General features: G+C 36.4%; 2 long non-coding RNA genes across 2 annotated transcripts in view; one reads left to right on the forward strand and one right to left on the reverse strand.

Annotated features, from left to right (window-relative positions):
* Positions 1 to 17,662: 17,662 nt before the first annotated feature.
* LOC140848183 (uncharacterized) lies at positions 17,663 to 46,481 on the reverse strand. Its single transcript, XR_012128735.1, has 4 exons — positions 46,400 to 46,481; positions 43,999 to 44,141; positions 36,591 to 36,805; positions 17,663 to 17,981 (listed from the first exon to the last, which is right to left on the reverse strand). It is a non-coding gene; the product is annotated as an uncharacterized lncRNA (long non-coding RNA).
* Positions 46,482 to 70,675: 24,194 nt separating this feature from the next.
* LOC140848184 (uncharacterized) overlaps positions 70,676 to 72,089 on the forward strand; it is a 6,528-nt gene continuing 5,114 nt past the window's right edge. Inside the window, exon 1 of the long non-coding RNA XR_012128736.1 lies at positions 70,676 to 70,838. This is a non-coding gene — a long non-coding RNA (uncharacterized lncRNA). The remainder of the gene's footprint in view (positions 70,839 to 72,089) is intronic.

The following is a 72,089-nucleotide window of genomic DNA, read 5'->3' on the forward strand; positions in this document are numbered from 1 at the left end:
TGGTAGAGATGTTTGAGAAAAAATAATCAGGAATTAGGGAAGGATTAAACCTCTATAAGAGAAAAACAAATAAGGTTGTAAAACTCAAAGATTTGGGGGAAAGTGTGCTAATCCACTAAATTGTATCAAAATGCTTATATTCTTACATTCAGAGGAATATTTTACTCTACTAAAATAATAACTACCTCTTTTCATGTATATGTAATTAAAAATGCTTAATACACAGTACCTTTCTAAAGATGCACAGGACATTATCCTTTCATGGTTGGGGTACCACTTATTCTAACAAGCAATTTACAGAGAGACTGCTATGGAGTCTTGAATAAGTTGGATCACATGGCTTAATGCTAAAGAGCTGAGTAGAATAAAAGAAATGGTCTAGAAACCATATTAAAATGTGCTGAAAAAAATTTAGTTCCAAGTGTAAACTATCTTACAATATTCTATTAAATTAAAATTATTGTTCTAAATATAACAATGTCAAAAGAGCAAATACTAGCATCCTTGGCTTGGAAATTTAAAAAAACATACTGATCTTTACTTTATCTTTCCCTTAGGGAAGATAATGTAGAAAAAAGAAAGAAAGTCAGGGTTAAAGCCATCAAAGGGTACTCTTTCAGTAGCAGGAAGTTATGAGCATAAGTCAATTTCATATATTTTCACCTGTAATGATATACTCACTCTACTACAATGTGAAGATTTTTACCCAACATAACTACCAATTAACTGAAACACTGAATCACATAAATGTAATGTCTACTGTTTCAGATGTAATCAGTGAAAACCTAAACTCCAATCCTAAATCAGCCACTAATGAACTTGATGATTTTAGACAAGTAACAACCTCTCAAGGACTCAGTTCCTACCTCTCTATGGTGATAAAGTTGAACTGACATCTTTCATAATTCTATTTTTAAAATAGACTTATTTTGTAGGTAATTTCTTCTCTGAATAAATTCAAGTTTGCCATAGGGCTTATCTATAGAAATAGAAAAGTAATAAATCCCTGCGCTTCCTTTGAATTTTAATCAAATCACTTGTTTTAACATGTATGAAGGTAAAAGAAAGGAGAAGACCAGAAGATGTTAATTGAATATTAAGATAATATAGATATGCACAGATGTATAAATCCATTTTCTTACCATCAGAAGACAAAAATTAATAACTTGGGAAAAAAGTTATCTTCAAAGAATAAGTTATATATCAATTATATCTCAATTAAATAAAACAAACGAAAGGAACTAACATGTATTTGTTTTAGATGTTCTTGAATTCAAAACTGAGATCAGAAGCTTTCCCTCTAGATTTGTTTGCTTTGGAAAATGTCAGAAAATGAGGGCCAACTTTTAACTAATTATCTATTATGAGTAAAGTCTGTCACTGAGTGTTTATTTACCATCTACTTTATATTTACTTCTATTAAATGTTGGGGAAGCTTTTAAAGAGTTTAGGCAAAGTCCACCAGTCAAGAACCATTTTTTTTATCCTTTTACCTTTTTGATTGAGATATAAATGATATATAACATTTTTTAGTTTCCTATGTACAACATAGTGACTGTATATTTATATACATTGCAAAATGATCACAAGTCCAGCAAAATCCATTACCATAGTTATACAAAAATTTTTTTTCTTGTGATGAGACCTTTGAAGACCTACTCTCAGCAACTTTCAAATATGTATACAGTATTATTAACTGTAGTCACCATGCTGTGTATTTTACATCCCTATCATTTACTTATTTGGTAACTGGAGGTTTGTGTCTTTGACCCCATTCACTCATGTCACCCACCCTATACCCACTGCCTCTCTGGCAACCACAAATCTAGGAATCAACATTTTATTTGAGGAGGTGAGATTAATAGAAATGAAAAAATAATCTAAATATCAGGAGATAACATTAACTTTAAACTTCAGAGCATAGACTAAAACTGTTAAGAAATAAGAAATTTACAGAAAAGAGAAACAAATTTAGCAAGGAAACAAATTGAGCTAAATTTTCCAAACTTAGTCAGGGAAAGTTTAATGGATTTGGCAAAACAGATTTAGAAAGTGGGAGGGATTGGAAGAGGTAGGAAGAAGTATCTTCTAAACATGTGTTAGGGAAGAAAGATACACAAGAAAAGACTTAGAGGCAAGGCTGAAGTTAGTAATGACAATAAGCAATACAAAATGTTAGATTTCCGCCAGAATCAAATGTTTTTCCTTCATCTTTAGTTGTTCTTTTGGTACCAAAGCAATCCCAGAGAATATTCATGTCAATAGAAAGTAAGAACATGTGCCAAAAAAAAGCAGTGCGTACAAATTATGGTGCACACTCAGCGCCACCCCCACACCTGGAGGGAACTGGAAGTCAGGTATTTTACCCTGGGCAAGGGCATCTTGCCAAGACACTCTCTAACCCAGGACTCTGACTTTATCCTCAAGGCCCTCTGAAGAGAGGTGGTACAGAAACTAGAATGACCGTCTCCTCGGAAAGTCAAAGAAGGATTCTAGGCACCCCTTTATCTTGGTAGAGGTGACAGGGAGGGGATGCTGGGCACAGTAAGGGAGGAGAACAGGGAACCATAGCTTTTAAAGAATTTAACCTGAACTCTTTTTCATTAACAGAGATAATTGTCCACTTAAGTGCTGTAATCAATAATGAAATAAAGATATTCAAAACCCAAAACCTAGTTTGGCTGCACAAAAATCAAATTTATAACATCCATTAATGATTATTGTCTTACTTTTTGGTTAATTCCCACATGCACAATAATCATCAGGCAAATTATAAATAAATGTCATATTAATGGGACTGCATGCTATAATTAATAAAATGTTAAATACAATTTAATTTAACATTTTAACATTTTTTATTATTGCATGGACCTATCTAGTATTGCATAGTTTCTTGTTTATCACTTTTAGAAACTGAAAGGAACTTATACTGGGTCTGGTGACCCTGATCTAGTCCCATTGTAGGAAAAACCACCTTAGGACCTACAGGTATTAAGAAAGTGTGTCTGATAACTGCCCATCCCCACAATAATACAAATAAACAAATAAGTCTTTTGAGCAAGTTCCAGAATTCCAGTATGTCTCCACATCACTTAAGGAAATAAACCAAAAATAGTAAAATGTTTTAAAATGAAATACTGTAAAGGGGAATATTACTATGGCATGAACTACAAGGAGCAATCACCAAGGAAAAAGTCCATAAATCTGACATGGTGGTTCAGCTGTTAATCCCACTAGTCTCTCAACCCCAGAGGTGTTTAGATGAGTGAAATGAGGATTAGTCAAGTCCAGTTTGCGGAAGAAACTATGGCCCAGCTATCCCCGTCATGTCCCCCAACAATCAGATATGCTTTTCCAGCAAATGTGGTAGATAGCTCAAAGAAAGCATGGGGTAGGGGAGAGGAGATGAGAGATATCAGAGAGTACAAATACTAAGCAAGAAAGACAATAAACCATTAAAAACAAAATAAATGAATAAGATAGATAAGTCCTACTTAATAAACTTTTTTCAAGAAAATAAGGAAATAAATTTGCCAAGCTCATTTATAAAGTGATATAATCTTGATGCTTTAAGTAAATATGGACTAAGGCATCTATAAATACATAAAGGTTAATCCAAAACCACAAAATTTATTGTACAGATATTCAGATAAACATGAAAGATATCATTATACTCATGTAGAAAATTTTCCAATAATGCAACAATGCTTTAGACTCATGTAACTTATCACAATAAAAAAGGAGGAAAGTACATAATCTTCTGAATAAATCCAAAAAACTTAAATAATCACATTTAATGCCTATTTTTTATTATGAGGAAAAGAGGGAAAGTTTTAGAAAACTGAAAGCAATTTCCCTCTTTGGTAAAGATTAACATAAAGTGTAGCAAATATCACACACAATGGAGAAACTTCAGGCAAGGTCTACAGTTAGGACAGGATGTTTAAAATGGCTAACTAGTAAGCCAATAATATAAGAAGCCTAGTTAAGGTAATAACATAAGAAAAAAAATTTTAAGGATTGGAAAGGAAGAGGAGAAAATATTTTTATGCATAGTTGGTAAATGATTCTAACATAAATCAACCCAAGAGAATCCTTAAGCCATTAGAACTACTAAAACTGTTAATCAGGCTTGTTAAAGATGAGATTAACCTGCAAAAAAACATAAGCATTCCTCAACACCAGTGGTTCTCAAATAAGGGTGACTTTGCCTGCCAGCAGACTTCTGACAATATATGAAAACATTTGGGTTGTCACAAGTGAGGGGTGTAACTGGCATCCAGAGGGTAGAGGCCAGAGATCTGCTAAACTGCCGATGCACAGGGCAGCCTCCCAACAGCAAAGAATTATACAGCCCAAAATGTAAATGGGAAGGCTGTTGAGAAACTCTGCTCTACCTCAGCACAATAATGTGTGAGAAAATACAACAAAAAATAAGATAACAGTCACAACAGCTACACAGGCTGCAAAGTATCTAGGAATAAGCCTAAAAAAACATTTATAGGAGCTTAATGGGGAAAAGATGAAACTCTCTTAAATCGCCAAGAGAAAACCTGAACAAATTTTATATTCTTGCATATATTTACTGTTATAAGAATTACTGATTCTTTCCTAAAGTTAATAATAAATTTTAAATAATGCAATTTTTTAAATCATCACCATTTGAAGAATTTATTAATCTTATTCTATAGTTTTTAGTGAAGTTGGAGGATCTTATCCTATACTTCTGAATAGTCGATAACTTCCTCCAAAAAATGCAATAAAAGGTAGATATAAAAACACATAGAAGTTCGGTATTTAGGGGCCCTGGTTTCTTATCCCAGTGCAAAATTGTAGCAATCCTCAACATACAGAGTTTAACCTATTTGAATATAAGCAGTGTTTCATCTTGCAGAATAAAACTATATGTCTACACTCACTAGAAAATTAGTTTTGAAAAGAATATTGATATTTTAACATCTTTATTTAAAGTATATATAACTACAGCTGCACACTAAACAAAGACTAGATGATCAGATAGAAAGTTTTGAATGTCATTTTTCCTTTGTTCTTCCCTGACATGACATTCTACCAATTTTAGTACATGTTTAATATCAAAACTCCCCAATTCTAGTCTCTCTGAAACTCATTAATCTGCATTAATAGCCTTTCTGGGAAGCTGTAAGTTTAATCAATTCTTATTTGATAAGGGTCTCTAATGCTTTCAGTGATGGGAGACGTACTGAGCAACAAACTGTTTTAGAACCATCAGCATTTTCTCCAGTCAGGTCAGATGCTGATAAAGTGAAATCCCTCAAACAATGCAGGAATTTAATTCTCAATTCCTTATCCACTGAGAAGGTTAATAAAACAGAGGGCCCTCAAAATGTTATCTAAACACTTCAAGAGAGATAATTTATTAAAATGTAGGATTTCTCCATAATCTGGATACTTTTGTATTCAGATAGTGCCAGCTATTTTCTCAATGACTCTGATGGAGCTAGAGAAGTCAGATTAAGTTTTTAAAGGTCTGCCCACCGCAGGGAAGGTGGTAACTGTGGTTATGTCACTTTTTGCAGCAAATGCCCTACTGCTGAGCTGCGCCCTAATTCATTATGTCTATACAGATTTTTACCCTTACATAATCTTTTTAATCAATCATCTTACTTTATCCTCATAACTCTATGAGGAAGAGAGAATAGGGATGTTGCTCTTGCCAATGGGGAATGGAACTCATTGACCTTATGTGCAAACATCTGAAAACTAACAGAACTGGAATCAGGCCCCAGGCCCTTAAGCTGAGGTACACTGACCTTCTACCACATTATGCTGGATAAGAACCACAATGGTCTGAGTAGAAGCTGCTCTAAGATAAAATATTGAAAACACATGGACTTAGATCAGGCTTAAAGGAATTTCTTTATGGTTATTTCATAAACTAGTTACTTAGATCTAATGAATTGCTCCTTATATGAAAAGCTGATGCTGCTAGTCAACCATCAAAATAAGATGTTTGCTTTTTGATTTCCCCAAAGTTGGGGAAGCAGGTATTAAATCCTACTGGTTTTCTTCTCTGACTCTTCTCATCCAATCTGCCATGACACTGAGAGGCTTGATGTGGACAGGAAGCAGTTTGTGGCTAGTAGATTGCAGGATTCTTGAGAGTAATGCCTTCTCGTTCTCTGTGTTCCCACTGCCCAATATAATACCTGTTACATACAGAAATCACACAAGTGTGCATATACACACTTATTTAAATTACAATCTGAATTCCAGTGGGCTGTTCCTCTGCTGTGACCCATTAACCCAATAAGGCTACACAAGTCTACACACCACTTGCGTCGAGAACTCATGAAATTATTTATTTGGCAATATAGGACCACAAACGCTGCTTTTTCCCACATCCACATTGTTATGCTTTTACACTTGTATTCCTTTCTTTCTTTATCCTCCTGCAGAATTAAATGCTTCTCTTCCTTCAAGACACAGACCAAATGTCATCTGCCTGTAAGGCTTCTCTGACTCCCACCACAGCCTGATCACAGGAGTGAATCACTCCCTGCTTATTCAAGTATCACACCTTTTGCTGCCCTGTTACTGAAGAGCAAGACCAGATCTGTGCTGTCAGTGGCTGATCTTAGGAGGGATTATAACACTGAAGTGCTTGAGAAGACAGAACAAAATTATTCTGGTTTGACATTATTTGAATAAGTTATTTCAGTAAAGTATCATTGTCTTGTGTTCAAACAGGAAATTTAGTGCCCAGGGATCCCTTTGTTTAATAGGTAAAATTAAGTTAACTCCAGAGGCTGGAAGAGTGTGCTAATGCTGGAGAACCCCTTCTTAGTACCTTGCATCCTCCATACATTATGTAACTATAAGCCACACATGGAATAACTGTAGCATGGAAAGTCAATTTTCAAATTTATTGCTTCAAATGCTACATAAAATGCATATTATTACCTTCAAACATTTATTTGGGTGAACTAATCTTACCTTCAACATTACCAAAAAGCAATAGTTTATTTTTATTTACCAAGTGGTAAATAAAAAAATTCCACCTGGACTAGATTCAGTTATTTTGGATTGAGTTTTTGTTTTTGTTTTGTTTTCAGTCAAAAAGCCATGACATAATTGAAATTAATTTCAATAAAAGTAATTTCATTTTGTGAAGACACTAGATTGTTACTAATCATATATAATTAAGGTTTCAGCTCTAATCAGATTTTAACACATATAAATATTTGAGAATTCTGACTAATGGTATAAAGTCAGATTTATAAACATAAAATGGTATCTCTTGGCCTCCAATTTCAAATGGCTAAAATGCTTACTGAATTAGCTTTAGGAACACAAGCATTAAAGGAAATCAAATCACTAATATCCTTCTCTGTAAATTTTTCTAATTTTCTGAACACAGAAATTTCTGTATAATAAAGTCTTGCAGAAACAAATAGGTCTATATATTTCTTAAACATGGATAAGACCTCCCTCCCTGCCTTATCTCTTTAAATGGTAACTAAGAACAAATAAAAAAAATTAGATGAAATCCCTTGTAAATATAAGTGTTCTAAGTAAGACATTATTCAATTGCCCTAAACTAAACCATCTGAAGATTCGCAATCTGCCATCCAGTTCTCTCTTTCCAATGTTCCAAGCTGACCATGGGTCTGCATTGCCTTTGTTAGAATCTCCACAAGTCAACTCTAGGAAGAAAAGCAAACAAATGTAAAATTTTTTTCTATCTATGTAAGAGGCAAATCCTTACAGATACTTCCAAAAAAAATCAAATCACCTTAAAATATCACCATAGCAAGTAATGTGTGCGCTCTTTCATTTTCAGTTCTGGTCTGCTTCTTGTGTTTTATTTTGCTTTTCCACTGGATACACTATCTACTGGAAATAGGTTTCCCATTGCTCTCATTTTCTAGAAATCATATATACTGACTTGGAATATTTAGTTTGAAATTTAGCCTAACCTTTTCTAAGGATATAGAGGAATAGCAAGTAACCAAGAAGAAAGTTTGGTCTCTCCTGTTACACAAATTTGGACAGACCAGGCCAGATGAAGGCAGGCCAGCAAATGTCCTGTGTGAAGGCAGGTCAGGATATCAGCTGGTCCAGAGGGTGGGACCTGCAACACCACTCAGGAACAAAGGATGGTGATCCAGCTTTCTTGTGGCCTGTGAAATCGGAGTTACTATTATATTTATCTAGAAGGAAAACATTTGCATTTTCAATTTTTACTTTATTTAAGCATGTCTATTTCTGGGTTACTTAGGTCCTGCAGGTATATAGCACAGAAGTCTGAAACTCCTATTGATGAACTATTTTCTCTATGACAAAGGAAAAAAAAGAAGAGTGGATTTATATTTGGTATACGGAAAGCTGTTCTAGTTCACCTTCCAGACTGAACAGGAAGTGACCTTTAATAGTAACTTACACACTGGAGTGTTAAAAATGCTTTCATGGGCAAGGCCTCACTCACCTTTCTTGGGAGACTCTCCACAATTATATCATCCTCATTTTGAACAAGTATCACTTTCATTTTCCTGATGTTTAGTCAAAATGTCTTTCTTAGACTTAGTCTTATTATTTTTTGTAAGTTTTATTTCTTTGTATCATGTTAAATAGTTCTCTTTGCTATTTTAATCTCTAAAAGATGAGTAGGTGGTTATTATGTTCCCCTTTTTGTCCTTTTGCCAGATGATGCATATTTTATGCCCTTTATTTTCCTTAAAATTAATTCTTCTATTTTATAAATCTCTTCTCTGAATCCTTTTCTTCCAAGATTGTTTCCAAGACTGAAGTGATTAGATGTCCCAATATTAGTTAGCTCTGTGCCATCACTATTCTGAAATGTTAATATTTAGTAATTGATTTAATGCTCACACCAGCTCTATGAGGCAGAGCCTAGGATTTCAGCAATTTTCCTAAATGAGCACAGCAAAATTAAGTAATTTGCCTAAGGTTATTCATCTAGTAGGTAGCAGAACTAGGATTAGAATTCAGTCCTTCTGGTCCTATAGCCTGTATCTTAATTACTCCACCACATTGTCTGTCAGTAACAGTTGGCTTTTAGATTAAATCTGAACAATTATTTCCTTTTTTCACAATATGACCACATTTATGGAAAACCAAAATTTAAGTCAGAGCCTGGAGAGAGTATATTTAAATGGCTTTTCCTTATGTTATGACAGCACAATTCAGTATACATTTCATCTCCTCTTACTACTTAATCCCAAATCAAAATGTGAATGAAATAGATTGCCTTTCTCCCATTGTCATTTCATGGGTCCTTGGAGATATTTTGACTCCAAAAACTGCCTTTTACAATACAAGGATTCCAGGAGTTATGTCTTAGCTATGATCAGCTAACACTGTACATATATTTTATTACCATAAAAATAAGTAAAAATTCAGTGACAATACAAATTAGACACTAACATATATTTTGCTTGTCTGAATGTGGATGCTTCCACTTCCTGATTTTCTACAATTTATCAACATGTCATAAAAAATATTAATTTTTTAATAGATTACTCTGAATTGTAGAGTATGCCTTTGGTTATATAATATCTGCAATCTTTTCTCAAGTTGAACACAGTCTAAAAAGTTATATTTTCACTCATTCACTCACCAATCTTTATGGGGTACCTAGGATATTGTAGGCATTTAAATAGGTGTGATATTATTTAAGAGAGAAAGAAAAAAGTGTCAAATAAGTAGGTATCCTACCCTGGAGCATAGTAATGGAGATAAAATAAGAATTGAGAACATGAAACACTAATAAAACCACTACAAATAGGAAATACTCCCAAATAGGGATGGCAAATTATAGTTTTAATCTTAAATTGAATCTGAGGAAACATATGTGCTCACAATAATTAGAACAGTAAAAAGAGCAACCTATAGCCATAACATTGTATACTGAAAAAGTTAACAATGAAAATTTCTTAGTTAATATCACTAATAAATAAAATGACTAGCCTAGTACCTTACAGCATATATCAATAAATATTTGTAGAAGGAGCAATAATGAACACAGTACAACTCTACTGTGCAAAAGTTTGTTGAGTATTTGATTCATTCATGGACCTGAACCTATTATCCATGAGTCCACCTTCTACCAGGTATCAGAAGAATTACATAATATAATAATAATTATTATTATTATCTTACTCTCTTTCATTATAAAACATTCCATTCCTGATAAACCGAGACTCTAAATTCTAAGCTTTCAGTAATTTCCCCAGAATTACTCTATAAATATCAAGCAAAAACAAAACAAAGAAAATAGTGTGTGCAGATGGGGGAGGAACTACTCATCACTCACTCTGGGTGGCTGCTGTGGTCCGGATTCTTGAGTGGGTAGCTGGCTACCTCCCTGTCCCCATCTTAAGTCATAGCTGGTGGAACCCCTGGTCTCCTCTCCCCTGACTCTAACTACAGTTGTCGTCACACCTAAAGCCCAAAGTTGGCTCTCCTGAATTCAGCAGATAGTTCTATCCAAGTAGCACATTCAGGCATCTGGGTGTCTCCCTGAGCACCTTCTATAACCTCTCAGAAGAGGTGACCCTAAAACCACTCTCTCCTCCTGCCATCCTGGTTCTCTTACCTGAGGCCCATTCACACATACCAACAAAGCTGAGTCTACCAACACAAACACTGAAAGCAAAGCAGAACGAATGGCCCAAGGTTTTCTTTGAAAGACTGAAAAACACCCAGTTGCCTACCTCCCTACACCCACCCACCCTGTTGAATTTTCAACTTATGAGCTCTGTTCCAGTTTCCTAGTGTCTCCTATTAGTTTGAACATTGGGAATCAATTCACTTTAACTTTTGGTCATTGTTATATTTTCTTAATATTTAATTCTTTATCTAAGGCCCATTCAACTCCCTGACCAAAATTTTTTAATAAAGAGGAAAACACTTTGCCTTTTAATCATGAAGTAGAGAATGTCTGGTTGTACTAAAATATTAGGTTTATTTTCTTCCTAGTCATATTTATGTTCTAATGTATAAATTAAAAAGAAGAGAAACAAGAGGAACATACTGAGAGGGCACTGTCTTTATTACCACCACAGACTTGCTCTCTCCCTCATCCCGTTTCAAAAAGTCAATATAAAGCTTCATGCTGGCATTTTAACCACAGTCAGGAAGAGAATGAGCTCAACTGTGTATGTAAAAACTTAGTTGTTTTTCTTTGATTCATCTGATAGCATCACACTGGGTCAGTTTCTTGTTTATGCCCGCTATCTTTATTGTTTCTGGTCTTAGAACAATAAACAGCCCTAAGTGGTTTCAATTACAGCAGCAAAACTGTGCAAATGAACTTTGGCTTTGTTTCATGTTGAATAGGGGATTTTTATGATTTTATAAATGATGTTTAGGAATTTTGCCAATGCTGTCCTATAAACAGCAAAGAGTCACATTTGCCAGCTCCAGGCCTTTAATCACCCAAATATTCTTCCCCTGATAAGGATAAAATATTTTTAATCATGTTCCATGGAGAGGAATAGTAATGGTTAAATTATCTGTGGATTCAACAATTTGCATAAACAGGTATTAGAATGTTTTTACTCGTCATGTATCCATGAGCAGATACTTGATTTTTTTATATGTCTTCTTTAACTGCAGGAAAATATTACTTAGCTGTCACTCATTTTTAAAGAATATAACACACAATGATATCAGAAAGGTTAAATTAAAGGATAAACCTGTGGTAACAAGTCCTATCCTTTCCACTTTGAGTGACTTCACAAAAGTTTACATATAAAAGTGCATAGACAGGGAGCAATACTAACTCATGTTTCCATGATCACCTGAGAGAAGGGAACTCTGGGAATTACAGTACCAACAATTACATGCTCCAGAACTAGTAACACAGTCCCTGTATCCACAATGGGTCCAGAAAATGCAACCTCACATTTGCCTTAGAGCAGTGATTAGTAAAGCATTGATTTACAGAACCTGAAGTTTCAATCATATAGAATGATCTGGAAAAAAAGTCAGCTGTTAGCAAATATATTAATCAGCTAGGACTGGCTGCCATAAGAAATTTCCAGACTGGGTGGCTTAAATAACAGAAATTTATTTCCCACAGTCTTGAAGGCTGGAAGTGCAATATTAAGGCATCAGCAGGTTTGGCTTCTCCCAAGGCCTCTCCTTGGCTCACAATGGCCATCTTCTCACTGTGTCCTCAGGTGGCCTTTTCCTCTGTGCACATGTCTCCCTAGTGTCTCTTTCTCTTCTTATAAGGACACCAGTCATAACGGACTAGGGCTCCCATCTCATTGGTCTTATTTTAACTTAATTACTCTTGGAAGCCTAATATCCAAATTTAGTCACATAGATTATGGCCCACCCATCTGACCTCATTTAAGTTTAATTACCTCTTTAAAGGGCCTATCTTCAAATGTGAGGTACTAGGGGTTGGACTTCAACATATGAATGTTAGGAAGACATAATTCATCCCATAACAATGAACATCACAGTCCTGTCAGTATGTCTTAGCAGTTCAGCTTTACAAGTTGAAAATAATTTGCAAGCAAAAATAAGATGGAAAATATTGTGAAGCTTACATATGGCATTTAAAAAGGCTTGAGTATGAGAAAATTTTATAACTATAGAAAAATCTTCTTTGATTCAAGTTTATTTTGGGATTTTAATAGAAAACTTTGAATAGGAAATTTAGAACATTGCCTATATGGTTCCAATTAGCTGTTTCAAGTTTTTGCAGAATATGCTACATTCCAATTATCATTAAATTTAAAAGAGAGGAAAATTCCAGTAAAAACTATTTGATATTAAGAATTAGAATTTATTCCTCATCAAACTGAAGAAATTGTGTCAATAAAATAATTTGCTTTTAGAGGTCTGTGACTTATTCTTCATCTGACCTTTCATTAAGCATCTTGATTCAGCAGAATTAGGCAAAATGATATTTACATATATGTGTGCAACATTTTTAAAATGTGGTTCTGTGTAATGAACCTATATTGCACGTTCACTCTAAACATAACTATTTATAATTTTTGTGTATCTTTGTGCTAATCAGTGAACCTCCTCAAGCTTCAACTTCATTATGTACATAAAGGAAGATAATAAGACCAACTTTTGCCTTTAACAGAGGATGATATTTGAAAGTGGGTTATAAATAGCCAATCATATAAAATATAATGAGAGCTAACCTCAGAAGATAAAAATCTCTTAGATATAAAAATTCAGTTTTATGAGGGGTTGGCAGGGATGGTGAACCATCAACAGAGAAATGGTGTTAATTTTTCTAAGATTCATTTATGCTCTACTGTAGACATATAAATAAATTCAAAAATTCAATTCAGATTTCTTTCAGTGGATCCTTTATTCAACCACAGAACTGTATTTCAACTAATATAAATCACAGAGGTCAACTAATATAAGGGATAGTGCCAATCACATTACAAATAATCCATTTAAAATATATTGTATACATGCTAAGACTGAATAACTTTTTTTAACACAGATATTTCTGCAAAGAAAGCAATATTGCCAAAAGGAGTCCAGAAACCATATTAAATACTATGTAAGAAATAGAAGTTATGGAGGAGACTGTATAGTACCATCTAAGATTAAAGGACAGCTTTTTAGTTGTACAAATTATATAAACATGGAGTTTGCACAATGATTTAAATTGTATTAATGTCATTACCTTTTTAAAATAATTACATCACTGATATTAACAAATAATGTATAAAATACAGTGTTCCAATACTTTACACCTCTAAGAGAAATTTTAGTTTTTTCCTCAAAGAATCCTTTCTCTCTGTGAAAATACTGGGCAACAACTGCTCACCGTGCACAACTCAAATGATACTCATTTAACCTACTTAACTCCTTATAAGAAACACTTATCTAACCATCAATCTGAATTTTCAATTTCTGAAATCTAGAACTCAGAACTTTCCCTACTGTGCCATCAGGTCCATCCTAATGAATCCATGGCCTTTTGTCCTCTGAGCCTCCATGCCCTCCACCCTTTGCAGCTCCCTAGTCAACCCACCTCCCTGCAGTGCCTTGTGCCCTCATCAGCCCTGAAGTCCACAGAGTCCCTTTAAACTGGTTTTTCAGCAGCATCTTAAAAGCCCATATACCAATTACGCTCATATTCAGCCCCTGATACTTTGTTTCACAACTTATTTTCCCACTTCACCTCACAGGCTGCCAAAGCAGTGCCCAGTAATGACTCACTTCACCTCAAGTTCTAGCATTCCAAACACCTCCAAATAATGAACACCTTTTAATTTATCTTTTATTGAAATTAAAAATTATTTTACTCACAATAATTCCTTTTCTTCAGAAAAATACAGAAAAGTATATGAACGAGAGTAAAAATGACTCAAAATCTTACTATCCAGAAAGAATTGCTATTAACATTTTCATTAACATCCTTCCATCTCTCTCACTCACCACCTTTTAGAAAATGCTTTAGAGAAAATCAAATCTACCAATCTTTAAGTTTTGAATTAATTTTCAGGCTTCTAAAGAATCACCTACCTCAAGAGATCAAAATATTCACCACTTTCATTTCCTTCATTTTTATAATTTTGTTTTTACACTTAAATCTCTAGGTCATCTGCAACTTCTGGTAGGTAGAATAAGAAAAAAATGGACTTCATTATTTTCACATCGTTACCCTGGTTTTTAACAACTGTAAAATGTTAACAATTATACAAGATTGATCCAACACTGTATATTGAAAAACCCATCCCTCCTGCTGGTCCTTAATATCTTCCTCATCATATGCTAACTTGTTATATTTACTCAAATCTATTTCTAGACCATATATTCTGATCCAACTACCAGCTAGATTGGTCATTTTGCAAATCCATGATGCTTTAATTGTTGCAATACTATTACATGTTTTTATATTTTGTTTGATATATTAGTATTGGCCATGCACACTTTCCTGCATTAGTCTTTGCAAACCACCTTTCAAAATTTTTATTATTTATTATTCAATTTTGTTATTTTAATTTCAATTCGTTAAAATTAATTTTACTAATTTTACTGCATGACCTTAAAATTAATCCCAGTATCAAAGAGTCACAGATTATTAAAGTAATCTCATCCACAATCCATTTCAAAACCATGGCTTTATAGATGAGCCAACTAAGAAAGGCTTTTACTAACTCCCTTTTGGACTTGTAGCAGTGAATGCAGTTTTCCTGTTCTTCAAACCCTCTACCATTCAACAGCTTTTCTTTCTTTCAGCAAATTTATTCAGCTCAACATATGACAAATGTGGAAGTTATTTATCCTGAAATTCTCCACCTTCCCGGATTTCTTCTCAAGGTGTCTCTAAATCCTTTCCTTGTTCCTATTTCCTCTTCTGTAAAAAGTACCTCCTATTTCTGACTTCGCCACAGCATGTTTGAGTTTACTTCTTTTATTTCTTTAAAAATACTGCCTCATCTGAATCTTCCGTCAGTCTTTTTTTTCTAACTTTCTTTTGAATTTTACCTATTTTTCAGCCCATCAACAAGCTATAATTTCCTACCTTTGTCTATTGCTGCCATCGTCCTCTCTAATGGCTTCGCTGGGCCTGAGCTCTGCTGCCTCTCTACCATCTCACTGGTCCCTTCTGAGGTTCCATGTTCTGTACTCCCATGCACAGGACATTCTATCCTTGGTGCTTTCCCTTTCATTTCTGCACTTACTCCAACTGCAGTCTCAACTACTCCCATAATTTAAATTATGACATCTCTGCATGACCCTAAAATTAATCCCAGTATCAAAGAGTCACAGATTATTAAACCTATAAGTAATCTCATCCACAATCCATTTCAAAACCACGGCTTTATAGATGAGCAAACAAAGAAAGGCTTTATCCAACTTTGTGGCATAATCAGAAATAAAATTTAGTTTTTGACTCTCTCACTTGTCTCCCACTCTGCAGGCTCATACATTTAACTCCCCTCTGGAAAATTTCTGCCTATAACTTCCCTCAGCTCTGCAAATTTATCAAACTCCTTTGCCTGTAGACTGGAGTCCTAAACTCCCAACCATAGCATTTTGTGTTTTCTGAACTCATTACTCTCCACCTTTCCACCCTAACTCCTGTTAGGCCCTTTTATACACACTACATTTTAAATAAACCTATCTATCTGTAATCTAGAATAATCCATTCTTAATCTGTTTCTAAATTAAGACCTGTTCTATCCTACTTCCATCTTTGGCTCACAATACTTCTCTCACCTGAAACATCCTTTTCTCTTACTATTTCTTCCATCTTTTCCTAATAAATTCCTCCCCATTACCTGAAGTTCAACACAAGTAACAACTATATCATGGTGTCCAGTCTGATGACCTTCCCATTCTGTCATCCAGAATATGTTATTTCCCAACATTAAGCTCCAATATCACATTATGTATCTCTCATGGCACTTATATTTTGACTTGTATTGCAGTTATTTGCATATTGTTTTATTTTACTAGTATATTATAAACTCCATGAGGTCAAGTATTCCCTCCCTCTTTGGATCATATGCATCTTCTTGGTCATAGTTCATAATCAAATATGTTAACTTTAGGTAACGGAGTAAAATGAATTCCTTATTTTCATCATCAAATGTGTTCCACCTTTTTTAAAGGATTTAGTGAAACTGATCTTACTTCATATTATTCCACTAGACCAGATTAATAAAAGCAGAATCCTCAGACCCTTCTAGAGATACTCAACCTGTACTAAGATAAAAATTCTCCTGTTAGTATCATAATACTCAGACTTATTAAGTAAAATAATCCATCTATTGGGGGGAAATATTGCAATTACCAAAACTATTAAGAAGAGAAGTGTATCAGTTTCCTACTGCTGCTACAAACATAAACTTTGTGGCTTAAAACCACATGAATTTATGATCTTATACTTCTAGAGGTCAGAAGTCCAACATCAGTTTCATTGGCTAAAGTCATGATAAACACCAGGCTGGTTCTTTGTAGAAGCTCTAGGAGAGAATCTGTTTCATTGTCCCTTCCAATTTCTAGAGACAACCTTCATTCTTTGACTCATGGCTACTTCCTTTTATTTCAAAATCAGCAGTGTACTGTTTTCCCTCTTCTCTGACCTCTCTTTCATCTTCTATCTTCTCTTTCTCTCACTCTGATACTGTTGCATCCCTCATATATGGACCTTGGCAATTGGACCCATTCAGATAATCCAGGATAATCTCCCAATGTCAAGATTGTTAATTTGAGCACATCTACATAGTCTCTTTTACCATGTAAAGTCACATATGCAAAGATTCCAGGGCTTAGGACATAGGCATGTTTGGGGGGACCATTATGCAACCTACTGTAAGAGGTTAATCCAAAGAATACTAAAATCCAAAATTCTGAGAAATCAAAGAGCTTCACCACAGCTATTAGAGCCACATTTACAGAGTATCAGGTTCTCTAGGTGATGGAAGAACTCTAAACAGAATGAAAAACCCTAAATATGACTGGGTAGAAAAATTCTCCCACACACACATACACAAAATACAGGAGTAGGGAATGGAGAGTGGCATTTCTAGGCATGCCATATCTACCATCCACCTCCCACTGATTCTGCTCTCCTCTTTGACCAATAAACCAGCCAGATGAGAAATACTGGACATGAAGAACAAAATAGTGCTGAGCACAGAAGAAACAGAAGGCATGGTCCAGTCCATCATGAAAATTGTTTTATTTCACTGCTATAGTCTGAATATTTGTATCCTCCCAGAATTCACCTTGGGGTTAAAATCTTAACCCCCAAGATGATGGCATTAGATGGTGGTGGGTCCTTTGGGGAGATGATAAAGTCATAAGGATGGAGCTCTCATGAATAAGATTAGTACCCTTATAAAAGAGGCCACAGAAAGCTTCCTGGTACCTTCCACCATATGAAGACACAGTGAAAAGATAGCCATTCATGAACCAAGAAGTAGGCTCTCACCAGACACCAAATCTTCTGGCACCATGACCTTGGATCCAAGCTTCTGGAACAATGAGAAATAAATATTTGCTGCTTATACATCACCCAGTCTATAATATATTGTTGTAGCAGCCTGAACAGGCTAAGACAATCACCAAACAATAACAATAATAGTAATAGTAATAACAATTACCTAGGTAATTATTACTTAGGTCCCCTTGACATTTGCAAATAGTATTTCAGATGCCCTGAGACCCAGAATGTGTAGTCTTTCAACAAGACTCAAAGAGAGTCTAGGATAAGCATGTTACCTTTATGACTAAGAGGGGATTTTGATGGCCTGGAGAGGGCATGCCATCCAGTCAAGCCAGAACTTGTTTCAGATTAATAAAGAAGGAAATAGTGTTCTCAGAAACAGAAATGGCAAAGGAACTCCACTGTATCCTTTCTTACTCCTTTTACTTCCCTGTGTTAATCAACCACTTATGCTGAAAATGATCACATAGAAGGAAAAGATAGGATAATCCATAGTACCTTTACCTTTCATTCCTTTCTTTCCAGTAAACTGAAGGTAGAGGGTATTGATAGAATGTGTGCATATCAAAAGTGATATAAAAACAGCTGAATTAGTTTGCACTGGTGTTTCCACTGTTCTAGTAGGAATAAAATATATATGCACATATGAACTATGACATATGAATTGTGCAATTTTGATGATTCCACATATGTATTAAATGCATTAAAACTATTGCACAAGATAAAAATGAACAGTAAAATTCATGCTAATGATTTAAATTACAATTTTTCTTTCCTTAGAATGACATTAAAAAGTAAATAAAATTCATCATGATAAGTCAGAGAGAAACCATGAAAGGAAGGAAAAAATTTTACATTCTAGTACTTGTAGCAGGATTTTTCCCATTTTTTGAACAAAGAGACCTCACACCAGACTCCAAAAATTGTGTACGGCCCTTCACACTTACCAGCTGATTGGTCTGGGCATGAGATAATTAACATAGAATTGTGTTGCGTGAATGTCAAAACCTTGAAGAAATTCAATCATCACATTTCTGCTGTCCTCTACTGAGCATACCTTAATTCTAAACATTCACTGCTTCCTGTACTAACTGTATCATGCAAGTCAAAGCTTTCTTTGTTCTGCCTTTAAACTCTACATAATCTTCTTTTTTCCATACATAAAAAGTTATGTCCTCTATTCCTCATGTTACCTGGATTCTGTAACCTCTGGTTACATATTACCAAGCTGCTGATTAACCTCTCTCCTATTAAAATAAGAGATGTGTGTGGCATGCTGAACTCTGTGTGCCATGTGTCTGAATAAATCTTTTGTGGCCTTAATTACAGGTAAGACCATGTTAAATTTAACTCCAACATGTTAAATTGTCCCCTATGAAAAATGTGATAGCTCAATCATTTTAATGCAAATGTTGAAATTCAAACATTTCCTTAGCAGAAATTGTAACCTCCTGAAAGCTGATCACACTTTATAAGTTTGCAGTGTTTCAGTAGAGCTATTTTTAAAAGTGTCGATGATGGGAGAGATGATCTATGGATTTACTTCTAAGAGCAGAGTTGCATTGTTTTATACTTCAAATTAAAGGTTAAAACTGGCTTCTTCTGGAGCACAGGAAAACTCTGGAGTTGCATCAGGGGTCACCAAAGAGAACTGGATCAAGGATGGCTGCTGAACAGGACTCCAAATCCCTTTCCTACACTACAACTCTATGCATACCAGTTCCATGTAATAAAGAAGATTTCCATATAAGCTTTTGTTTGAAGAAACCATTCTGAGCCTTAAACTAAAGCACAGCAAATGAAATTTGCCCCATCACATCACTGAGTAACCCGATCTTTTTAAGACAAAAGGAATCAAAGAATTTCATCAAGTTTTCTTTTTTTAGCAATTATTTTTTATAAGATTACCACTGACAGACCAACTGAAATTTTGCATTTCATACTCCTTACTTCTTAAATAGAGACTCTTAAGTTATATCAAAAATTAGAAACACTGGAATGGAATATAGCCTACTCTTGCCCCAGGAAACATTGTACATTGCAGGCCATCTGCCCCCTATACCATAAGGACCCACAACAGCATAATCTATAATATTAAGTTGGTGTTTGCACTCTGCCTTTTCTTCCTATTATTTAGTAGGATAGCATCACTCCTACATTTATTTTATTATAAATTTACTTTATATGTTATTTTTAATATTTTAATAAATAGAAGTAAATATAAGGTAGAAAATAAAGTTTACCTAACACACAGGTATCTATAAGTGTGTTTCCTATAAGGGTGTTCCCTGCTGGTATATAGTAATATAAGTAATTTTTTCTTAAAAAATAAATAAAACACTTAAAAATGGTTAAAATGGTAAATTTTATGTTATGTGTTTTTCATCACAATTAAAACTTTCTAAAAATTAATTAGCCTTTGGTATAGACTTTCTACATAAATCTTTATCATAATACTATTAATATTTTTCTATATTACTAAATTTCTTATATAATGTCATATTAATGGATAAATAATATGGTATCAAAAAGTGTATCATAATATATTAATAAATTCTTTACTGATAGGAGTCATTTGCTGCACAAGGTCATAATGATCTTTATCATAGTTCTACATTTTCAAAGATCTTGTTTGCTTAGGCCAGATTCCTAGGTAGAGAATTAGTAGATCAAAAACTACATAAAAACTAAAAACTTTAGACCTTTTTGTAAAAGTTCCTGGATAAATTATGTTACTGTTCCAAATTAACCTAGTCTCTTCCACTCAAAGGATGATTCATCCATTGCCATGTGACTTACAATACTTTCTGTGGAGTATTTATTCCTGTCCCATTGCCACTGAGCATGGATATATGCCTTTGTTTGGCCAGGTGCACATAAAAGGTGTGACCTATATCATATCAAAGTAAAAGCTTTAAGAGCCATTATGATTTTTGCCACAGCTCTTTTTCCTCTGACATTAGAATGGCAAGTCCCAGACGAGGCCTGTTTCATCAGCTTGGATTCCAGAATGAAAAGGATCCATACAAAACAGCCATGTGGGGAGCAGCCACTAGCCTACTGTGGCGACATCGTTGCCATAATCACAGCCACAGCCAGCAAGAATGAAGCCCACCACAACAAAAGAAATATTACCAAAAGAAAGACATTACCAAGAAATATACCTGTGTCTTTATAAGCTACCAAGATTGTGGGGGAGGGGGAGTTGTTTGTGATCTACTGTAGCAAATGTTGATTGTGACAGATTATACCAATGGCTGTTTATTCACATTTACCCTGTATCAGTATTGTTGTGTCACTCAGAAGGGACCCCAAAATTTGATAATGATGTCAAGACTAGTGGTGCCATACACACACCAAGAGGTTATAAAAAGATGTATTACTTAGATAATGAGACTTTAAAGAAAGAGCAGAGCACATCTCCCATGCTGATTCAAACATGACTCAAGAGAGAGCAGGGAAAGAATTTGGCTTAGGGTTGTATGGTGGCTAAAAGGTGGTTGTGGAGCAAAAGTTCCTGCATGGACAGGGGTTTGAGTGGTTTGAACTTCCAATGATTCCAAAGGAGGATGCACCCAGATTTTCTTATCAGTGTGCTCAGATGTGGGCAGAAGGGGAAGATGGAGGGGTGAGGCTTAAAAGCTGCTAGCAGTCTAACATCAAAAAATGAATCAGACTCTTATTAAAAATGCTTTTGTGTAATAAGTATGTGTAATTTTTTTTTACACATAAGCATAGGAGAATTATTACACACAAGCACAGGAAACTGTGCAGTTCCTCTCACTGAAAAAAAAGATTTCTCCACCCCTTGAATGTGGGTTGAACTTGTGATTTTTTGGCCAATACAATTTGGCAGAAGGGATTTTGCAAATTTCAAGGCTACATCTCAAAAGGCCCTGCATGCTTCTTCTCCTTTAGAATCCTGCCACTGCATGTGCACAAGCCTATTCTAGCCTGCTGAGTACAGAGAAGACACCCCATTTATCTCAGGTAAAGCCATCCTAGACCAGCCTGTAGTTCACTGATCTCAGATATGAGAGAGCTCAGCCAAGATCAACAGAGCTTCCTACCCAACCCACAGATGACCACAGATATGTGACTAAGACTAGCCAAGACTAGCAGAACTTCCCAGCTGACTTGCAGACTTGTAAGGAATAATGAATGCTTATTATTTAAACCATTGATTTTTGGCATAGTTTGTTATATAGCAATAGCTAAGTGATATACTATTTAATAAAAATACTTACACAAATGTATGTACCAATTTGCACTTACACTAGTAGTACAGTAGGCTATCTATAGCCCCATGTCCATGCCAATTCTAAGTGATATAATTTTCTAGGATATTTGTCATATTGCTTATTTTATTGTTTCTTTTTTACTTCTAACACAAGTTGATCACTGATAAAGCAGTTACAGAATATTGCAATATTCTTTGTTCAGACACATAATCACCTGAGTGAACCATGTCAGTTATGCAAAGTTAAGGCAAAGAAATATAAACCTTTATTTGAATGTGTAGGTCTGCTTTAACCCTTAATATAAAAAGTTGGGCTCATACCACCATCCCCAACTCTCAACACTCCCCACCCCACCCAACACACACATATCCCAATAGGAGTTATGGATCAATCTCCATTGGATCAAAGAGACACAGAGGAGGAAACGTACTGAGAACACAAATTCTGCTTTCCAAGATTCAAAATAAGGTAAAACCGCTGCTGTGGACAGGAATGACCCCAGCCAACATAAGTAGAAAAGTAATCAGAGGAGAAATTCCCAAATTAGAAATTAAAAGAAGGGAAGGATAGTCTAGGCTGGGAATCCACACTCAATGCAAGGCACTACAAACTGATTATAATAGGAAAAAAGCTCATTATGCCTAACTTGTGATTGAGGTCTGACATTTCTCCAAGTCCAGTTACCCAGGCAGGCAGGATATCTTCTTCAAGATCAGAAGTTGAGTTTATGAATTAGAAAAGAATACATATTCCTATGCAGTGCAAGAAAATAACATGACAAAATTGATGAGAGATGTAGAATAGCAAGGAACTCAGGTGTATCCATCAGAATTAGCAGAGCCAGTCTTCCACAGCAGCTTTAGATGGAAACCTAAGCAGTAGTAGCAGTGGCGGAGCACATTACCAATTCCTTCCCACCTGGCCTCTAAAAGCAGGGTTTATGGTCAGGATGAGTAAACATGAAGGATTCTTAGACGATTTGAGGTGCATAAATTTCAAGAAAAAATTATTGACACCAACAAGGCAAGTTGATGGCCCCAAGTAATTAACTGGAGAGAAAGGAAGGAAGGGGAGGCACTTTAAATTGGAGAATCAGTTCATAACAGCTAGATTACAAATATGATCATTTTTTTCAGAATTAACCATTAATAATTCAGCTTTATTGCTTATTGTTTGTCACTTTTTAGAATATTTTTTTCTTAATTGTTGTGAAAGTTCTTTCACACATATTGCAATTCTTTTCCTGCTTACATCCTGCTTTTTAGCTCTTATTATTTCCTTTCTTTATAAAACCTAACCGTTTTTTTCTGCCTTGTAGAAAAGAGTATATCCTATTTATTCTTTAACTTGTGAATTTCCACATTTCTCACAAAAAAGAACCAAGGTCAGGCAGCAAGCAAAAAATTTCATAAATTTTAATTCCCAAATATATTACTTGAACCTAAAATGTTGCTAATTCAAAATAAGTGCCAGAAAATGCTCAACCAGCATGGTTCAAAGCTGATGTTTTGATTTATTTATCAGGTTTCCCAGTGCCCTGAATTTGTGTAGTTAAGTTCTTAAAGGGCATTTGTTTTCTGGTTTGGGCTTCTTTGTTTCCATCAAAGTAAAAATAACAAAAATTGAGCATATTGAGTTATAAGTCAATGGCTCAGAAAAAGTACATCACTCAAAACAAGAGCCTGTTGACTATAATCACATAAATTTCTTTTTTCTATTTTAAAATATACAATAATAATTTTAAAATTTAAGAAACAGTATTTTCAGGTGGCATGATATTATGTACAAAAAATTCTAAGGACTCAATCAAAAAACAGAATGAATGAACTCGGTAGAGTTGTAGGATACAAAATCAATACACAAAAAATCTGTTGCATTTCTCTACATTAATAATGAACTATCAGAAAGAGTAATTAAGAAAACAATTCCATTTACAATTGCATGTAACAAAGAAGGTGAAAGAAACTGTACACTAAAAACTATAGGACACAGATGAAAGAAACTGAAGAAGACATAAATAAATAAAAAGATATTCTGTACTCATGGATTCAGAAACAATCTTATTAAAATGTCCATACTATCAAAAGCAATCTACAGATTTAATGTAATCTCTATCAAAATACCAATGGCATTTTTCCAAGAAATAAGACAAACAATCCTAAAATGTTCATGGAACCACAGAAAGTTCCAAATAGTCAAAGCAATCTTAAGAAAGAACAAAGCTGGAGGCATCATGCTCCCTGATTTCAAACTATATTACAAATGGTATTTCCATAAAAACAGACACAAAAATCAGTGGAACAGACTAGAAAGCCAGAAATAAACCCATGTATATATGATCAACTAATTTATAATAAAAGAGCCAAGAGTATACAATGAGGAAAGGAAAGTCTCTTCAATAAATGGTGTCAGAAAAATTGGGCAGTCACATGTAAAAGAAAAACTGGATCACTATCTTATACCATACACAAAAATTAACTCAAAATGGATTAAAGACTTGAATGTAAGACCTGAAACCATAAAATTCCTAGAAGAAAACATAGGAGGTGACATTGGTCTTGGCAATGATTTTTTTCAATGACACCAAAAGCAAAAATAAATAAGTGGGACCACATCAAACTAAAAAGCTGCAGTGGAGCAAAGGAAACCATCAACAAAATGAACAATCTGCTGAACAGGAGAAAATATTTGCAAATCATATATCTAATAAGGAGCTAATATCCAAAATATGTAAAGAACTCCTACAACTCTATAGCAAGAAAAAAACCAAACCATCCAACTTAAAAATGGATAGAAGATCTGAATAGCCATTTTTCCAAAGAAGAAATACAAATACCTCATGTGTACACGAAAAGATACCCTATATCATTAATCGTAAGGGAAACACAAATCAAAACCACAATGAACTATCACTTCACAGCTGTTAGAATGACTATTATCAAAAAGACTAGAATTAACAAGTGTTGGTGAGAATGTGGAGAAAAGAGAACCTTTGTGCACTGCTAGTGGGAAAGTAAATTGCAGCCACTATGGAAAACAGTATAGAGGTTCCTCAAAAAATTTAAAATAGAACTACTATATGATCCAGCAATTTCACTTCTGGGTATTTATCCAAAGAAAACAAAAACACTAACTTGAAAAGATATATGCACCCCATGTTCACTGAAGCATTATTTATAATAGCCAAGATATGGAAACAACCTAAGTGTCCATCACTGGATGAATGGATAAAGAAACTGTGGTGAATGTGTATATATAATGGAATGTTATTCAGCCATAAAAAAAAATGAAATCTTACCATTACAACAACACAGATAGACCCTGAGGGCACTATACTAAGTGAAATAAGTTAAACAGAGAAAGATAGTACTGTATGTTCTCTCTTAAATGTGATATCTGAAAACAAAGTAAAAATCCTTTTAAAAGCCAAGCTCACAGGTATAGAACAGATTGGTGGTTGCCAAAGATGGAGGTTGGGAGAAGTGGGTGAAGTGTTTTTGTTTTTTTTAATTTAAATAAAATGTTTAAATAAAATAAACACATAAAATAATTATTTTCGATTAGTAGAACTTACCTAATTAAAGCATTGGTTCCCAATGTCTAGCTATATACCAAGTCTATAAGCTATTTGAAATGACCACAGGTTAAGAACTGTGACAGGATGGAAAATTACATAAAAATGGAGTCATTTATGTATATTATGCCATTACTTTAAGAAGTCTTGGTTTGAAATCACTTTTATATTCCTGTAAGGAATATGAGGAAGTTAATGAAATATTTAAAGCAAATGCTGAAAAAAAATCATGAGGAAGATGAAGTTTTCTTCTCTGTTCTGCATTTACCTGCCATTTTCTCCAGGATTCTGAGACTCAATACACCAGATATGCACATGTGAATGACTGGTATTTATCTTGGGATTCAGGGACCAGAAGAGAGAGAGTAGGTATGGCAGGAATATTTGCCCAACTTAAGCCACTTTCCTTTGGTAATTTTCATGATAAAATAACTAAAATGTCAGAACCTCAAATAACTGTAGCTGCCTAGAAGTGGCTTAACTGAGATATAGAGAAAATAGAAGTCAAATCCAAATAAAAGTTTATGATGACTATTCTGCTTATAACTTTCAGTTACTCTACCCTTCCAGTGAGATGCCTTGCAGATAATGGGCACTCAACAAATATCTGTGCTCTAGTTAAAGGGGACACTCACAATATAAGGTAAGCCTGTTTGTTCAAATATTTCCTCTCTTTCTCTATAATCCAATTCTTCTTATAAGGGTGGTTATATACCTAGCACAGAAATCTCCACTCAGCTCTGATAAATTTTCCTCAAAATTGAGAAAAACAGACAATCGAATGAGAACTATATTTTATTTTCCCACCACAAAAATCTATCAACTTTTCTGCCATCTGTACCAATTATCCTCTCTTGTTGCAACTGATGAAGTCTCCCTTGTCTATCTAAAGGCATCCTCAATATTTGTGACTGCCCTTACCTACACAGACTTCAGCCTCCTTCATCCTGCATCAACATCTCCCCATCTATGGGGACATTCCCAGTGCATTCCAGGATGCCTACTATGGCCTATCTTCCTTGACCCATGTTTCATGCAGTTACAGCACTATTTCTGTCTTCCCTTCATTTATAATCAGTGTTGCAACTCATGACCTCTATTTCAAAGCATTCCAGTTGGCATTTTGCCACCATACCAGATGATCTTGCCAAAGCCACCTACAACCACTATCTTACAAAATCTAAGCCTTCACCTCCCAGCAGTATTGGTATATAGGTGATTATTCATCTCCACTCATTTGTCAACAAACATATATTGATTACTTACTACCCAAGAGCACTGACTTAGTTGCTGGGGCTGCAAAGGTAAAAAAAAATAGACAAATACCCCTGGTTGTCATGGAGTTTGCACTCTAGTAGGAAACCAAAAATGAGCAAATAAATCAGTAAGATATATGTTATACTAGATAGTAAGAGTTAAAAAGAAATATAAAGTAGAAAAGAGGAAGACAACTTGAAATGTTAGATAGGAAGATCAGGAAAGCCCTTTCTGAAAGGGGCCATTAGAGCAAAAGCCTGAAGGAAGATTTTACCCTTTGTAGGGAAAGACAATTGCAGGTGGGGTGGTGGGTGGGCAAACCAGCAATTTAAAGGCCCTGAGTCATAAGTGTGACTGGCATGTTTAAGCAAAAGCAAAAATGCCACTGCGGAAAGCATGGAGCAAGATGAGAAGGATGCAGACCACTAGGTTAGTGAAAAAACTGAGGACACACCATAGTAAGTACTTCTTGGCTTTATTTTACGTGAGGTGAGAAGTTACAAGAAGACTCTAAGCAATGGAGAGACTGGATCTGATCTATATTTAACAGAATCACTCCAGCTATTTTCTTGTGAATGCAAAAGCAGGGAGACCACATGGGCACTATCACAGCAATCCAAGAAGGACATGATGGGGCATGAAAGGCATGGTGATATGAAAGTGGTAGGAAGCAGTTGGATTCTAAATATATTTTTAGATGGAGAAAAGCAATGTGAAAGAAATGAGGGTGAAAGACTAAAGAATTATCCTTGGCTGCAGAAGAGGAGATAACATAACAGAAGAGAAGTTACAGGATATAGGCACCGTGGCAGGGAATGGTTGGACTTGAGAAAGTCCTCTCTGGGTTGCTTTATTTTCTTAGTGAAATCGACAGTGAGGTCATCAAATGGAATTAATGCCAGAGAAAGAAGTATTAGAGGTTAGAGAGAAGAAAACATATGGAATAGGTGCTTAACAGAGGTGAAAATTGACTTGGTAAGGAAATGTATAATTACTAGGCAAATTTGCCAGGCAGCAAGAGCCCACTTCAGGCTAGTGATCATGATTTAAAGTGATACCAGTGTATCTTATAAATGTTCTATGTGCCCTGCACCATATCCCCTTGCCTGCTTTGAATTCAGCTGCAGCTGTGATAAATAATTCTGCACACCCTCACAGAATTCCACCTCAAGCCCCTACTGAGCCACTCAGACAAGTCTCTCACTAATCCATAACATTTGCTCAGTTCTACTATAAGGTACCCTAGAAGGATGGCAAGGTTAACAACACTGCTTATGGGGTAATTTGTGCCCCCCCAAAAATTCATATTTGAAGCTTTAAGCCCAGTACCTCAGAATGTGACTATATTTGGAAACAGGATCTTTACTGAGGTAATTACATTAAAATGAGGTGTCATTAGGATAGGCCCTAATCCAATATATCTGGTGTCCTTACAAAAAGAAGAAATTTGGACACAGACATATACAAAGGAAGATGATGAGAGAATACATGGAGAAGATGGCCATCTACAAGCCAAGGGGAGAGACCTGGAAAAAACCCTTCCCTCAGGGCCCTCAGAAAGAATTAACCCATGAAAAAAATCAAGTTCTGTTGGTTAAACCGTCAGATCTGTGGTACTTTGGTATGAGCAGCCCTCACAAAGTAATACAACATCTGTGGACAATTCTTGGCAGCCTGGGCAAAATTGTAGATAGTCTCCATTTCTTTGGAAGAAAACTCCAAAGAACCTTCTACATGGAGCCCTGGAATGATAACCACTTCAATAACACACATTATATTGATTTTCCCCCATTCCTTGTCTTTTCCCTTGTTGCATCAATCCAGCTTCTTGGTATAACTTCCTAAAAATAAACAACCCACAGCCAAATTCTTATCTTGGGCTGTTTTCAAAGGATTCAAAACTGGCACACCACAATTGTGTGTATTTCTTCACTGCAATTTTTTCTTAGATCATTTTCTTCTCTTGCCTCTTTTAGCACCACACATCTGTTTTTCCTCTTACCTCATTTGCCACACTTCCCAGGCTTCTTCCTCTTCTGTTCAACTCTTACTCTAAAAATAACCACTTGAATCCACTGGACATTCTTAGATATCTCTACATTGTCTCCTTAGGTCATTAGAAAGTCAATGCTCAGTCTTATCAGCAGGATTTGATGCCATTTACCTTTTCTCCTTGATAGCTTTCTTCACAAAACTTCTAGGATACCCTACTATCCTGGTTTTCCTACTATACCACTCATCATGTTTCTCAGTTCTTATTCTCACATTTCCTTTTCTCCCCAGTCTCAGTACCAGACCTAAGTTCTTAGACCCATTGCCTTCTCTTCTTGCTCTCATTACCTTGGTAACAATCTCAAGGTAAAAGTCTCAAGCCTTTAAGAAACCATCTACATGCTAGCAACATGCAGGTTTATTTTTCCCAAACTCCAGGCTCATATATTAATACCTATAGAACATTTCTATTGGATATTGTGGTGCTTTTACCATGTATCAGTTTGGCTAAACTTACTGTATTTTCCAGAATTCCTTTCCTATGTTTCTGGCTAGGTTGAGTCTCAAGAAAGATTCTTATGGAAGAATTGGAGGGAAAAGTGAACCATCAGCCATTTTGTAATTCACACTCATTTTCATTTATCTGCTGGCATGAGGCAGAGATCAGACCTCCAATTTCTCTATAACTCTCCTAGAACACCCTTTAACGTTTTTGATCTCAGGGCCAAGTACATGTGTTTACCTCTCTGACAGAGGGCCCTAGGCTTCTTCTGGAAACTCAATCCATCAAGTTCAAAGGCACCATAAACTGACCTTGCATGTGTATTTCAATAAACGCTTATTTTTGCTCTCCCTCACTTTACATTCATCTTTCCTTCCCAACTGCCTGGCCTGTGGACTTCAAGCTTCTGTATAAGGCACAAAGGCAACAGCCTTATAGAGACTATTTAAACAACTATTATAATTTTGTCATGTCAAATCTGACAAGTCCCTTCACATATCTCTACCTCTAAACATATTGGATATATATCCATATAATGAAATATATGAAGAAATTTTATATATCTATCTTGTATATCTCTCTTATATGTCTACCTTCAATACACATTCAGAAATGAAGACTGTATCTCATTATGCTGGATATCTATCCACTATATAGAGATATAGAGATATACAAATCCCTTCACATATCTCATTATACTAGATATATATCAGGTATATTCAGAGACAGAGATATATAAAGGGATTTGATAGATGTATTTGAATATATATGAATATAATTATAAACATAACACATATTTGAATATATATGTTGAAAATATGATTTCTGCTTCTCTGCTTGAACCCTGAGTGATAAAGATATCAAACTGACATCTCCAAATCAACAAGTCCAAAACTAAATTCCAGGCTCCATTCTCACTCTCCATAAAACTTTTTAACCTGAAACCTTTCCCATCTCAGTTGATGACAACCCAGTTCTTGCAGTTGCTCAGGTCCAATCCTTGAAGTCATCGTTCATTTTTATTTTTTCTCAGACCTCACACATCCAAACAATTGGAAATATTACTGTATCTGAATTCAAAACACATCCCAAAATGAAGAAGTGATAGAATTTAAAGATTCCCCACTTATAGTGAGTCAAAGAAGTGATTATCAATAGATTCTAATAACACAAAGAAAATCCTCAGAATTATGTGCCTCCTATATGTGATGTAAGTATACAACACAACCTCTGAAGTAGTCCTGCCAGAAAGTCAAACCTGAATTGAATTAAGCCTCTAAATATAACTACAAATTTTCAGGAATTATAGGACACAGAAGAACTTATTATGAGACCCAACAGAGATACAGTTAACATTATCTAGAAGTAGCAAGCACCAAAAAAAAAAAAGTAATCCAGTATCTTCAAAAAAATAAAAACCCTAATAGTAAAAGGAGATAGAGAGGGAGAAAGCAAGCAAAACTAAAGATTAAAAGACTTAAGGGACAAGACAATGTGTGTCTCCACAAATCCAATGTGTGGCTCTTGTGTGAATATTGATTCAGACACACCAATTTAAAAAATTGCACTGGGGCAATTTACACACTAAAAAAATTGGTGAAATTTATACACTGATGAATATGTGATATTTATGTTAGGCAGAAAGACAGAAATGAGCGGGATGAAAAGGAGAGAGGGCCCCCAAAATATGACTCAAAGAGTTGATCCGATACAACTAGAGAACCATAAATGACTCAGAGTTAATCAGGTGAAGCCACAGGGTCCAAGAGTGACTGAGGAAATGTCCAGGGTCTCCCCAGATAAGAAACATCAGAAGCACAGGCACAGCACAGTCCATGTCTTCATTTAACCAATCAGAACAAGCCTAGAGAGCTAAGAGCTGTCAATCAAGGACCTCTCTGCCCAGCCAAAACCACATAAAAGAAGCCTCAGAATGAGCACCCATGCCTGTATCACCTTAGGCAGGCCCGCTCTGTTATTCTATGCAGAGTGCAGTAAAATTTACTTTGCTTTCTTGACTGGTTTCTTGTCTCGCTATGTCTGACTTCCCTGCGACACTGAGCTGAGTTCCTTCCTTCCCTCCTTCCTTCCTTCCTAACATTTAGAATATAATATTTTAGGTGAGACAATTATATTGTGATTGTATTTTAACTATCTGTATCCTTTATACATATACACTGAAATAAAGACTTAGTAAATAATACTATACCTCGTGATTACTTCAAAATAATCTAAGAGAGAAAGGTGAAAGGGTGATTACAGACGGAAACAGGTTGACCATCTGAGAATTTCAAAGGTGGGTGATGCACAGTCATTCTACTATACTCTCTACTTTTCTTTACGTTTAAAATTTCCCAAATAAAAACCTCTTTAATTCCATTAAATTTTCTATAATGGTAACTAAAAAAGCTAGTGAAAATTAATTGTTACAGAGATGGCAGGAAAGGACCACTTAAATTACTAAAAGTGTTTTTGCTGACATTATTCTAATAAAAAACAAATGCAGTCTTAGGACCATAACAACAAAGTAGAGCAACTGTTTCTTGCTGAAATTTTGTTTAAATTTCTTTTAGGGATAGCCTTTTTTTTTTTTTCAATTTAAAAACAAAACATTGTTAGGACAAACAATTAAAATGACTTTTGATTAGTAAAATGCAATTATTTTCACATCTAGCATATAGGTAAAATTCAATTCATAACTTTCTGAAACCCTGTTAAGAGCATTTTCCACTTTTTTTCTAATTTTTTATCACATGATTCCATGCTATTTTTAAAGAAATACAATTTGCCAAGTGGAAAATGTTTTTATTTGCTATAAAAGATAAAGAGTGTTTTTTTTTTCCAGGAGTTTTATACATTAACCTGTTTTACTTCCTGAGTATTAATCATATGTGCTTTGCTCATATCTTTTGATTTGTTTTGCTCTGATGAAGGAAAAACTATTTGTGGGGAACTTCAAAGTCAATGAAGCCCTCCGAAGATGTGACTCCTATAATCAGCCCATGCCGTCTGCCAGTTGCTTCCAAACCAGTTCTTAGTCATCAGAGTTCTTGACAAGCTTCTGCAAAGCAGACAATTGACTTGTCTCTATAGCAGCTGCCAACCATCATCCCCTCAGTCTGAAACTCAAGGTCCTGCTTTGGTGCGGATGCAGACCTTGTCTTGGCAGGTGAAAGCTTGCTAAGCAGAGGAAGCAGTGCCAAATGGAGTCTGACAGGAGCCGTCTGGGAACAAGGTCACACTGACACTAACTGAATACCACAAAAACCCGGTGCAGATCTGGAGTTCAAACCAAAAGGAAGGCGCAGACCACAATTATGGAAACTTTTCTAATCCTCAGGTTTGGGCCTGGAAAATAAAATCAAAGGCTCTCCTCCTTTTCTCACCATCTTCCTTACCCAGTCATAAAGCAATAGTGAAATAGACTAACACAGATGAACCAAAATGAGAATGGTTTGCATTCATGGAAAATCAGTGCTGTATACAGTTTACCAAACATTACAAATATTCTTCCTGCTTAATCTATATCATAATAATGTAAATTAGTTAATACTAACAAAACACATTTAATGGGTAATAAAATGAGACTTTCCATCCCAGGGGCCTCATTATGGGTAAGAAACAGATTGAATAAAGAGGAAAATGTCAGGCTCAGTCAGGCCTTATGCCTTACTGTTAAGGCAGCTGTTTAAATATAGTGAGAACATATCCATCGTCTCTCCGAAATTCTCCCCTACTAATGTTGCCTAGACCCAAAAAGTATAGAACTTCAAACTTCTCTAACCACTAATTCCCTTGGTTAAAGCTTCAGCAAGGAAGCCTCCCACCTCTCAAAGACAGCCCATGACCACTCAGTGATTCAGCAGCATCCTAAGGATTCCTGTTGTGGCCAGCTAGCAATTATTCTCAGGAATGTACTATCTACCCTGTGAACCAACACATTGTAAAACTGTTGTTTTCACACTTCCCCAATAAAACCCAGAAAATAAATTTGGTTCCTTCTATGTTTTTAATAGTGGAAATGTGTTAGTGATTTAAAAAAATTGTTAAAAGAAGTACAATTCATAGTATTCAACAGTTTTAGGATTTCATGTCTAAAGAAATAATTGCAGAACTGAACATAATAATATGATACTACATAGAAAAAAATAGCTCCTAAAATGTAACATGGGTTTTGGTTTATAGGGATAATATCTGAAAACATTTAAGCCAGTTTTATAATCAAATGACCAGGTAGTTTAAAAAGTCAGGACACCAATGCTGCTTGGAGGGAATTAGGTAAAATTTCAGTAAGAATAGTTCCCAAATTCACAAAACAGCACAGACTTTTGTGGCTTTTCAGTAGCCCCACACTGTCCCTAAAAATAAGGACAATTCATATTTTCTTCCCTTAAGAATTAAGAGTGATAGTTTACATAATAAATAGTTTGTAAAGATAACACAAAAGAACTTCGTGAAAGTGTGATTGGAAAACTAGAGTTGGATAATCAGGCTTATTTTTAAAAGTTTAAAATATTTAGAAGAGAAAAAGATACTACTATTTGTTATCCCTGATTTACCTACTCTTTCTCGTTTTCATGCTTTCTCTTAAAAATAGTGCTCATCAAATTTTGACTTAAGAAAACACTGACAACCTTTCAAGAATCTGCTGAAATTCAGTTTCTTCCCAGATCACTCTACCAGGAGAAACTCCCTTAATATAATTCTCATATAGCATTATATATTCTAATCACCATCATTGTGATCATCATAAATGAAGTTCAGACAAAAGAGTTGATAGACATATCTTACGCATCCTGAAAAAAAAATCAATGTTACTGTGATTCCCATAAGTTCTGAAGAAAGAATTGAAATTATTTGATCTACCTAATAAAGGAAAATATCCATACGGTAAATAAATATTCTGGATGATGATGCAGAAATCAAAGAGATTTCTACTAAAGATTAAAGACTTCCTGAAGGATTAAAGTAATTCTAAATGGATACCAGTAAATAATAATTTTTCTAGTTATTCAATGCACCTGCACCTGTGCTTGAGGTAGACCATGAATTAGGAATTTTATTCTGGAGAAGTATCTACAATTGCAAAGAAGACAAGTTAGATGCCAGATAGCATACTATCTTGAGTTTTTGGTAATACAAGACTTTCCTATTCCATTCCACACTCTAATATTATTTGTTATATATTATGATGTCATCATTCCATTAAAGAAATTCTGCCAAACTGGTATATTTGAATTTACATTCTATTACTATAAAATGTATAAGAATGATTATTGAACAAAGCTGCAAGGAGTTTTCATCTGGAGAGTTTTAAGAACTAGATAAGCAAATATGTACAATCAGCGTGTACAAGAACTCAAAGGAGTAACAGTATGAGTTTCCTGCCAACTCTTTGATCATCAAAATGGAGAATCATCTAAATCCCCAGACTAACAAATAATATTTATTCTACTTGTTTTTACACAGTGTAGTTTTTATGTTAAGAATTTGACATTACTATAATTCACACTTAAAAATCTCATTTACATAAATAGGGAAACAAATCACAGAAATCATTAAAGGTCTGCCAAAAATAAACTGTTTTAAAGGAAGGCAGTTCAGAGAAGAGAGATTAGATATAGTGTCCTCCACCCAGATTTGCTGGATGACCTTTAAATCATTTATCTTCTCTTCATCAATTCTTTCAGGTGAAAAAAATTAGATAACAATTACTGGCTACCTTACAGGATTAGTGTGAACATCAAATGAAACAATGAATATGCATGTCCTTCATAAAGCATAAAATGTTTACCCAATATGGAGCATTATTTTTATTTTGTGTTCTGAATAAGAAAGTTTGAGGTCTCCAGCTAATTGTCTTTAAAATCTGAAACACATGTTACAGTAATTATCCTTGTGTGTCTCCTTCTTTCTCTCCTTCCTTTTTTTTTTTTTTCTAGAAATCTTGAGTGATGGATGCTACAGATCTGAAAAGCATTATGCTGGGATATTTCCAGCCCTCCCAGCCACAAAAATGTGTCTGTCTAGCAAGTTGCATATTGCTGCAACTCCCTAGTGGTATTAACAGGAGCAGAAGTTCTAAAATATTGTTATGAATATTTAAAAAATTCTACCATTTCTAATTGGCTCATGGTGTTTAAGAAAATTCATGAGTTTATTTTGAAACAACTCAAATGATGAGATTTTACTCAAATCCTCTATATACTTTTACCCCTATGCTAGAAGTATCTGGTAAATTACATCAAGTATTTCAATAGGCAATAAAAAAGTGAAAAAGGCCATCAGGTGGGAATTCTCCTTATCATTTTAGACACACTATTCTTGGAAGAAAAAATAATAACAGTCAGTGATGGAAGTATACTAGCTCATAAATAAATCAGAGTTGTTTTCCTGCCAATGGGCTCCAAAATGGGGTATGTAAACCCCAGAAAATATGCAAAAGTGGCCATAGAGCTTTGTGAAGATCATACTAGAAATTCTAATATTTATCCAAAAGTTAGTAAGCAAGCTTTTAATAACATTTAATATTTAGACTTACAAGGTACATGTTGCTAACTTATAAATAAAAATATTTATATTAAAGGATACACATTTGCTCAGATATTCCTGTGCATAGAGACAGAAATCAAAAATTTTGAAGAACAGATTTAAATATAAGGGAAATTTTACATTAGGTTATATTATCTAAAAGGATGAAGCTTGTATTTTAGAAAATGCAATGGGGTGACAGTGTAGAATTGACTGTCTATCAGAGACACTAAAGAGAGAACACAAGAAGGATAAAAATATATGAACATGACATAACAGATTCTAGCATCCAAATGGTGGCACTGAGAAAGAAGAGGAAAGGACAGATAATAAGGGCAACTTGAGATGGAAGGATAGGACTACAGCAAAGAAGAATATGCAATTGAAAGCAGTTTGTTTTGTTAAAAAAGGATGTTAAAAACTGACCTAAGCCAATTTGGCCTTTTGGCCACTGAGATTATTTTTCTAAATAATAGTAGATTCTGGTAATTAGAAGTAGGGGATATCTATATAAGATGATGATGAAATTATATCACCTACCTCCTACGCATCATGGAAAATTCTCTTGGCCTCGCCTGGCTCTTTTTCCAGCCTGTGGGCAGTAACAGTCCTGCATAAGCTCTGTCCAGTTTCCTGTAGGTGCTTACTGACAGGACTTTTGCTTCAGGTCTGAACTGTATGTCTCCTCCCTTCTTACTTAAGGTTTCACTGGGCGGAATCCCACTGAAATCTGCTTGATGTCATATTCACACAACCTGGAAGTACATGGGAGTTAAAACTGCATGAGGCACAGAATAACCAATGAAGGATGGAAGTCAGTAGATATAAGCTCTCTATTTTCTCTGTTGCCAACAGGGATCCCAAGGCATAGTTTATACTGTTACCCAGGTTGTCTAGTAGGATCAATAAACCAATCACAATTTCCAGTGAAAAAGATGGTGCAGTAGGAAGGCAAGGCAGAAACTTCACTCACATACACACCAAGGAAGCAACTACAGTAAAAACAACTAACCCTGAGAATAACCTGAAGGCTGTAGAACAGACCATATATACCTGGTATAGAAGAGGAGACCAGACAGAGAAGAGTAAAGTGGCAAGCACAATAGATTGAGACCCAAGGCCTTCCCCCATCCCAGCTCACAAGCCAGAGGGAGAGGAACAGTGTGGGGAGGGGTTAAATGCACAGGAACTCTGCACACCTGGCCCTGGAGATCTTCTCTGGGAACACAAGTCACATTGCACTGGGCTATGGTAATTAACGGAGCTTGGACCAGGGAGAGTTGGAGCACTGTGGAAGGCTGACACTCCTGTCACTTGTGGAGGATAGGCATGTTCCATTGGTTGTGTGGAGACCCAATATAGATGTGGGCAGCAGCAGAAAAGGTACACTAGAAAAGGTGCAGTGGAAAGGGTACAGTAGAAAGGGAGCCAGAGGGGTGAGGGTTGGATAGAACTCTCTCTAGAGAAGGAGCAGGTGGACAGTGTTTCCCAAGCCCTCCCTCAGCCAAACTGGTTGGGCACTCACAGGAGAAAGCCCCAAATCCTCCCTCACTCGTGATTTCAGTCCCTAGGCATTTCCCTGCACACTCACCCACCCACCCATTCAGCCTGGCAGAGGTCAGACTTTGCTGCCTGGCAGATGGAGGGAGACTCTGCTGCCTAGCAGACATAGGGAAGATTTTCCAGCTTTCCAGGCCATCTCTCAACCCACCTGGGGAGACACCAGAGGGAGACTTCAAATGCTCCTTCCTCCTCGCTGGCGGCCCACCACCACACAATGCTCCCCTGCACACCACCCAACCACCCCATCAGCCCAGAGGCACTACCATCACTGCCCAACAAAATAAGTTTTGTATATTCAAAAACTATCCATAAACCTTATGGCATCCACAAACCTTAAGCCTATAAGTAGCAGCACCCACAACAATTCTAACAGAAGCACTGCTGTAGAGCTCACAAAGGGCCTCTGCTGACCGAGATCAGCCACTGCCAGCAAACAGGCAGAAAGGCAACCACACCCATAGGCCAACAACAACTGCTGAGTCTCTACCACAAAGAACCAGGCACAGGTGAGCAGAGTCTTGAGCATCTCATAGTCATAAAGCCATTACTGTCTAGACCAGGAGGCATAACAGATATATCTAACACAAACAAAGAAACACAGAAACACAGACAAAATGAGGAGGCAAAGGAATAAGTTCCCAAAAAAATAACAGGATAAGACAACAGAAAGTGGGCTAAATGAAACAGAGATCACCAATATTCTTGATAAAGATTTCAAAATAACAGTCATAAATATGCTCACTGATCTGTGGAAAAGTATTGACAATCTCAAGGAGGATTTCAAAAAAAAAGAACATTTCTTAAAAAAGAACTATTCAGAGCTGTAGAATACAGTAACTGAAATGAAATATACAAGGCAGGGAGTGAATAATAGATAGCTGCAAGTAGAGGAGACAATCAATGAGATGGAAATTAGAGAACAGGAAAACAAGGAAACTGAGGAACAGAAAGAAAAAAGGATCTCTCGAAGTAAGAAGATGTAATGCTAAAAGAGCTGTGTGACAACTCCAAATAAAACAATATTCACATAATAGGGGTACCAGAGGAGAAGAGAAAGACAAAAGCGTAGAAAGTCTCTTTGAAGAAATAATTGCTGAAAACTTCCCCAATCTGGGGAAGGAAATAGACACCCAGGTCATGGAAATACAGAGAGTCCCTAACAAAAAGAACCCCAGGAAGACAACACCAAGACATATAATAATTAAAATGACAAAGATTAAGGATAAATAGAGGGCATAGAAAGCAGCCAGAAAGAGGCAAAAATTTACTTATAAGGGAAACCCCATAAGGATATCAGCATATTTCTCAGCAGAAAGTTTACAGGCCAGAAGGAAGTGGCATGAAATATTTAATGTATTGAAACAAAAAGACCTCCAACCAAGAATCCTCTACCCAGCAAGATTATCATTCAGGATTGAAGGAGAGATTAAAGGTTTCCCAGATAAACAAAAATTAAAAGAATTCACCACAACTAACCCAGCATTACAGGATGTTAAAGGGACTTGTATAGATGGAAATGTTCTTAAACTTAAGTATTTTTCATCAATGAATATAAACCCACAGTAAAATAGTAGACCAATTACTTACTAAACAAGTATGAAGTTAAAAATAAAAACAAATGAGTAAAATCATACATACACAAAATCAATCAAAAGACACAAAAAATGCACATTTTGACATCTACTACATAAAGTGTGGAGAATGAAGAATACAAAAGAAGTACTTCTATACTGGGTTCAAACAGAGCCACCAAATATAGATGGTTGTATATTCAAAAACTATCCATAAACCTTATGGCATCCACAAACCTTAAGCCTATAACAGATACATACACATACACACACACACACACACACAAACAAATCCAATCACAACTAAAGCCATCAAATAACAGGAGTATAAGAGAGGAAGAAATGATCAGAGAAGAACTACAAAAACAACCAGAAAACAATTAATGGCAATAAGTACATACCTATCAATAACTACCTTAAATGCAAATGGACCAAATGCACCAATCAAAGACAGAGGGTGTCAGAATGGATAAAGAAACAAGACCCATCTATGTGCTGCCTACAAGGGACTCATTTCAGACCTAAAGAAATATATAGACTTAAATTGAAGGGATGGAAAAAGATACTTTATGCAAATAAGTGGAATAAAAAAGCAAGAGTAGCAGTAGTTGTATCAGATAAAATATATTTCAGAACAAAGAAAGTGATAAGAGACAAAGAAGGACATTACATAATGACAAAGGGACCAGTCCAACAAGAGGATATAACTATTATAAGTATCAATGTACCCAACATAGGAGTGCCTAAATATTCAAAACAAATACTAACAGAACTAAAGGGATAAATAGACTGCAACTCATGTATATTAGGGGACTTTAACACACCACTTACATCAATGGACAAAACACCAGAAAGAAAACAAATAAGGAAACAGAGGCACTGAACAACACATTAAATTAGATGAACTCAAAAGATATCTATAGAACATTCCACCCAAAAGCAGAAGGACACACATTTTTCTCAAAGCACATGGAAAGTTTTCCAGAATAGACCATATATTAGGGCACAAAAAGAGCCTCAATCAATTCAAAAAGATTAGAACTATATCAAGCATCTCTTCTTATCACAATGGTATGAAACCTGAAATACATTATACAAAGAAAATAAAGAAACCTTCAAAAACATGGAGCTAAACAACATGGGTCTAAATAATCAATGAACAATCAAAGAAATCAGTCAGTACATGTACACAAATGAAAACAAAAATATAACAGTTCAAATATGCAGGGTGCTGCAAAAGTGGTTCTGAAAGGGAGGTATATGACAATACAAGCTGACCTAAAGGAACAAGAATAATCCCAAATAAACAGTCTAAACTCACAAATAAAAAAACTAGAAAAAGAAGAACAAATGAAATCCAAGTAGTAGAAGGAGGGACATTATAAAGACCAGAGCATAAGTAAATAAAATAGTGAAAAATAAAACAATAGGGAAAAAATCAACAAAACCAAAGTTGGTTCTTTGAGAAGATAAACAAAATAGAAAAAGCCCTAGCCAGACCTATGAAGAAAAAGAAAATAGACGAATAAACAAACTCAGAAATGAAAAAGTCATAGTCACAATGGATATCCCAGAAATACAAAGAATTATTAGATAGTACTATGAAAAATTATTTGCCAATAAATAGGATGACCTAGAAGAAATGGACAATTTCCTAGAAAAATATAACCTTCCAAGAATGACCCAGGAGGAAAAAGAAAATATGAATAGACCAATTATCAGCAATGAATTGGTAATCAAAAAACTCCCAACAAACAAAAATTCCAATACCAGATGACATCACAGCTGAATTCTACCAACATTTAAAGAAGAGCTAATACTCATCCTTCTTAAAGTATTCCAAAAAGTAGAAGTGGAGGCAAAAATACCAAACTCATTTTATGAGGCCAGCATCACTCTAACACCAAAACCAGGTAAAGACATCACAAAAAAAAGAGAAAATTACAGACCAATATCCCTGATGAACATAGATGCAAAAATACTCAACAAAATACTAGGAAAACCAATTTCAAAAATACATCAAAAAGGATCATCCATCACAACCAAGTGGGATTTATTCAAGGGATGCAAGGAAGGATGGTACAATATTCATAAATCCATCAATATCAAAAACCACATAAACAAAAAGGATAAAAACTACATGATCATCTCAATAGATGCTGAAAAAGCATTTGACAAAATTCAACATCCATTCATGGTAAAAATTCTCAACAAAATGGGTATAGAGGGAAATGGGTATAGAAGGAATGTACCTCAACATAATAAAGACCACATATGACAAACCCACAGTTAACATCATACTCAATGGTGAAAAGTTGAAAGCTTTTCCTCTAAGATCAGGAACAAGACAAGAACATCACTCTCATCAGTTTTATTCAACATAGTACTGGAGATCCCAGCCATGGCAATCAGACAACACAAAGAGATAAAAGGTATCCAAGTTGGTAGGGAAGAAGTAAAACTGTCATTATTTGTGGGTGATATGATACTATATATATTGAAAACTTTAAAGACTCCACCAAAAAACTATTAGAACTAATAACTGGATTCAGCATACTTGCAGAATTCAAAATTAATATACAGAAATCTGTTATTTGCCTATATATATGAATAATGAACTAGCAGAAAGAGAAATCAGGAAAACTACCCCATTTACAATTGCATCAAAAAAGATAAAGTACCTAGTAAGAAACCTAACCAAGGAAGTGAAAGACCTTTACTCTAAAAACTGTAAGATACTGATGAAAGAAATTAAAGAAGATACAAATAAGTGGAAATCTATCCCATGGTCATGGAAAGGAAGACTTAATATTGTCAAAATGGTCATCTGGCTGAAAGCAATTTACAGATTCAGTGCAATCCCTATCAAAATACCAATGGCATTTTTCAATGAACAAGAGCAAATAATCCTCAAATTGATGTGAAGCCAAAAAAAGACTCTAAAGAGCAAGCAATCCTGAGAAAGAAGAACAAAGTTGAGAGTATAAAGCTTCCTGACTTCAGGCTCTACTACAAAGCTACAGTAGTCAAAACAGTATGGTACTGGCACAAGAACAGACCCAGAGATCAATGGAACAGAACAGAGAGCCCAGGTATTAACCCACACATATGTGGTCACTTAATATATGATAAAGGAGCCATGAATATACAATGAAGAAAAGACAGCATTTTCCACAACTTTTGTTGGGAAAACTGGATAGCTACATGCAAGAGAATGAAACTGGATTATTGTCTAAATCCATACACCAAAGTAAACTTGAAATGGATTAAAGACCTAAATGTAAGACATGAAACTGTAAAACTTTTATAAGAAAACATAGGCAGAAATCTCTTGAACATAAGCACGAGCAATGTTTTTCTTGACGCAGCTCCCCAGGCAAGGGAAACAAAATAAAAAACAAACAAATGGGACTATATCAAACTAAAAATGTTCTGAACAGCAGAGGACAACATCACCAGAACAAAAATACAACCTACACTATAGGAGAATATATTTGTCAATGGTTTATACAATAAGGGATTAACATCCAAAATATATAAAGAGCTCATTTGCCTCAATACAAAAAAAACAAAGAACCCAGTTAAAAAATGGGCAGAGGGCATGGACAGACATTTCTCTGAAGAAATACAGATAGCCAACAGGACATGAAAAGATGCTCCACATCACTAATTAGAGAAAAGCAAATAAAAACCACAATGAGCTATCATCTCACACCACTCAGAATAGCCACTATTCAAAAGACAAGAAATAACAAGTATTGTCAAGGAAGTGGAGAAAAGGGAAACCTCCTACACTGTTGCATCCTCTGTGGAAAGCAGTATGAAGGTTCCTCAAAAAACTAAAACAGAAGTACCATTTGATCCAGTAATTCTACTTCTAGTATTTTTACCTGAAAAAAACAAAATCCCTGATTCAAAAAGATATATGTACCCTTATGGTTATTGTCACATTTTCTAAAATAGCCAAGATAAGAAAGCAACCAAAGTGTCCATCAATAGATGAATGGATAAAGATTCCATAAGCAATGGAATATTATTCAGCCATAAAAAAGAAAGAAATGGTGCCATTTATGACAGTATGGATGGACCTAAAGGGTATTTATACTAAGTTAAATTAACCAGATGGAGAAATACAAATACTATATGACTTCACTTATTTGTGGAATCTAAACACAAACAAAACTAAATAAACAAAACAGCAGTAGACTCATAGACACGGAGAAGTGACTGGTGGTTACCATGGGGAAGGGGTAGTAGGGTGGGGTGGAGAGGGGGAAGCGGATAAAGGGCATAAAAATTCTCAATCATATGTTTATAGTTCATAATGCGTGATCAAAACCGAAAGTTTCTGTGATGACTGCCCTTGTACTGTTCACCAGGTAAGAACTTATTCACTATGTAAGAATTTGTTCACCATGTAAGAACTTGTTCATTGTGCTTCAGAAGATTGGAGACTGACGAGAATTAGGCCAGGGGTGGATTAATGATTGTGCATTGAGTCCCTTGTACAGAATTTTATTGTTGTTAACTGTTAACAACCATTTGATCAATAAATATGAGAGATGCCCTCTCAAAAAAAAAAATTCTCAATCATAATATAAATTGGTCGCAGGAATAGTAATATAGCATGAAGAATATAGCCAATTATTCTGTAATGTCTTCCTATGTTGACAGATAGTAACTGTACTAATTAGGGTGAGGATTTAATAATGTGGGTAACTGATGAATCACTGTGTTATATACTTGAAATCAATATAAGATTTTATATCAATTAGAATTCAATTTTAAAAATCATCAATAAAAAAAAACATCACCTGTAGCAGTGGTCAACTTGATAATGCATCCTCACAATTCCTCTTTCTTCTTTGTTTCCTTCCCCTGTCATTCTCTCCTGGATCTCTTAGGTCACACCACTCCAACGGAGCACTTACTTGCAACCCTTTGTTTCAGATCTGCCCTATGAAGAACCCAAGTAAAGGCAATGATGATAATGATGATAATAATGATGGCAGTAATAACATACTGTTTTCCTTGCTAAATGTCTGACATCGTTACAAGCTCTTTCATCTTTATCACAGTCCTGTAAGGTTGGCATTATTATTCTTGTTTTTACTGATGAAGAAACTAAGACAAAAAGATGCATTTCTTTCAAATTCAAGGTTCTTGCATTTCCTCTTTGACAAGTTTTGGTGAGAGTGATTTGTTGATGGGCTACAGATACTTACTCATTGACGTTTTCCCTCTCCAAACAAGCAAGGAAAAAATGGGGAAAATAAGTGGCTACATTTAGTAGATATTTCTAGTTTGTTTTGCTAACAGATGTGATACTAATTCAGTGAATACATTACAAAACAGAATTGGAAATCACCCATTATTCATTATCATCTCATTAATTCTAGTGGTGGAATAATTTATTTATGACTGCCTTTTATTTTTAAGTCATCATCAATACCTGATTGATTTCTAAAATTTTAGAAAGTATGTTGATTCTGGAGACAGAATAGCAAGCACTTTGAATGGCACAGTCATGTCTTCCAGGTGTGCATTAGATGTTTTACCAACTTCAGCATTTTAGTGATATCTTAATGACCATCTCCAAATCATAATATGGAAAATAAAGAAATGAATAAACCTGCAGGAAACATTCACATTTCTTCATGAGGTACCAAATTTTGTGTTTGTGCCATACACAGCATGCCTAGTCAGGAATACACATTAGGTCTCCTTTCCATAACTGGTGTTTCTTACCGACCTAGCAAACACTGGGCAACAAAATCCAGGTTCTAACAACAGGTAGGGATCTCCTAGGTATAAATTATATTCATATTATAACAATATTTAGAGGCATTGTTTAAGCCAGGATTAAACAAGATAGAATCATTTGTTAAGAATCATTAGATATTTGTTCTGGAATCAAAATCATACAGCTTATGAACTGGTAAATATAAACATTATTATGAATACAATGGATTTAACATATAATCTGTAAGCCTGTTAATTTTTTACACAGACTCAGTTCAGCTGATGGGTGAAACACTATCCAAGAATATATAAACATGAGGCTCCTATCTTGCTCCTATTCAGATCTGTTTTCTCCATCTCATACTCTTCCTTAGTGTGTCACACTGTCTGCATGCTATACAATTTCCATTATAATTATCATTTCTTGGTGTCAGAGCTTCTATTTCAAATGACATAACATTTTGAGTTTCTCTACTTATGAATGCCCTGAGTTTAACTTTACAGTTTTCAACAACTGACTAGCTAAACTTTTAAGATTTCCTATCCTTGAAATGTGTTATGTAAAAGGTCGTGCAATTATAAAGAAATTACACACTTCCCCTTCTACATTTCTTCATCTGTACCACTTATTTGTGTCTCTTAAAGGCAGCATCTTTCTGACTACTTACAGTTGCAAGTTGCAGACTCTGCACCATGCTTCAGGTTGAGTTTTGAAAATCAGTAACTAAAACTGAGATTGGAGGTATATTTGGGAATAATGTACTCTGAAGATAACAAGGAAGAGTTTGTTGATTTGAAAATGTGAGCATTTTAAAATACATTTCTGATGGCAGAAATAAAAATAGAGTTTAAAACTAAACATCAAACTGAAAAAGTACGTACAATATTTATGAAAGGCAAAGGGAATGTAATAACTCTTACAAAATAATAAGAGAATGATAAACTCTTAAGTAGAAAATTAAGTTAAAGGACATTAAAAGGAAATTTGTTTCTTACAGAAGAAATACAAATGATCAGTACATTTTTTCAAAAATTTATAATTTAGTGAATAACAATTAAAACAATGAGGAGTCAAACCTATAAAACTGTCCAGTGCTTTAAATAATCTCCATTATTAGTGAGGCTGTTAAGAAACACACGCCTCTATACTACTGTGTTGCCAATGGGTTTCAGCTCTAGTCAAGTTCACTATGGATTCAGTGTAACCAAAGAAATGACAGTAGAATATTTCTTTGGGGAGAAAGGGTTTATTACAAGCTTGTTTTCATGGCGGTAGGTCGAGCACTAGCATCCTTGCCTCTGCCCAGAGCACCGGGCTGAGCTCTCTATATAGCGCAATAATAGCTGATTGCCTACAGGTGAGGAAGCAGTACAGCAACAGGCCAGCTGCATCATCAACTGGTTTAAGTTCAGTGAGGATTCTAGACATAGGAACCCCAGCTGCCCCACACTCCACCCCTCCACGATAATCACCTTACAATATGCTCTCAGTGTCCAGCAATGGTCCCTGTGCAAGAAAGCTGGAGCCATATTCCACAACACCAACAGAGGCTAACAACAACTTAAAGATAATAACAAAAATTAAGATACAACAAGATTTTGACACAGGTAACAAAAATTATAATAATCCTCAAGCAAAAGGAGGTTCCCAATCCACAAAGACCTTAGGGGTGATAAGAAACATGTTTTAATGACACCAACATAAGCAAATATTGCCTATCAGGTAGGATGCATGCAAAAGAGTGGTCCTGTGATAGGACTATAGCAGGAATGGGGTCCCATTCAGGTCTAGTATACCAGACTTTTACTCCTCTCCCCATGGAGGTTACTGAAGGATCTGTATATAATGCTACTGGAGGTGCATGCTCTAACCATAACGATAAAACAAAACTCACCAGTAAGATACTCCTACGTTCTGGCCATTCAGGATATAATACTGTGATTTTTAGTGGCCACTCTGCTGTTATTCCATGAATACACAGGAGGCCAGCTTCCAGGCCCTGTCCCCAAAGTGCCAGGAGAACCAGACATCGTTGGTCCATGTATCGAAAGGTCCAAGGCCACCTTCACTCAAAAGAGTCTCCAGGGTTCAATTCAGTTGGTGCTGGCAGTAAGATATTATTCTGGTGGCCAAACCTCGGCTTCAGCGATTCTTCCTTGGTTTGTACTTGGATAGGGGATGCAGCCATATGTGTTAACATGTCTACAGGGCTCAGGGCTCCCTTTCAGGGTCTCTCATTCAAACGCCATAGCACAGTACGTAAGCAGACTGACCATTCCCACAGACTATTGGTATCTGACTTTAGTCCAGATTTTAACAACCATTGTGCATCTCTATCATGCCTGCTGTAGTAGGATTGAATGGCCCATGAAACTTCCATTTGATTCCCAGCTGTCACACCCATTCTTGCAGTCTATGTCCAGTAAAATGGGTGCCCTGATCACTCTCAATTACCTGTGGTCAGCCATAGGCAGCAAAGAGAGGTTCCAGACCTCTTTTGGTCATCTGCTGGTGTTCACAACAGATAGGAAAAGCAATCAGAAGTCCAGAGGCTGTGTCTATACAAGTCATGGCATATTGATATCCCTCTGACACAGGTAGAGGCCCAATATAGTCTGTCTGCCATGTGAAGAGGGGTAGAGACCCCTTAGCTATTGTTCCATGTTGCTATGGAACTTATTGTAAGTCCCTTTTAGAGTATATGACACACTCCTGATGGGCTCTACTAATTCTTCAAAGGTTGTTGTCAAGCCCCACCAATGGGCTATAGCCCACATTGTCTTTTGCCCCACATGCAACAAATGCTGATGTAACCATTGGCCTACATCAGAGGCAGGCTTTCCTTCTAACCAACGTATCTGGACCAATTTATCTGCTTCATCATTTCCTGGGGATGCCAGTGGTAAATGACCTGTCACATGGTATACTGTAATTATTTTAGTCTGACCGCAGGCCCATATGTCTTGCCATAATTCTTGCCCCCAAAGGGGTCAGTGACCAACCAGCCAGTTGGTATGGTACCAGGTTGGTAGTCACAGGGTCAAGCCCCAATAGACAGCCCAGCTGTCAGTGCAGACAACTATAGGGGAGGGCTCATGGCTGATCACAAGCCACATGGCCCACAACTCTGCCCATTGGCTGCTCTTCCCATCATCATCTTCCATCCATATTGTCTCAGTCTCAGGATAGAAAGCTATGGCCCTCATTTTTGGGGCTTCCCACGGCTGGAGCCATCTGTGTACCATGCATCTTCAGGCATAGGGGCTCTTCCCTCTTAATAGGGACTCTCTGCTACTAATGGTTCAAAAGCAATTTCTTCCTGCTTTCCACTAGTATGTCACCAGCCCCAATAAACATTGGAATTCTTCATTCAAGGGGCTACTGGAGAGACCACTACACTGCTGTAGGTAAGCAATCCACTTGGCCAGTGCAAGCATTTGTGCCACACCATTCCTTGGATTTTGGGTCCAGTCTCATACCCACCCCAAGATGGGATACATGGTTATTACCTTTATTGGGCCCATTCCAGTGATGGGTTCTGTAGCCAGAAAGGCGTGATACACAGCAGCCAGTTGTTTTTCTATCAAAGTGTATCGTACTGTGGCTCTTTCCAGAGTTGTGACCAGAATCCAATATGTTGTAAGTTTGTTCAAGCTGTTTTCAGAGACTCCAGCCATACTGTCTTCAGTCCTGTGAACATCCAGCTCACAGGACCTTGATGGGTCTATCACATTCAAGGCCTGTAAGGCATTCAAATGACTGCCCATTTTGCTGTGGTAAAGACAGATGCACATGTCTCAACCCAGTCCCACCTAATGCCCTTTCATACCAACCAGTATAAGGGCTTCAGAATTGGTGCCAAGTGTAGGATTAACACTCTCCAGTAGCCTAGGAGACCCAATAACTCTTGTAACGATGCTACAGTTGTAGGGGTAGGAAAGGCGCGGACTTTATCTATAACTGTTTCTGGTATAACTTTGGTCTGACCTGACCAGACTATCCCCAAGAATTTGACAGACAAACCAGGTCCCTGAACCTTGGTACTGTCCACAGCCCATCCTTTCTCCTGTAGATGTTGCAGCAGTCTAGGTGCTGCACCTTCTAGATCTGAAGGACAATCAGACATGAGCATGACATCATCGATATAATGGTACAGCCACACCATTGGCAGTTTCTCTCATGTAGCCAAGTCCTGGGCTACAAGTCCATGGCAGATGGTGGGGCTGTGGAGGTATCCCTGTGGGAGGATGGTGAAAGTCCAATGCCGTCCTTCCCACATGAAGGCAAACTGTTCCTGACTTTCCTGCTCAATGTCAATGGAAAAGAAGGCATTAGCAAGATCTCCCACATAATGGTATGTTCCTAGTTCATGGCTGAGGGTATCCATCAGGCCTGCAATATACAGGACAGTAGCAAGCATAGGGAGTATGACTTTATTTAATTATCTGTAATCCAGTCATACACCAGGAGCCATTGGGCTTTGTTACTGGCTACACTGGGGAATTGAAATACTCACCTTTTTCAATTCTGTAGAGTGTATCCAATCTCCATGCCCTCCAGCCAGTTTGTATTGTTTGGTATTAGTCACCTGTGGAGGCATAGGCAAAGCTATGGGCGTGTGACTAGCATGTCCCCTCGGAACTGCCTTCACCAGACTCTCAGTCTGAACTCATCTGCAGTGGTCTGAAACCATAGACCCTGCAGGATATCAATCCCCCAAATATACTCAGGAATAGGAGATATATACACAGTATACTCTTTTGGGGGTAGACACCCTATTCCCAAAGTGATTAGGGCTTCTTTCACTCTGACAGCCTTCCCCCCATATCCATCTATGATAGTGAGGGTCCAGGGAACTGCTCAGGGTTACCATGAATCAGTGAACATTCAGCCCCTGTGTCCACTAGAGCCAGGACATGTTGTATGTTCACTGGGGACCAATGGATAGCTATTTCAACATGTGGCCTCCGGTCTCCCCAGTCCCTCAGGGAAGGTACCCTGTCCTTCCCCTCAGTCAAACCGTGTTCCCCAATCACCTTTCTGTGTGGGCTCGAGTAAGGTTGGCTCGCTGTCCAGCAGGAAGTCCTCCAAACACACAGGCTGGACTTGTGGCTTTGTCCCTGACCTCTGCCTCTTTGGTCTTAATGGCTGGAACTGCTGCTCTGGTTTCAGTTGTTGCCATAGCTCTAGTAAGATCCTATTTGACTTCCCATCTAATTTTTTTCTGTCTGCTCCTGCCAATATTAAACTAACCCACATCTGGGTCCTCATAAACTTCATGGGGCTCTTTAAATTCTTCTTGTGAGTAGCAGACCTTATTTATTTCTGTGTTCTCATTGCTTCAGCCTCTCCAAAATCTGCTACTGTACATGCCACCTCACTTATAGGCTGCCCTAAGTAAGGGGAAAGAATGGCCATCAGAGACCCAAAGAGGGATGTGGGAGCCGTTTGAAGCACAGCATTTCTTATCCCAGTAGTGAAAGGCTCCTCATCTAGGCCATGATTCTCTGAACTATAAAGGGTATTTCTTAGGCCTAGCTCTCATATCACCTGTTGGAGCTGAGCATACATCTGCCATCTAGCAGGAAAGGATGGTAGATCACCCTAATTGGGCCACACAGCACAAAGTGCAGCCAAAAGCCAATCAAGGAGGGAGTGATTCCATTGGGTCTGATGCAAACTTTGTAACTGCTGCCCCAAGGCAGGCTGAACCATCAGGGAAGCTAGTTTTCCCATCTCTGATCCTGACAGAACAATTCCATCCACCCCTAAGTTCCACAGATACAAAAGCCAAGAAAGTTATTTTCTTTACAACCACTGGATGTGCTTTCAATAGAGGAGGGGTCAGTGCCTACAGCAGCACCCCTTCATCTTTCCACAGCTCCTACATTTCCAGGGCTGATGGTACCTTTCTGTCCCCTCCCCCAAGTGCCTCCTCTGCTACATCCTTTACCTTTTCTACCATGCCTCGCAGCAATGCTTGCTCAGTCTTCAGCTGCTCTCTTACCTTCACCTCAATGCTTCACAGCTGGTGTTCTCGTGCCACTTCTACCTGTGCTTCCCTCAGGAGTTCGTCTGTTTCCTTTATGGCCTTTTCCTCCTTCAGAGCACCTAGGAGTGCTGCTGTCTCATTCTGTAAGGAATCTTTTACCTCTTCAACGGCATCTTGCTGGTGGCATTCCCGTGCTGCCTCCTCTCACATCAATGCCATTTCCTTCTTCAGTGAATCCACAGCAGTTGGCAGCTCATGTTCTTGTGCTGCCATTTCTTCGGTCTTTTCAGGAGCATGACCTTCTCTTCTGTAGGCTTTTCTAATACTGTGAGAAGCAGCCAACCCATAGTCCCTGCTGCACCACAGGCACTCTGTCTCTCAAAAGACCTACTTACTAGACCAAGGGCCACCCCTACAGCCTCAGGTATCACCTCCATTTGCCTCCAGTCTTGGGATGGGGACTAGCCCTCTGGGAGGCAAGCCACCTCAGACCACATACCCATAGGAGGATAATCCAGTGTGTCCCCATTCACAGGGGCAGCCTGCTGAAGCACCCCTCCCATAAACGCAGCTTATATTTTTCCTTGGTCAACAATGAATCCTGCCAACTATGCCAATTGTCCTGCCAATGGGTTTCAGCTCCTGGTATGTTTGCTATGGATTTAGTTTGACCAAAGAAATGACAGTAAAACATTATTTGGGCTGAAAGGGTTTATTACCCAGCTTGTTCTCCTGGAAGTAGGTCGAGCACTAGCATCTCTGCCTCCGCCCATGGCACTCTATATAGTGCAGTAATAGCTTATTGCCTTCTGTACAACCTATATAGTGCAATAATAGCTTCTACCACAGGGTGAAAGCAGTAGCTAGCAACAGACCAGTTACATCATCAATTGGTTTAAGTTAGGTGAGGATCCTAGCCATAGGAACCCCATCTTCCCCACAACTACTATTTGTAGTAGGCATTGGCACACCCTATTTAGGGAGAATTTTTGCATTACAAATATTTCAAAAGCACATGTTATGACTTAGAAATACAATTATTTAATATTTCCTAAAAAATAATTACTTAATACATGAAAGTTTAGCCACATTGATGTCCTTTGTAACTCTATTTGTAATTGCAAAAACAATGGAATCAACCTAAATAATGCTACTTTTTTATGCAAGAAAATGCTATACAACCACTATAACAGTGTATATTGGATTTTTTCATAGCAGTGTACAATGCATTTTATAATCTAATCTTATTTTACAGTAAAATATATATACATGCATTTCTTAAAATACACAAGTGTATGTGACAAAATGCCAGAATGTTAATGGTGCTTGTGCCTGGGTGAGATTTTGTTTAAATTTTCTTTTTGTTTTTCTATTTTAAATGTTCTGCTGTAATCCTAGATAACTCTTGAAATATATTAATATAAAAATATAACTGAAGTATTGAAAGAAATTTCTATTGGAGAAAAATATTCCATAAGCCATTTGAATTATTTAAAGAAGTAAACATTAATTCTTTTGAATTACTCCTACCCTACTAGGGGTAACAAATTACAGTAGCTGCATGCTGTTTTTAAAATACATATGTGATATCAATAGGAGATACTTTCTAACTTAAACACCATACTTAGAAAACCTTTGACTTAGAACAGCATCCAGGTAACAGATATTGATGCAACATTTCTAAATTTCCCACAAAAATATTTGCAAATATCCTGAAAAATGAAAAATTTATAATGCTACAAGAATTTGGTCTGCAAGAATTTACTTCTTTATTTACTTACTTGAAACTAGATTGAAAAATGAAATTAGAAGCCTTCTGTGCCATATCTGCCTGAAAATCTATCTTTTGTTCCCCTGCAGTTCAACCAAGTACCATGGAAGTCACCATAACACAATGGCTAAGAGTAAGTACTCGTAGGAGGCCAAGTGCTTAGGAGCTGACTTCCTGGATTTATGGCAACTTACTGGAAACATTAGTGATACCGTTTTTACAGAAGGGCAGAGAGAGTGGGGAGAAAAACAGTACATAAGATATTGAATATTTTCTACAAACAGAAACAAAGACAATTGTCTTGTTAATCAAAAGTTGTAAAACAAATATCCATCTTTAAGGATTAGAGATAAAGGCAAAGATATGAGACCCTTAGGAATTTAAAATTGGAGGAATGTGGATAATTATGAGGTGGCTTCCTTTTTGGCAGTTAATTTGGATACATTAATCATAATCAACTCTTTTTAATCAGAAATTGGGATTTCCTGAGGACTTTTCATTAATTGTGAACCAGAGCGGTAGGCAAATTATTCTTCACTATAGATCAGAGTACTCCTTTGTGGGTTATGTTCATATCCCATAGAACTAAGTTCAAATAGAATTTTACTGAATTTTTCTATCATATTACCACACATTCCCATTAATTCATTGTTCCTAATTGGAAACATATGTGTCCCTAAAATGTTATACCATGAAATGACTGGGCTAATGAGTAAAAGTGAACTTCAACAGGTACAGCTGGGAGCGTGTAGGTAATGGTTTAAGGGTTGATGTTTTATTCAGCATGGAAGCAGTTAAGCCGGCTTCATATTCTCTCTTTTGCACTGGCTTCTGACAGAATTAAGTCAAATTATATTTCTTCATAAGACTTAATGTTTAGCTTTTCTAATTTTGCTTTTATAATGAAATTGAAGTAGGTCTGTGTGCAGTCATTTAGATAAAATTGGAAGTGCCAATAGCTATATTCATTAAACTAAATAGCAGCCTTTTTTGTTTAACTTTAATAAGTGGCCCAATAGTTTTATGTGAAAATTTTCTACCTCTTTTGTTGAAATTTGACCAAAAGCTTTGAAACTGTAAGTGAAACTGCTTATCATAAATGGAGAATTCCCAGAAAGGAAAATTTGATTGTAATGCAATTATTTGAATTAATACATTTGTGTTTGATGATACTGAGGACAATTACCCACCCTTTTAGTATTTACATTTAGTAATTATGTCCCTTCTGTTTAAAGGCAGTTTCACCAGTACTACAGTTTCCAGAAACACTCTACTTTCATCATGAACTACTTGAAAACTTGGTATGGGGGGCACTCTTGTTCATGGAAAAGCACTAGCACAGGATTCAGTGACCAAACCTCTTTCAGGTTCTGAAACTGCTAAGCATGTATCTTTGTCCAAGTCCTTAAACTCTCCAGGGCCCTTATTTTTTCAACCATAAAATTAACTAAATAACAGTAAAGTATTATTTATGTTATTATAAAAATAACAGTAGTTAACATTTATTGGATGCTTGCTATGTGTCACATAGCATGCTGTAACAACTCATTTAATCACAAGGGCTCCATATTCAGTAAGCATGACTTTTCCATTTTACTGATGAGGACATTGAGGTACAGAGAAGGTTAGAAACTTCCCTAAGTTCCTAGCTCGTAAGAGACAAGACCAAAAAATTAACTAAGGTCTAAATGAACAATAAAAGATGTTGAAAGGCCCTTTCAGTTCTCAAATTCATATTAAAATAATAATCAGCTGCTGAATTATAGCTCTGCATAAAGGTAAGATTAGCTTTTTTAAAAAAAGCATCATATGAAAATTATATTTATAAAATAAACAAATCACCCATTACTATAAAAATTATTCCCTGCTGGAATAACTTTATAATAGTATAAACTTTTTTAAAAAGCTTCTATTTGAAAGGAGGACTACCTGTAATTTTTATATAAAATACCAAGCAGTGTAATGTTGCTTCTTGTTAATTTCAAATTGACCATTTTCTTCTTTTAACTCATGTCTACAATTACCATCTGTGCCTTTTTTGGCTGTGTAATTGAAATCTTTGACTGAAATGTAATTTCATTATTTGTAAAAGCAAAAAAAATGAAACTGTGCTCATATTAATTTTAGTAGAGCATGTACTCTAAAATGTTTAGCCTGAGTAACAAAGTTCAACTCAATCCTAGCTATCAGCCTAGAAATCTCTTAGAATTAGAATCCACTGCAAAGCCAATTTAAGGGTTTTAGTCTCTTGGTATATCAAGACTGTCCCACTAACTAACTTCCAGGAACAATGAACTGCTTTTATAGTTTTCTGCACGCCATGGAGGAGCTTACCCTTATGCCTTTGCTCATTGTGAATTTGGCTTGTAATATTTTCTCCTCCTTGATAAACTCTTACATATCTCTTCTTGCATTCTTTAAGACTCAGCTTTGTGTCACCTCCTTCTAGAACATCTTCCTTAGGCTTCATTGAAACCTACACACCCAGAAGAAAATGGAATAGATGCCTTTCTGTGGAGATCTCTATTGCTACAGGTACTGCACTGCAGTACCTTTGCCTGTTTGAGTCTTTCTTCCATACAAGACAGCATTTGTTTTCAGGAGTTTTTGTATATGGAGAAACAACCAAAAAATCTCAGATGCATACAGTAACCATGTTTCTCACAAATCTGTGAATCACCTGGTAGCTGACTGATCTAGACTGGATCTACTGGCCAGTTCCGCTTCAAGCTGTGACAGGTGCAGCTGGCCTTGGCTCCATGCTTAGGTCTGTATATGCATGATTTCTGAAGCCCAAATTCTACTCTGAGGAGAAATAAGTAAGTCAAGACCCATTGCACAAGCTCATTTTGTGCTACTCTTTCACCCTTCCAGCAAAAGCAAGTCATATGGACAAACTCTACCTCAGAGGGGCAGGGAAATATATTTTACCCCAATTACCCCTATAAAAGGCTATGAATGCACAGAATCGATTCAAAGGAGTAAAAAGTTGTGATCAATAAGTCAAAAGCCATGGAATAAAACCATCTCTTACTCATCTTTATTTATATACCAAATACCTGGAATTGCACTTAACCATAGAGACTATTAAAGACATTTTTGAAAATGAATGTCCCTAAGACTACTAAAGGTGGTCCACACTCAAACATTTTGCAAAGCATACTCCAAATCACATTAGATGGCCAAAGATTTGAAAGACAGGATGATAAACTGTTCACTTCAATTTAATGAGACATGAGACATTCAATAGCTCCCACACAGAAATACAAAGATATCAACTTTCAAACAGTAAACTGCCAGATTATAGTTTGGGCAAAGGAGCATATTGTAGTTGCCTTAGAAATGTAACTTGTTCACTTGTGTTTGTGGTATATCATTTTGCAAAATGGCTACAGCAATCCCTCCTTTCTCATGTCCCCCTTTGCAATGTGACTATGCCACTCCTCCCATCAAAGAGTGGAGTCTATCTCCACTTTCCGTGAATCTAGGATATCCTCGTGACCTGTGTGACTAGTAGAATACGGTGCACATGTAGAAATGACCCCATGCAATTATGAGCGTATGTCTTAAAAAGGTCTTGCAACTTTTGCTTTTTTTCCTTCAGAATTCACCTTTCATGTAAAGAAACTTGAGTAGGATAACTAACAATAGACAACCACATGAAGAGAGTCAACATGCTTGGAAGAGCACCTAGGTACCCTGCCAACATTCAGCAAAAGGCCCCAGATATGGAAACGAAGTCACCTTGAACACGTCAGCCACAGTTGAATCACCCCAACAAACACAAAGTAAAACAGAGACAAGCACTCCCCACTGTGCTATGCCTGAATTTTTATCCAGAATTATGAGAAATAAACCAGATTTTTAAAAAAAATTAATAGTTTGGACAGATTCCAAAAATCATTAAAACGACAGAAAAAATGTTTTGAATTTTGCATTTTGACTACAGAATTAACAACAGGAGAGCATTTTGATTAAGGTTACACTCATTTTACATTATATTTTCTAATGCTTTGTTGTTATAAGGAACATGTGCTCTTGGCAACATGTTAAAGAGTTCTCTCTAAATTGTGATCCTTCTGCCTGAGGGAAAACACTGCTGTCCACCACTGTTTGCGATCACTATGAAGGAACTAGTGGGGCCATGGATGGAAAAGCCAAGCGTAACTAAGAGTGATTCCATGTTCAGGACTCACATAAGAATGATTGTCTGATAGTCCACTCCACCTGCCTTCTGCAGCATATGATCTATTCTGACTTCTCCATTTTAGTACTACAGACAATTCAAAGTTTTGCTCAGAAATACTTACTCTTCTGGTTTGTATACTGTATGCAAGCTAGCCTATCTGTTGCTTATTTCCTAGAAAGCCAGTTTCAGCATGTTATTTGAATATGTTATTGGATATTCCTGCATCCTTAAACCATTATTTCAGGTTGCCATTGCTTCCCTTCAGTTCACCAGTGAAGAAGAATGTGGCTATTTGGCACTCATCCCTTATCAGTCCCATTTCAGCCAAGAGGTATGTGAATTTTGCCAAGATCCTGTCTTGTTACTGGTGCTGAGATAATTAGTAAGAGTGGATTATCTTGAGTATACTGCTTACTCTTACTAGGCTTGATATCTCTTGTCTTCTGTGAAACTTGTCATATTTTCTATGTCTGGTTCTCCCCACTTCCGGACACATGGTAGAGCCTACTTCATGGTCGTTTTATATGAGGTGTGGCTAGGTGGCTACTTTTGGCCAACAAAATATGAACAGAAGTGGCATGCTTACTTTGGAGCAGAAATTTTAAGTGTAAATGTGCAATCTGCCATGTTTCTCTCCAAATTTAGCAATCATGAAAGCATATATTGAAATGGACCCTACATCAGCCTGTAATCTGATTAGAATAAGCAGAGCCCATTCTCAATACGGATGGGATTATAATGTTTATTATTAAGCTGCAAGATTTCAGGGTTATTTACAATGCAGCATAATCTAGACTATAGTGGATTTCTCAATGTGAATACAGCTTCTGTAATACTGATTAGGAAACATTTTCACAGAAGCATAGCTAATATACTATATTTAGGAGAAAAGATGGATAATAGTGTTAACAAAGGAAGTAATCTGAGAAAAAGAAAAGAATGTATTTGCACCTTAGACTTCAACCAGGAAGACATTTTCCCTATCAGATGTTCAAAACATTTCTCCCAACTGCAGAACAGCAAAGAATATATAGCACATAAAAAGATCACACTTGTCATATCAGAGAGAAAAAGGTGCCATGTGAGCAAAGATGAAATTCACTTTGGTAATATATAAGTTAGACAGTGAGAATTCTAGCAACCTTAGAGGAGAAAGCAATGATCTCTAACAATTCACAAAAGTGATAAAGGTTGTACTTTGAGTAATAAGACCGTAATTAGAGCCCAGGTATACAAATATGACATCACAGTACTGAAAAGGGTGGAACAAGACAACTTCAGAAAGCAGAAGTGAATCAAGAGAACAAAAATAAAAGGTATTCAAACAAGACCAGAATCAAATATTAGAAAATGGTTTTTGTGCCTCTTAGAATAAATAAGAAATTTTACCAGAACCCTAAGATACATTAATTATAGTTGTTTAGAATTAGGTTTCATCCCATCTCATAATGTGGAATTTCTTCTGCCATCTTAAAGCAGTCACAAATCAAAAACCTTGTAGTTGCTAAAAATACTCTCAGATACCTTCCCAAATGAAATATATATACTTTCCAATGGTTAAGTCAAGATTATGGTGTCCAGGATCAGAAAACTAGAAAAACAGCAGCAGTTACTTAGTACTATTCTACCCCATCTTATTTCTTATTTCTGTCTATATGGTACATACCACAAAATAGATGGCCTCTAAAACACTTGTCAGATTTAGAGTAGGATAAACCTATATCTTGCTTTGAATTATTCCTGAATCTAAATGTATTAGCAGTCTTAATTTAAGAAGATATAGATATCTATCATTTATCTATCTATCTTTGTTTGTTTATTTGTTTATGACTGTTTTACTTTGGTCTGGTGTCTAATGCCACACTGATTTCTATATTCTGTCTGCTAGCCTCAAAGCTGTGTATTTACTTGAAATGCCAGTCTTGTAATTATAAAACACAGCAGCATATTATGATACAGGACTCCACTGAGCTCTACTTAAGAAATAAATGTGGAATTTTATTATATGGGATTCTAAAAATCACAGACTACCAGTACTTATCTAGAAAATGGTCATTATTCCTTTTTATTCATAAAAATTGCTGCCTTTTACTAAGTATGTTACTATGTCCATATTCAAATGGCTAGAAAATGACAAGGCTGAAATTTAAAGACTTTTTAACAACAAAGACTATACTCTTTTCTTTTTTCTACACTGCTTCTATTTAATTAGGCAAAGGTAATTAAAAGATTATCTTACAATCTTACAAAAAGTAGTCTCTCATATTCCTTCCCTAATACTTAGCCAGTGCTAACAGTTGCAGTAGATTTTGTTTTTTGTGTCCTTGGTTTTATGCTGTTTACTTGCAGCCTTTTGCTTTATCTTTGTCAACAAATTTTTCAAATACGCTTTTTAGGCCAGACACTTGTGTAATCTCTAAAGACACAAAGATGGTCCCTGGCCTCAGTGACTTTAGAATCTGGTGAGAAAATTTACTATCTGGTACAGCCAAAATCTGGGTTTCCTTCACTGTTCTCTGAGATTCAATGATTGTTAGGAATACCTACTTTCATTTTAGTAAAACAATTAGACCACTGGAGTCTGAGAGTTGGAGGACCCGGTGGAGAAATTCAACAATATTGGTTGAATTTCCAGGATTCCAGGGTTCCCATAAATCATGAAAAATGTGTAGTAGAAGGAGTGTAAGTGGAGAACAGGGATGTAAAGTTTCACTTGTAGACAAAACTCTATGAAAGTATTAACTTTTGAACAGATTAATATGAGTTACATCTGTGAGGGAGAATGACTAATAAATTTTACACCTCAATGAAACATGTATTTTCTTATTTTAATGTGGATGTCTGGTATACGACTATCTCTCAAGGTTCTCAGAACACATTTTCAATGTTCTCTGCAGTCTTTGGGGTTTTTTAAAACTGTGACAGAATAAAATAAGAAAAGAGAAAGAACAAGTACATGAACTTTCAAGGGTTACAGAATGAACATGCTTTATAAAGTGTCTATTTATATAGTTATCAGTGGGGCTGGGAACTGTGAAATCTCATAAGCACCTTTTGATTGTCTCTGTTTAAACTATTTTATAATAGCACTAGTTTTAAGTTTCATTTTTATAGGAAACATTGAAATTTTTTATCAAGATATAGAAGAAAATAATCAGGAAAGGGAGAAGTCCAAAGACCATGTCAGTTGTGGTAGAGCTGATGAACTGAGTATTTTTAGTGTTTAGAGAAGCCAAATGAAGAACTTTTAGGTAAAAGGGGTAGAAAACATCATCTATATTATTTCAAGAAATTAGTATCAACATGTAAAAAATACAAGGAGACAAGGATCTTAATAGTAATGTGAAAACAAGGATGTTTAACAGTGGAAAAAAACTCTATTAGGGAACTTCTCCTCATTTAAGACAATTTTAAAAGTGACCAACTAAGTGGCCCTTCACTTAAGGTATTTCAAAAAGTAGCGCATACCTTGCCAACTTTATAAAACACTTTTAAGTCCAGATCGGGGACTGTGCTATGTTAGCATCAGATGGACTTTGTCACCTAGTACTAACAGCAACACTTTGAAATCAGACTTATAGATACATTCATTTTTCTAGGTGAAGAAACCGAAGTTTAAAAATATTTTAATAATTTTATGACAATATTAGCACAAAGAAGGGGTGAGGGAATGGAACTACAATGGAAAAGAAATTTTTGCATAATATTAACATCAAGTTGGTGTTAATCCAAACTAGGTTTTGAAAGCTAATAAGTAAAGAGTAATCTCCAGGGCAACTAATGACAAAATAACTAAAAAAAAAAAAATTGTAAATGAACAATAAGGAAATTTAAATGATATACTAGAAAATGTTTAAAATATTTTTTAAAGCTTGTAGTAATGAAGGAATGGAGAACAAAAGAAAGCATAGGACAGAAAGAAAACAAATACCAAGATAGTAGACATAAATCCATCTTTACCAGTAGTGACATTAAATGCAAATGGTCTACATATTCCAATCAAAAAGCAGACTGGCATTATGGATGAAAAAAAAAAGAACCAACTATATGTGTCCTACACGAGAGATACTTCAGATTCAAAGACACAAATAAATGGAAAATAAAGGATGAAAAAAGATATACCATACAAACAGTAAACAAAAGCTAATTGGAGTGACTATATTGACAGACTTTAAGAGAAAAAGTGAAACTAGAGACAAAGAAGGACATATTATAATGATAAAAGGGAAAATTCATATGAAGACATAATGATTAAAAGATAAATATAATTATAAAGATAAATATGTACTTAACAAAAGAGCTCCAAAATAAATGAAGCAAAAAATGACAGTACTAAATGGTGAAATGGACAACTCAACAAAACAGAGAGTTCAAAACCCTTTTCAATACTGGATAGAACAACTAGCCAGAATACCAGGAAGAAAACAGAGGCTTGCACAACACTTTACACAACTATATGTAAGACATTTATAAAATATTACCCAATAATAGTAGAATATATATTCTATTCTAGTGTACATGGAACATTCTCCACAATAAAACATATGTTGGTCATATCAAGCCTCAGCAAATTTAGAACAATTTAAATCATATAAGTATGCTCCTCAAACATGATGGAACAAAATTGAAGCAAAAAATGACGGTGATATGGACAACTTAAAGACATTTTTTAAAGTGACCAACTAAGTGGCCCTTCACTTAGGGTATTTCAAAAAGTAGCGCATACCTCACCAACTTTATAAAACACTTTTAAGTCCAGATCGGGGACTGTGCTATGTTAGCATCAGATGGACTTTGTCACCTAGTACTAACAGCAACACTTTGAAATCAGAATTAGAGATACATTCATTTTTCTAGGTGAAGAAACCAAAGTTTAAAAATATTTTAATAATTTTTATGACAATATTAGCACAAAGAAGGGGTGAGGGAATGAAGCTACAATACCAGGAAAAGACTTAGGAAATTCACAAATAAGTAGAAATTAAACTATACTTTCCTAAAAAAAAAACAATGGGAGGGCTCTCTTGTCCCCTCCTGGCATGACCCAGGAGGTGTTTCCTCTCACTTTATTTCTAAATAAAAGCCTGTACCTTGCTCTCCTAAAAAAAAGAAAAGAAAAAAAAAAAATGGGAAATCACAAGGCAAGTTAGAAAATACATTGAGATGAATGAAAGTAAAAACAAAACATTACCAATATTTGTGGATGATGTTAATGCAGAACTTAAGGAAACGTTATAGATGTATATGCTTATATTTAAAAAAAAGTTCTCAAGTCAATAATAGAGACTTTGACCTTAAGAAATTTGAAAAAAAAGACCAAACTAAAACCAAAGCAAGTAGAAGAAAGGAAATAATAAAGAGTAGAGCAGAAATAAGTGAAAAAGAAAACAAGCAATAGAAAAAAATCAACAAAACCAAATTTATTTATTTGAAAACATCAGGCCTATAGATAAAGAAAAAAGAACATTAAAATTAATAAAAAGTGGAATGAAAGAAAGCATATGATTCCAAACTTACACAAAAAAAATCTTAAAAGGGATTAAAAGAGAATGCAATGAACAACTATATGTTAAACTGGATAACCTCATAAATGAAATCATAACAAAAGAAAATTAAAGACCAATATCCCTTATAAATATGTGCAATACATTAAAGAAATACTAGCAAACCAAATCCAGTAATATGAAAGCATTCATACACTGTGACTAAATGGTATTTATAATGAGTACAAAACTCATTCAACATATGAAAATCGATGTGATATACCATATTAATAAAATAAAGAACCAAAAAAGGAAAATGATCATCTCAATAGATGAAGAAATACCACGACATAATTCAATACCTTTTTTTTTTTTGAGAGGGCATCTCTCATATTTATTGATCAAATGGTTGTTAACAATAAAATTCTGTATAGGGGGTCAATGCTCAATGCGCAATCATTAATCCATCTCAAGCCTAATTCTCGTCAGTCTCCAATCTTCTGAAGCATAACGAACAAGTTCTTACATGGTGAACGAATTCTTACATAGTGAATAAATTCTTACATGGTGAACAGTACAAGGGCACTCATCACAGAAACTTTCGGTTTTGATCACGCATTATGAACTATAAACAATCAGGTCAAATATGAATATTCGTTTGATTTTTATACTTGATTTATATGTGGATCCCACATTTCTCCCTTTATTATTATTATTATTTTTATTTTTAATAAAATGCTGAAGTGGTAGGTAGATGCAAGATAAAGATAGAAAACAGTTTAGTGCTGTAAGAGGGCAAATGTGGATGATCAGGTGTGTGCCTATGGACTAAGTATTAATCCAAGCTAGACAAGGGCAGCAAAACATCCACGGATGCAGAAGATTTCTCTCAAAACAGGGGGTGAGGTTCTGAGCCTCACCTCTGTTGATCCCCAATTTCTCACCTGATGGCCCCCCTGTGACTGTGCCTGTCTTAGGTTGTTCCTCCCTTGAGGAATCTTACCCGTCTCTGGCTAACCAGTCATCTTCCGGGGCCATACAGGGAAATGTAAAGTCAATACCTTTTAAGATAAAAAAAACTTAACAAAGTAGGAACAGAAGGGAGCTTCTTTAATTGAATAAAGGCCATCTACAAACTGCCAAAGTTAACATCATACTTAATTGTGAAAGACTGAATGCTTTCCTTCTAAGATCAGGAAGAAGATAAGGATATACAGTCTCACACTTCTATTCTACATTGTACTGGAGGTACTAGCTATGGCCATTACACAAGAAAAAGAAAAAAAGCCATTCAGATTTAAATGGAAGAAGAAAAGTAATCTCTATTCACAGATGACATAATTTTGTATTTATAAAATCCTAAGGAATACACACACACACACACACACACACACACACACACACAAACAGGTATCAGAAGACTGCAGGATACAAGCTTAATATGCAAAAGTCAATGATATTTCTATACACTAAAAATACATAAATGAAAAAATAAATTAAAAAATAACTACTTATAATATCATCAAGAAATAAAGTACTTAGGAATAGATTTAACAAAAATGTACAAGGCTTGCACACTGAAAACTATAAAACATCATCAAAAGAAATTAATGAAGAAATAAATGAACAGAATGGCATCACATGTTGATGGAGTGAAGGACTTAATATGGAAACATAATCCCTTTCTCAATAACAGCTGTCCTTATTGCAAAATTGGCAAAATTATCTTAAAATTCAAAAGAATATAAGGGATACAAATAGCCAAAATAATCTGTAAAAAGAAAAATAAAGTTAGAGGACTCATGCTTATAATTTCAAAACTTTACTAGAAAGTTCCAGAAAGCAATACTGTGTTGTACTGGCAAGAGGATAAACTTATAGATCAATGGAAGACAATTGTGGATCCAGAAATACACCCTACCACTTATGGTCAATTGATTTTCACAAGGTAATTGAATTGGTCAAAAATAGTTTTTTTTTTAAAAATGGTGCTTGGCCAACTGGATATGTACATGCATAAAAATGAAGTTGGTCTCCTGCTTCACACAATATACAAACTTTAACTCAAAATGGGTCATAGAATTAAATGTGAGAGCTAAAATCATAACACTGTGAAAAATAAACACAGGAGTAAATCTTCATGACTAGGGATTGCATAATTAATTCCTAGGTATGAAACCAAAAGAACAAGCAAAAAAATTGATAAATTACACATCAAAAACTATTTGTGCCTAAAAGTCTACCATCAAAAAAGTGAGACAGACCAACAAAATAAAAGAAATATTTGTAAATCATATATCTCATAAGGGACTTAAATCCAGCATACTCAAAGAAGTCTTATAGATCAGCAAAGAAAAGATAATTAAAACAATTTAAAAATAGACAAAGTATTTCAAAAGACATTTCTGCATTAATACAAATGGCCAAAAAAGCACAGGAAAAGACACTCAACATCATCAGTAATTAGAGAAATACAAATCAAAACCACAATGAATTAAGTTATCAATTCAAAAACACTAGGACAGCAATAATAAAAAATATCATAGCAAGTGTTAATGAGGATGAGGAATAATTAGAACCCTCATGCAATGCTGCTGGAAATTTAAAATTATGCAGCCACTTTGGAAAGTGTTAAGAAATTCCTCAAAATATTTAAGAAATTCTGCAAAAAGCTAAACATGAAAGTTATAATTTAACACAGCAATTCCATTCTTAAGTTTAAAACTAAGACCACTGAAAACAAATATACATAAAAACTTGCACAAGAATGTCATTGCAGCATTATTTATAATAGCTAAAAGGTGGAAACAATCCAAATACCCTAGTTGATGAATGGATATAAAAATGCATCATATCCACATAATGGAATATTATTAAGTAACAAAAAAAAGAATGAAATATGGGCACATGCTACAATGTAGATGACCTTGAAAACTTTCTTATAAGTGAGAGAAAGACAGGTAGAGGAGAATAGAGAGAACTACTAGTGGATATGAGCTTTCTTTTGGAGTAACTAAAATAATCTAAAATTAGATAATGATGACTAAAAACCTCAGCTTATACAAAAATGAACAAATGGGACCACATCAAGCTAAAAAGATTCTGAACCACAGATGACACCAAAAGTAGAACAAAAAGCCATCCTACAGTATGGGAGAATATATTCATAAATTACATATCCAACAAGGAGTTAACATCCAAACTATATAATGAACTCACATGCCTCAACAGCCCAAAAGCAAATAACCCAAATAAAAAATGGGCAGAAGATATGGATGCTTCTCCAAAGAAGAAATTCAGATGGCCAACAGACACATGAAAAGATGCTCCACATCACTAATTGTCAGGGAAACGTAAATTAAAACCACAGTGAGATATCACCTCACACCAATTAAGATGGCCAACCTTCAAAATACAAGGAACAACAAATGCTGGTGAGGATGCAGAGAAAGGGGAACCCTCCTTTACTGCTGGTGGGAATGTAAATTAGTTCAACCATTGTGGTAAGCAATATGGAGGTTCCTCAAAAAACTAAAAATAGAAATACCATTTGACCCAGGAATTCCACTCCTAGGAATTTACCCTAAGAAAACAGGAAGGATCACAGATACAAAAAGACATATGCACCCCCATGTTTATTGTAGCATTATTTACCATAGTCAAGAAATGGAAGCAACATAAGTGTCCATCAGTAGATAAATGGATAAAAAAGATGTGGTACATATACACAATGGAATATTATTCAGCCATAAGAAAGGAACAAATCCTACCATTTGCAACAACATGGATGGAGCTGAAGGGTATTATGCTTAGTGAAATAAGCCAGGTGGAGTAAGACAAGTACCAAACGATTTCCCTCATTTTTGGAGTATAACAATGAAGCAAAACTAAAGGAAAAAAACAGCAGGGGACTCACAAACTCCAAGAAAGGACTAGCAGTTACCAAAGGGGAGGTATGGGGAAGGGTGAGTAGTGAGAGATGGAGAAGTGAATTAAGGGGTATTATGATTAGTACACATGGTGTGGTGGGCACCATGGGGAAGACAGTGTAGCACAGAGTAGGCAAATAGTGAATCTGTGGCATCTTACTATACTGATAGAAGTGATTATAATGGGGTATTGCAGAGGACTCAGTAATATGGGTGAATGTACTAACCATATTGTTTATCATGAGAAACCTTGATAAAAGTGTATGTCAATAATACCTTAATAAAAACATTTTTTAAATCTCAGCTTTTATTAATCAAAACAACTTAGTACTGGCACAAGAACAGATCCATAGATCAATGGAATAGAGTAGACAACCCAGATATAAACCCAAACATGTATGGCCAATTAATACATGAATGATAAAGGATTAAAACAGAGGCAGGGAAGAGATTAAACATGATAGCACCATGAGAAGTGAGGCAGAAACCTCCTCCCAAAACCACATATAACATGAAAATACGGCAAATACAACTAAATATTAAAAATTTTTCTTTCATGAAAGAGTGAATGGAAAGAAGACTGCAACAGAGCACCTATACCTGGAGAAAAGAAGAGGCCTCATGGAAAAGGTAAAGTACCAAGGCCACAATCCGGCAGGACCCAAGCCCTACCCAACCCCAGCTCACCAGGGGGAGGAAAAGAAACAAAGTGGGGAGGGAGTAGATGCCCAGGACTGCTAAATAACCACCCCTGGAGATCTTCTCTGGGAGCAAACCCACATTACATGGTGCTCTGGAGATTAGAGGGATTGGAAAGCAAAGACAGGTAGAATACTCAGAGAGACTGAGATTCCAGCCACTTGTGGAGAACAGGTAACCACAATTGGCCACTCTGGGACAAAAGAAAGGTAGGCACTTAGAAAGACATTCCAAGAGAGAGGTCTGCTAAAGGGTCAAAGATTACATAGAGCTTACTGCTCAGGAGAAAGGACAGGTGGTGAAAATCATCCTGCCACACTCAGCAGAGCAGATTGGGTACTTTCAGGAGATTCACGCACTCCATCTCCCTGGATGGCAACGTAGTGTTGTGCTCCCACACTGCAATATGCAGCATGCTGCTCCGTCCTCCGGGTCAGTACTGGCTCACAAATACGCTGCCCCTACCATCAACCCAGGCCAGCCAGAAGGTGGCACCACCTAGAGTAGCTACAGGGGCATAACACAGAGGGTCCTTCCTGCATGCTAAGCCCACTGGCCCTGGCAGTGGAGGCAGGCATGGCAGCCAGGAAGCAAGAAACAGCTCTTTTCTCCCAGCAGGCAGGTGCCCCACACCTGTGACCACTGACATTGCTCCAGGAGCTTGGCAACTCCAGAGAGTAGAGCACGTGGGCACCAGAGGGCACCACTGGCACAAAGTTATTATTCCATATCATTCATTACTAATATGAAACAGCAAAAGAACCTGGTAAATACCAAAATTCCTCAAATACCAGAAAGAAGACTAAGTGAAACTGAAACCACCAATCCTCCTGAAAAAGACTTCAAAATAAAAATTATAAATGTGCTCATGGAGCTACGAAAAATACTCAAGACATCAGGGAGGACTTCAATCTGAAATGAAACATGCAAAGGAGAGATTAGATGAGGTAGAGGATACAATAAATAAAATAGAAATTAAAGAACAGGAATACAAAGAAGCTAAGGCACAGAAAGAAAATAATGAACTCTAGGAATAAAAGAATATTAAGAGAACTGTGTGACCAATCCAAATGGAACAATATTCACATTATAGGGGTATGAGAAAAAAAAGAGAGAGATAAAGGGATAGAAAGACTCTTTGAGTAAATAATTACTGAAAACTTCCCCAGTCTGGGGAAGGAGATAGTCTCTCAGGCCATGGAGGTGCACAGATCTCCCAACACAAGGGACCCAAGGAAGACAACACCCAGACATATAATAATTAAAATGGCAAAGATCAAGGACAAGGACAGAGTACTAAAAACAGCCAGAGAGGGAAAAAAGATCACATCAAAGGAAAGCCCATCAGGCTATCATCAGACTTCTCAGCAGAAACCCTATAGGTCAGAAGGGAGTGGCATGACTTATTTAATGCAATGAAGCAGAAGAGTCTTGAACCAAGAATACTCTACTCAGCAAGATTATCACTTAAATTTGAAGCAGGGAATAAACAATTTCCAGATAAGCAAAAGTTGATGGAATTCACCTCTCACAAACCATCTCTACAGTGTATTTTTGAGGAACTACTCTAGATGAAAGTGCTCCTAAGGCTAACTAGCTGTCACTAGAGGAAAAAAAGAATATAAGTTAAAGGAAGTAGACTAATTAATTACTATGCAAATGAAAAACTAAACCACTTAGTCCCAAAGTCAGTCAAGTGATACACAAAGAGTACAGAATGTAACACCTAATATATAAAGAGTGAAGGAAGAAGAAAAATAAGGGAGGAAAAAAAAAGAATCTTTGGATTGTGTTTGAAATAGAATAATAAGTGAGTTAAGTTGGACTGATAGATAGTCAAGAAGTTATCATTGAACTGTTGGTAACCACAAATCTAAAATCTACAATGGCAATAAGTACATATCTATCAATAACCACCCTAACTGTAAATGGACTGAATGCACTAATCAAAATACATATAGTTACAGAATGGATTAAAAAAGAGGACCCATCTATATGCTGCCTACAAGAGACTCACTTCAAACCCTAAGACATACACAGACTAAAAGTGAAGGGATAAAAATATATATCAAGCAATTAATAAGGAGAAAAAAGCAGGAGTTGCAGTACTTCTTTCACACAAAATAGACTTCAAAACCAAGAAAGTAAAAGACAAAGAAGGACATTACAAAATGAAAAAGGGGTCAGTCCAACAAGAGGATATAGCCATTATAAATATCCATGCACCTAACATAGGAGCACATAAATGTTATGTGAACCAAGTACTAACAGAATTAAAGAGGAAAAGATAATGCATTCATTTTAGGAGTCCTCAACACACCACTCACTCCAAAGGACAGATCAACCAGACAGAAAATAAGTAAGGACACCAAGGCACTGAACAACACACTAGAACAGATGGACCTAACACCATTTACAGAACTCCACACTCAAAGGCAGCAGAATACACATTCTTCTCAAATGCACATGGAACATTTTCAAGAATAGGTCACATACTAGGCCACAAAAATGGCCTCAGTAAATTCAGAAGGATTGAAATTGTACTGACCAGCTTCTCAGAAAACAAAGGTATGAAAGTAGAAATAAATTATGCAAACAAAACAAAAAAGCCCACAAACACATGGAGGGTTAACAACATGCCCATAAACAATCAATAGATCAATGACAAAATAAAAGCAGAAATCAAGCAGTATATGGAGACAAATGAAAACAAAACTCAACACCCCAAAATCTGTGGGATGAAGCAAAGGAAGTTCTAAGAGGAAAGTATATAGCAATACAAGCTTATCTCAATAAAGAAGAACAATAACAAATAAAGTCTGAACTCACAATTAATGAAACTAGGAAAAGAAGAACAAATGAGGCCCCAAGTCAGTAGAAGGAGGAACATAATAAAGATCAAAGCAGAAATAAATAAAATTGAGAAAAATAAAACAGTAGAAAAAATTAATGAAACCAGGAGCTGGTACTTTGAGAAAAATAAACAAAACAGATAAACATCTAGCCAGACTTATCAAGAAAAAAAGAGTGTGTACTCACATTATTAGAAATGAGAAAGGAGAAATCACTATGGTTACCAGAGAAATACAAAAAATTCTTAGAGAATACTATGAAAAATGATATGCTAACAAATGGGATAACCTAGAAGAAACAGATAACTTTCTATAAAAATACATCCTTACAAGACTGATGCAGGAAGAAACAGAAAATATGAACAGACCAATTACCAGCAATGAAATTAATTGGTAATAAAAAAACTAACCTAAGTATGAAACCCCTCTACCAGATGGTTTCACTGCTGAATTTTCTCAAACATTTAGTAAAGGTCTAATAGCCACCCTCCTTAAAGTTTTCCAAAAAGTAGAGAGGACGGAATACTTTGAAACTCATTCTGTGAGGCCAGTATCACTCTAATACCAAAACCAGGCAAAGATACTATAGATAAAGAAAATTATAGACCAATCTCCCTGAAGGGTCCCCACCAGTAAGATGACAAACTTCCGGCTTCTCTTCGGGGTCCTCAGTTCCCACCAGCGCCACCTGAAGCCCAATCACCTCTCGCCCCCCTCTCAATCCCAGCACCTAGCCAACAGCCACCAGCCCCGTAGAAGTGACACCTCAATCAATTCATGCCCCCTCCTATATAACTCAGCACCTTTCCCTAATAAAGCGGAACTCTCCGGTGAATTGCTGCTATGTGTCGCTCCTTTCCTTTCATTGGTGCCGAAACCCGGGAGATGGGACACCCCAACTGGGCCCCGTCTTCCCCCGACACCAGCAGCAGCTTGCCCTCGTCCTCTTTTTCTGGCGCTGGTTCATCACACTCACCACTCCTCTCTGGCCTTTAGGTAAGTTTAACCCCCGGAGTGGGCCACTCTTCCCCGAGATATCACAGTGCCATTGACCGTGATCGTCCGGCAAGGCCCTGACGCTCGGGGATGAGGAGGGAACGCTCCCCGCCTCAGGCCTTCACAGCTGCGGCGGACCCTCAGGCCCCTCCTCCAAAAGCCATAAATCCCCGCCTCAAGCCTTTACGGCTGCGGCGGACGCTCAGGCCCCTCCTCCGACAGTCAAACGCATTCACCATCCCTTCCATCAGTGCTGAAAGTTTTTAAGCAAAATTTCCCCGGGGTGGGCCACTCTTCCCCGAGCTATCGCAGTGCCATTGACCGTGATCGTCCGGCAAGGCCCTGACGCTCGGGGATGAGAAGGGAACTCTCCCCGCCTCAGGCCTTCACGGCTGCGGTGGACCCTCAGGCCCCTCCCCAAACAGCCATAAATCCCCGCCTCAAGCCTTTACGGCTGCGGCGGACGCTCAAACCCCTCCTCCGGCAGCCATAAATCCCCGCCTCAGGCCTTCACGGCTGCGGCTGACTCTCAGGCACCCCCCTCCAACAGCCATAAACGAGGTGACCCTTTGTGGATGAGAACGCTCCCTTTTCCCCCCTCCTCTTCTGCTCCGTCTGCCGAAAACGCCTAGCGCTAGGTACCTCGTGACTCCAGCACTCTGCCTTCTTAGGGAAGTCTGGGTGACGACCCACACTTCCCAAGAAATTCCGACTCGTATACGAGTTTCCACAGACCACCAAGGATCATCGGGGACGCCCTTTGTCTCCTTGTGGTCTGCTTCCAGTCCGAGGATCTCCGTTCGTCTTCCCGTTTGTCTCCTTCTCTGTCCTTTAGCCATGGGAGCCTCCTCATCCCTCCCTGAAAGTTCACCTCTTGAATGCCTGCTTAAGCATCTGGCTACCCTCTCCCTGACGCCTGATATAAAACCAAAACTTCTCCGTAAATATTGCTCCCAAGATTGGCCGACATACCCCCTAGACAATAACAAGCAATGGCCCACAGGGGGAACTCTTGATCCTAACATCACTAGCGATCTTTTAACTACTGCCAGCGCCTGAAAAAATGGAAGGAGATTCCCTATATCGAAGCTTTCTGCCTCCTCCTCTCCCTGCCCCCTCCCAAGTTCTAGCCTGCAAGCCGCTGCCCCCGCAGAAGCCTCCTGTTCACTCCCTTCCCCTTCTTCTCCTACAACAGCCCTTCTTCCTTCCTCCCCAACCATCTCCTCCCCCATCTCACCTCCTCCACCTTCA

This window comes from Manis javanica, chromosome 3 (assembly GCF_040802235.1).
Source record: "Manis javanica isolate MJ-LG chromosome 3, MJ_LKY, whole genome shotgun sequence".
Classification (NCBI taxonomy): Eukaryota; Metazoa; Chordata; class Mammalia; order Pholidota; family Manidae; genus Manis; species Manis javanica.